General features: G+C 28.0%; 10 protein-coding genes across 10 annotated transcripts; 4 read left to right on the forward strand and 6 right to left on the reverse strand.

Annotated features, from left to right (window-relative positions):
* Positions 1-3966: 3966 nt before the first annotated feature.
* LOC134834797 (uncharacterized) lies at positions 3967-4993 on the reverse strand. The gene is made up of 3 exons (XM_063849580.1): positions 4832-4993; positions 4407-4775; positions 3967-4349 (listed from the first exon to the last, which is right to left on the reverse strand). The coding sequence occupies exons 1-3, from the start codon at positions 4962-4964 to the stop codon at positions 4099-4101; spliced, it is 753 nt and encodes a 250-aa protein (XP_063705650.1). The 5' UTR covers positions 4965-4993; the 3' UTR covers positions 3967-4098.
* A 311-nt stretch (positions 4994-5304) lies between these two features.
* Positions 5305-6622, forward strand: LOC134834723 (zinc finger protein 771-like). The gene is made up of 2 exons (XM_063849477.1): positions 5305-5510; positions 5561-6622. Exons 1-2 carry the CDS (start codon positions 5361-5363, stop codon positions 6608-6610), a joined length of 1200 nt encoding a protein of 399 aa, XP_063705547.1. The 5' UTR covers positions 5305-5360; the 3' UTR covers positions 6611-6622.
* A 1044-nt stretch (positions 6623-7666) lies between these two features.
* Positions 7667-10033, reverse strand: LOC134834389 (DNA ligase 1-like). The gene is made up of 2 exons (XM_063849034.1): positions 9955-10033; positions 7667-9894 (listed from the first exon to the last, which is right to left on the reverse strand). Exon 2 carries the CDS (start codon positions 9887-9889, stop codon positions 7781-7783), a length of 2109 nt encoding a protein of 702 aa, XP_063705104.1. The 5' UTR covers positions 9890-9894; positions 9955-10033; the 3' UTR covers positions 7667-7780.
* A 1211-nt stretch (positions 10034-11244) lies between these two features.
* Positions 11245-11803, reverse strand: LOC134835680 (uncharacterized). The gene is made up of 3 exons (XM_063850600.1): positions 11684-11803; positions 11464-11628; positions 11245-11406 (listed from the first exon to the last, which is right to left on the reverse strand). Exons 1-3 carry the CDS (start codon positions 11778-11780, stop codon positions 11339-11341), a joined length of 330 nt encoding a protein of 109 aa, XP_063706670.1. The 5' UTR covers positions 11781-11803; the 3' UTR covers positions 11245-11338.
* Positions 11804-14386: 2583 nt separating this feature from the next.
* Positions 14387-21426, forward strand: LOC134834697 (glutamate receptor ionotropic, NMDA 2B). The gene is made up of 7 exons (XM_063849445.1): positions 14387-14909; positions 16368-16723; positions 16785-18113; positions 19047-19324; positions 19385-19535; positions 19597-20216; positions 21365-21426. Exons 1-7 carry the CDS (start codon positions 14615-14617, stop codon positions 21405-21407), a joined length of 3072 nt encoding a protein of 1023 aa, XP_063705515.1. The 5' UTR covers positions 14387-14614; the 3' UTR covers positions 21408-21426.
* Positions 21427-25023: 3597 nt separating this feature from the next.
* On the reverse strand, positions 25024-26594 carry LOC134834109 (transcriptional adapter 2B-like). The gene has a single exon (XM_063848658.1). It carries the CDS (start codon positions 26491-26493, stop codon positions 25171-25173), a length of 1323 nt encoding a protein of 440 aa, XP_063704728.1. The 5' UTR covers positions 26494-26594; the 3' UTR covers positions 25024-25170.
* A 2553-nt stretch (positions 26595-29147) lies between these two features.
* Positions 29148-30612, forward strand: LOC134835826 (small ribosomal subunit protein uS2). The gene is made up of 3 exons (XM_063850806.1): positions 29148-29245; positions 29483-29739; positions 29916-30612. The coding sequence occupies exons 2-3, from the start codon at positions 29521-29523 to the stop codon at positions 30540-30542; spliced, it is 846 nt and encodes a 281-aa protein (XP_063706876.1). The 5' UTR covers positions 29148-29245; positions 29483-29520; the 3' UTR covers positions 30543-30612.
* On the reverse strand, positions 30168-31412 carry LOC134835827 (DNA excision repair protein ERCC-1). Its single transcript, XM_063850808.1, has one exon. It carries the CDS (start codon positions 31355-31357, stop codon positions 30623-30625), a length of 735 nt encoding a protein of 244 aa, XP_063706878.1. The 5' UTR covers positions 31358-31412; the 3' UTR covers positions 30168-30622.
* A 3718-nt stretch (positions 31413-35130) lies between these two features.
* On the forward strand, positions 35131-36275 carry LOC134835508 (translation initiation factor IF-2). Its single transcript, XM_063850387.1, has 3 exons — positions 35131-35182; positions 35226-35376; positions 35450-36275. Exons 1-3 carry the CDS (start codon positions 35131-35133, stop codon positions 36225-36227), a joined length of 981 nt encoding a protein of 326 aa, XP_063706457.1. The 3' UTR covers positions 36228-36275.
* LOC134834242 (uncharacterized) lies at positions 36264-37145 on the reverse strand. The gene is made up of 2 exons (XM_063848829.1): positions 36752-37145; positions 36264-36697 (listed from the first exon to the last, which is right to left on the reverse strand). The coding sequence occupies exons 1-2, from the start codon at positions 37021-37023 to the stop codon at positions 36397-36399; spliced, it is 573 nt and encodes a 190-aa protein (XP_063704899.1). The 5' UTR covers positions 37024-37145; the 3' UTR covers positions 36264-36396.
* Between the last annotated feature and the right edge of the window lie 32978 nt (positions 37146-70123).

The raw sequence follows: 70123 nt of genomic DNA on the forward strand, positions 1-70123 counted from the left end.
AAGTGATTTACAAGAAAAAAATTCACACAAGTAAAGTAGAAGACAATTTTTTGCCTCAAAACATATTTCGACCTACTACATAAAAAAAATACTGTAATGAACAAAAAAATGCTTTAGTAGAGGAAAATAGGTAGTGTGGCATTAATTAAATTTTAGCGATTTTTTAAGGAACGTGATTTCCAAAGATTCGGCGCTTTGGAGTTTAGTTGGTTTCAAATTTATAAATATTAAAAAAAAAATAATTAATTATAATTGTATTATTAATTGATATTTTATCGCGTTTTGATGAATTTTGGCTTTTATTTTTTTTATTGATGAATTTTTCTTTAAATAATTAAAATTTCATTAATTAAAATTTTTTTCTAAAAATAATTTAAATATTTTTTTAATTTATTTTTTTATTAAAAATAAAATAAAATAAATAAAAATTACGTTAATTTAATCGAAAAAAAAAATTAAAATATATTCACAAGAAAATTTATTTTTTTCGAATATTTCATATTTTTTTAAAATTAAATTAAAATTATTTTTAATTTTTTTTTTTAAATAAAAATTATATAAATTTTAAATAATTTTTTTTTAATTGTTTAAAAAAATAATTATTTTGGAATTTTATTCCATTTACAGTATTTCATTAAATTATTTATATTAATTGAATTTCTTAAATTCAAAAATAAATTTAATCAACACAAAATATTTTATAAAATATTTAAATAATATTTAAAAAAAATAACAGAAAAATTTTTTTTTAGAATTTTTCATAATTTAAACTATTTTTTTCCTAAATTAAGTTTTTTTTAAGAGAAAAAAAAATTAAATATATTTTTTTTATTTTTATTTTTTTTTTTAAGAAAAACACTTATTTTGGTATTAATCTCCTTTTACAGTAACTTAATTTTTTTCTTAAATATTTAAATTTTATTTTATTAGAATTGAAATTAATTTTAATTGATTTTAGTATTAATTTTAAAATAAATGAAATAAAAAATCAAATGAAATGATATTTTTTTAAAAAAAATATTTTTTTTTGTATTTTATTACTTTTAGAGTAATTATTTAAATTATTATTATTATTTATTTTATTTTATTTTTTTTTTTTTTTGAATTCGATAAATTCAATAAAAAAAAAATATTTTTATGAAATATTTAAAAATTAAAAAAAAATATTTCGAATATTTTATATTTTTTAACTATTTTTTCCTGAATTAAATCAATAAAAAAATTATTAATTAATTAGAAATAAATTAATTCAATTAAAAAAATAAAAGCCAAATTTCATTAAAAAAAAATAAAAATGAAAAAAGGTGATAATAATAAAAAAATCGGTCATTAGTAGATTTTAAATAAAAAAAAGAAGCACATTTTAATTTTTTTTTATAAATTTAAAAATAAATAATTATTACCTTAGACTTGAATTTAAAAAGAAAAAAGCAATTTTTATTGGCATTTCATAAAATTTATTAATTAATTAGTTAGTAATAATGGTCCAATAATATTTTAAACGGACATAGAATCGCTCAAATATAAAATATTAATTATAATTAATTATACACAAAACATAATAAAAAATAGTATTAAACAAATAAAACAACTAAAGTACTATAGAAACGTAGATTTATTTAAAATTAAAAAAAAAATATTTTTATCGCAAAGAAAGTGAGAGAGAGTTAGTTAGTTAGTTCTAGCAGGAATAGTACAAAAAAAAATCATTTAATTTTTTTTGCCATTTTTTTCCTCATTTTTTGTTTTGAAAAAATAATTTTTATTAATGAGGATAAATATTATTGTAGAATTATGAAATTTTACTCGGTGCTTCGTTAGTCAAATAGGCCTTGAAATCTATTTAAAAATAATAAACAATAAAATAAATAATTATTTAATATCAAAAAATAATAAAAACTAGACTTAAAATGTTACAACAATTGGAAAAACATGGAACAAATTAATCCGAACCCATACATCATCAAAAAATTTAATAAAAAAAAATAAAAAAAAAATAAATATCAAATTTTTTGAATAATGTGTCTTTTAAACATCAGAAAATCCCGTGAAGAGGATTGAAAATTAAAAAAAAATAAAATTGAGTTTTATGCACTCAAAGTTTTTAAAAAAATAATTATTCTAATCATCATACATTCTTACCTTCAACAAAAAATATACTTAAAACATTAAAAAAAATATTAATCAAGTTTTTATCTTTCTTATTCATACAAAAAAAATCATTAAATTCTCCTTCATACAAAATAAATACGAAACGTACCCAAATAATAATCAACAAGTTATTAAAAAAATATAATTAATAATTAAAATCATATTCTAATATCTTACCTTTAAAAAACAAAAAAAAAATCTTAAAAATATCTTCTTGTAGCTAATTCATTGCATATTAAATCAAACAGAAAAAAGCTGACGAAATTTAGACGCCATTAGATTTGCCATTCGAGCCAACAACTCACGACAACTTGGAGAATGTCCAATCTAATATCCCTTTTTTCTGTGTGACATATTGGTAGTGTGTTATTTATTGAAGGAGATGATACAAATTTATCCTGTTCTTAGGATGCGTAGTTTTAATAGACAAAGACATTCTTTAAAACATTTCACGTGATTTTTTTATTTGAAATTTAAATTTTCAAATAAAAAAAAATCACGTGAAATAAAAATTTCAATAAAAACGTTCAATTTTAGTTATACTCAAGTTTTTGAATATTATTAAAAAATAAATAAAATGGCAACAATTATATCAATATCCCACTTAGGAACAGAATAGACTTAAAATTGTTAGTTACAATTAAAAAAAAATAATAATCCTGAAAAATAATTCAAAAAACGAAACAATTACTTTACTTACTCCATTAAATTTTTAAAAATGAATCAAGATCTCCAAATGTTTAAAAATAATGCAAAAATTAATTACAGCAAGTAAAAAAAAAACGTTAAGAATGAAGAAAAAACGTGATATTTGAAAATAAGTTTAAGATTTAAAACAAGAGAAAAATAAAAAGTTATTAATTTTATCTCTTTAGAAGAAATTTTGTTCGTTTTTCTTTGACTTAAATCTCAACTTTAGCTTAAATCTTAATTTATTAAGTCGTGTTTTGGGTAAGTTTTTGTTTTTTTGACAGCTCTGTCATTTTATTTTTTGATGAAGTTTTAAATTTTAAACAGTTTTTAATTAAAATAAAAAAAATTAATTAAATAATTATTTTAAAGAAAAATAAAAATATTTTTTAATTTAATTTATCTTTAAAATTATTTTTTTTTTATTATTTAAATAAATACGTCAAATTTGACAGCTGTCAAAAAATTTTTTTTTATGAAATGTCAACAACGTATATTAAATTTTTTCAAAATTTAAGCAATTTTCGAGCATTTTTAAATGATTTCATTAAAAAATGTTATATATTTTTTTTCTTTGACAGCTGTCAAATAAATTTTTGAATTAAAAAGTTTCAAAAAAAATTTGGATGTTGATTTATGAATTAAAATTTTTTTCTTAAATATTAAATAAAAAATCAAAATTTCAGAAATTTTTAGACTTATGATACTTTAAAAAAATAAATTATTAAAATTTAAGATCCAAACTTTTATTTTTGAGGTTATGTTTTTTTTTAATTTTTACTTTTCAGGTTATGTTTTTTTTTTATTTTTCACTTTTTTTTTATTTAATTTTTATTTTATTTAATAAAAATTATTATCTATTATATTTTGAATAAAAAAATTATCAATAAAAATATGGCGACATAACCTCAAAAGTGAAAAATAAAAAAAACATAACCTCAAAAACAAGAGTTAGGATCTTAAATTTTAATAATTTATTTTTTTTTAAAGTATCGTAAATCTAAAAATTTCTGAAATTCGATTTTTTGTTAAATAATGGCATTTTTCATAGCTGTCATGATCTATTTTTATTGAAAGAAATATTATTAGAGCTTAAAAAAAAATGATATTATAAGATCTGTCATATTCATATTTGACTGAGTTTTTTTAAAATTCAAGGTCATTCACAAAATTTTGTTCAAAAATGGCGCGATATAACCTAAAAATTTAACATTTCGATAAACTTTGATCGAAAACCACTTAAAAACTTATCAAAACTTAATCTAATGGAAATTTCATCTTCAAGTATTTCGTGATAATACTTATTGCAGCATCTTCTCGTGCCTCGTCGTTACAAGAACCGACTCCTTGGAACACTTCGCCATCCAAAACGACTATACAGACAACAACTCCCGTCAACAAACCATTCTCCATCACATATTTTATGTTATTATTGAAGATTTCATTCACAAATTCACGCGCTGTTGCCGGTTTCTGCTTCGTTCCGTTTCGAATTTGGTCCAAAGTCTCTGTAAAAACATTTAAAAATCAAAATTTTTTTGAAAAAAATGAAAAATTTCACCAACTCATAGCTTTATCCATCCACTTTCCCTTCGTACCGCAATCCTTTTCCGCTTCCAACGTCACTGTTTCGACCTGCATCGGCGTCAAAATTGTCTTTCGTTTCTCCAAAATGCTTTCCAGCAACCCACAAACTTCCAATTCTTGTCCGAGCGCGTACAAATCCTTCCATCCGGGATCACTTGAGTCCTCTTGCAGCACATCCGGGCCTTTGTACATGAAATCAACCAACTTTTCAAGAGTTTTCGCTGCTGATCCACGCATCACTAAGATCATTTTCGGCTGAGAATCGGGCTTTTCGGCAAAAGCTTCGTTCAAATCGTGAAAAACGGAGTCGAAATAGGGGCTACAGGCGGCGAGAACGAATTGATGTCCTGAAAAAAGAAAAATTTTAACTAAAATTTGTCATTGAAAGGAGATAAAAATTAACCTGCAATCAATTTTTTGTCATTGCCACTCATTAACCAACAATCATGGGCATCTTTACCAATTGTACGGATATATTTGCCGAAAATTTGGCGTAAATTCTTGTAATGAAGGGTTTGGGCACGTGTTGAAGTCATTTTTTTCAAGATTTTTCTCGAAATAAAAATTTTTTGACATTAGGATGGGTCTGAAAGATCAATTAAAGGGTGTCTCTAAAAAAATAAAAATTCATTAAAAATACTAAATTTTATCAAAAACAAAAAATTATTGAATTTTTGTAACAAAAAATCAAATAAAAAATTTTTTTATTTAAATTTTTAACATTTTTACTGAAAAAAAATTAATTTTTATTAAAAATTCATTGAAATGCGGTAAGAAAAATTAACCACGTGACCAGTAACGAACAAAACCATGTTGAATTAGCGTATGGCAAATTTTAAACTTAAAATGTAAACAATAACAAACCATTTAAAAAAATATTTCTCCATAAAAATCACAAAAAGTACCTGAATCTCCTTTAAAATTAATGAAAAATGTCAAAAACCGAGGCGATAAATGAAAATTTATCAGCTTTTTGTCGAATTTGCTTGAAAATACCAAATTCCCGACAGATAACTGGCCTTTTTGATACTAAAGAAGACATCATTCCAGCATCAGTTATTTCGAATTTAGCCAATATTGAGGTAAATTTTTGTTTTTATATCGAAATTTGATTCAAAAATTTTATTTTTAGGTCTTAAAAGGAGATGAACTGCCTCAAAATCTTTGTAATGTGTGTTGGAAGCGAGTTTCAAGCACTTTGGGCTTCGTCAAAGAAATTCAGGAGAGCGATAAATGGCTGAGAATGCAATTAAAAGTCAAATCTGAGGCGGAAGAGGCAATTTTAGTGGAAAATATCAAAGAAGAAGAGCCTTTCGACATTGTTGAAGATGAAATTTTCGAAAAAAAGCCCAAACCAAAGTCAAAATCTCATCAAGAGCCGCGTTGCTGTATGTGTCGCTTCATTTGTTCGTCCCCTGAAGCTCTCGAGCATCACGTAAAAACATCACATCCGGACCCAAAACACAAAAATATCGAAAATCACAAAGCCATCACGTGCAATTTTTGCTACAAAGGCTTCCAAAATCATCGTTCCTACGCGGATCACTTCCGAAAACCCTACATCGATCGTGTTCATCAGTGTTCCCAATGCGGACAAACTTTCGCCTATGCCAGTGACTTGCAGCATCACGAATTAACTCACGTCGAAACGAAAAATATCGAATGTCCCGTGTGTCAAAAACGTTTCCGGGCGCCCAAAAACCTGCGACGTCACATGAAAACGCACGACGACTCGAGCAAAATGCGATGCGATTTGTGTGGCGCCCTTTTTGCCGAAAAGAAACAACTGGAATATCACATAAAATCGCATATTAACGCGCGGGATTGCTTGTGCACGGTTTGCGGCAAAGGATTCGTTCACAATAATTTGCTGAAACTTCATATGAGGAAACATACGGGCGAAAGACCTCACAAATGCGATATTTGTGGCAAGGCTTACAAGCATAATACGGATTTGAGACGACATAAGTACGAGCATGAAGGCGTTAAACCGTTCAAATGTGGATTTTGTGAGAGAACTTTTTATCAAAGGTCGAATATGAAGGTGCATGAACGAGTTCACACAGGAGATATGCCATTTTCGTGCAGTTTGTGCGGACAAAAGTTCAAGTTTTATGCGCATTGGAAGACGCACGAGAAGAAACATCAAGAGAGAGTGACGGAAATTATGGTTACGAGTTGAAATGAGATATTAAAGTTACAGTTTTTCACAAATTTTCGCATTTTTTTTAGTGAAAATAATTTTTTGGTCTATTTTTTGGCTAAATTATAAGAAAATTGTCAGGTTTTGACATCTTTTTAATATTTTTTTAACAAATTCAAATATTTTCACAAATTTATTTGACAATTTTTGTTAAATTTCAAAATTTTCCACAAATTTAAATTTTTCAACAAATTTCTTTACCATTTTTTGACAAACTTGAAATATTTCAACAAATTTCTTTAACATTTTTTGTCGAATTTCAAAATTTTCAACAAATTCAAGTTTTTCAACAAATTTCTTTAAAATTTTTCGACAAACTTCAAAATTTTCCACAAATTTAAGTTTTTCAACAAATTTCTTTGAAAATTTTTGACAAATTTGAAATATTTCAACAAATTTCTTTGAAAATTTTTGACAAATTTCAAAATTTTCTACAAATTTAAGTTTTTCAACAAATTTCTTTGCCATTTTTGAATATTTTAACAAATTTATTTACCATTTTTTGACAAACTTGAAAATTTTCAACAAATTTCTTTGAAACTTTGCGACAAATTTTATATTTTCCACAAATTTAAGTTTTTCAACAAACTTTTTTGACTAAATTGTAATACTTAAAAAAATTCTTCTACAAATTTGAAATTTTTTAACAAATTTAAGTTTTTCAACAAATTTCTTTGCCATTTATTGACAAATTTGAAATATTTAACAGATTCCTTTAACATTTTTTGTCAAATTTCAAAATTTTTCAAAAATTCAAGTTTTTCGCCAAATTTCTTTCCCATTTTTTGACAAATTCAAAATTTTTCAACAAATTTCTTTGAAAATGTTTGTCAAATTTCAAAATTTTCCTCAAATTCAAATTTTTCAACCAATTTCTTTTCCATTTTTTGACAAACTCGAAATTTTTCAACAAAGTTCTTTGCCATTATTTTAAAAATTCGAAATTTTTCAACAAATTTCTTTGCCATTTTTGACAAACTTCAAAATTTTCAACAAATTTAAAAGTTTTTATAATTTTTTGTAATTTTTTCGAGAGTTTTGCGTTTAAAATTACCTTTTCTTGAAATTTTTCTTACTACAAGGACACGACAAGGTAAAAATTTGTCATTTTAGAAAAAAAATTTTAAAAATTCTTGTAAAAAAAAATATTTAATCATCATCATTTTCATCCAAATTTTGATTCCTTATCTGCGCCTGATTATTATACATCTCCGCAACTTGTTTCGCTGTCGTCGCATCATGCGGTCCCTTATCATCCCGCTCCCTAATGAATCTTGGAAATCTCAGTGACAATCCTTTCGTCGCATCTAACACACCACACGCCGCCTTATAAATTGGCGAAATGGAAAAATCCGCACATCTCACTTCCCAAACTTTAATTGGCTCAAACCACACATCCGGTTGACTTCCAAACTGAATTCTGTGCTTCGAAGGATTTTGTATCGCATGTTTTTCGAGAAAATTCGAAAAATTTGCCAAATTTTCGTCACTGAATCCGGTGCCGATTTTACAAATTGTTTGGAATTGATCTCGTTTGTCGTCGTAACAGGCGAGAAGGAAAGCTCCGAAGGTTCCTGAACGTCTTCCACGCCCGTGATACCCCCCGACGACGACTAAATCCAAGGAATCTCCAACATTATTGAGGTAATCTTTCTTTAATTTCAACCAATTCTTCGATCTCTTCGCAATTTCATAAGTTGCGTCTTTTTTTAAGGTTTTTATCATCAATCCTTCGCAATTTCCCTCAATGGCTTCGTCCAAAAAGGCTTGAACTTCATCCATATCGCTCGTATCGAGCTTCGTAGCGAATTTCCAGTGTCCTTCGACCTCCGTGAAATAATCATACAACAAATTTCGTCTCACCAAAAAGGGTTCTTGGATCAGCGGGCGTCCATTCAAGTACAAAACGTCAAACATGTAAACGCAAACTTGGATTTTGATCGATTTTTCGTCGACATCTTTCCTCTTTCTCGTACTTAGGCTCTGAAATGGCAAAATTTTCCTCGTTTTTTGGTCGAAACCAACAATTTCGCAATCCAAAATGCAACTTTCGACGTCAGGTGACTTCAGAGTGCCCGAAATTCGTGAAATAACGTCGGGAAATTTCGCGGTATTGTTCTCATTATTACGAGAATAGATCGAAACTCGTCCGGAATGGTCGACATGGATTTGTGCACGCTCCCCATCGTACTTCCATTCACACGTGAAATCGATTCCGTCGAAACGATCGAAGATGGCGGCAATGCCATTAGTGGGTTTAGCCAACATGGCTTTGATTGGGATGCCGGGATACATCGAACAACGTGCCTCGAGATGGTCAATGCCGTGCGAGTAAAGATTTTCGATGATTTTTTCGAAGCTCGGGCATTTGCTGTAAGTAGATTTTATCGCTAAAATTGCTTTTTTCAATTTTTCTTTGGGATTTCCTTGTTTTGCGAGGGAATTTAGGTCCGTTTCTCGATATTTTTCGAGATTTGGAGGTGTCATGACACAAGCTTGGGCTAAAGCTTCAAGTACTGATGCTTCCGCCAACTGAATTCGTAATTTTCCGACGAGAGATCTCACTAAAAATTTCGCTTCGCCGCTGTTTTGACATCCTAACAGGAGTTTTTTGACGATTCTGACTTTCGCATCTAACGAAGATTCGTTCGCGATGTCCTTAAATCCCTTAAAAACGCTTAAAACTGTGTGAAAGTCGCCCGTTTGTCTCAAATTTTTGCTTAAACTCTCTTCCGCTACAAGTCCCAAGTCACCTTTGACGTCTTTTTTGGTGTTCAAGTCATTTTTCACTTCAATCACGTTCCTCCCGGATGCTTGGGCAACAGCTTCTGTCACTTTTATCTCGGCAATTCCTAATTCGACGCCTTCATAGGCTGGAGCGAGGATGTTAAGGCACATGTAGATGCTTGGAACGAGGTCTGGTTTCGATAATGCGATGACGGAACGATAGTAATTGCATAAAATGTCGATTTTCTTGCCTTTGGAACCGGAACCGGCTTCTGTTTCGATTGATTCGAAGGTGCGAACGAGAGCGACGTAAGGCACGCGTTGTCCAGCACTCCAAATTGCATCGTTCACGGGGTGATAATTGCCTTTTTTGGGATTGTAAGAAGTTGGGGGAGTGATTTTTGGGGATTTTTTGGGCGATGGAGTGTCAGATAATTTTCGTTTTTGCTGAGATTCGAAAATTTTGGCGATTTTGCTGCTGCTGCTCATTCTTTGAAGCACTTTTGAGAGGTGAATGGAGTGAAGTAACATCAATTCTGGAAGATTTTTTTAGAAATTAATAAAAAATATTGTTTAAAAAGTTGAAAATTACTTACAAGAAGGTTGAATTGTCGACATTTGTAAGAGAAAACTTGTTTTTTTTTGTGACGAAATAACGAAATGTTGAATCAAAACAAAAAACAGATGATTTTGTGTACATTCAACGTAATACAACAATAGGGATGAAATATTAGGGGTATTCAGTAATGTCAATATTTTTTAAAATTTAATTTTTTTTTTTATTTTAGAAATTAAAAATAATTTAATTTCAAAAAAATTTTGAACAATTTTAGATTTTTTATTAATTTATTTTGAATTTTAAAAATTAAAAAATGCTCTGTGATTACTTTAAAAAAATATTAAACGATTTAAAAAATTTTGAATAAATTAAATTAAAATTTGAGAAATTTTGAAATAAAATCATTTTTAAAATTTTCATTAAATATTAAAGAATCTTAAAAAATTAGTAAAATTTTTTTTAAAATTTTGTGAAGTTTTGAAAAAAAAAATTAAAAATCGTAAAATAATAAAAAAAAAATATAAAAAATACAATGAAACAAAAAGAATTAATAGAAAATTTAAAATAATTCAAATAATTTTGAAAAAAAAAATAAAATATATTTTACTATTGTACGATTTTTAATTTTTAATTATTTTTCATACACTTTAAAAAAATTTTTTTTTTCAAAATTTTTACGAATTATTAAAGAATTTTTAAAATTCAAAGAAAATTTCAAAAATCTTTATTATATATTTTAAATCTTAAATTTAATTTATTTTTTATAACCTTTTAAACAGTCCCAAGGTTTTTATTTTTTTTTTCACATTATTAATTTTTTAAATGAATTTTAATATTTTATTTTGAATTTCAATTACTTTTAATTTCTAAAATTTAATTAATAAAAAATTTAAAAATCTGAAATTTTTATTAAAAGCCAATTTGAATTAATTTTGGAATCACATTCTTTATTTTTTGAAATTTTGAATAAATTAAAAACTTTTGAAAATATTAAAAAAAAACTTAGAATTTCCAAATGATAAAAATCATGAAAAAATTAGATATAAAAAATCTAAAATTTAAGAGTATCTTAAAAATTTTCAGAGTTCTTGAAAAAAAATTCTAAAATAATTTATTTTTTTAATTTAAAATTTAATAAAAGAAAATTAATTTAATTTAAAATAATAAAAAAAATTAATTTAAAAATTTATTTTTATTTTATTTTTTTTTAAAGAAGTTTTATACCAACTGACATATTTTTTAAAAATTATTTTATAAAATATGAATTAAAACACAATTTTTTTTCAAGTTAGTATCTGTTTATTAAAAAACAATTTTTTCAGCATTATTCGAGCCTTGCTACTCAGTTAAAGCACTTTTGGTTATTATTTTTTATTAATTCATTAATTTTAATTTTTTTTTTCGATTTTTTTTTCGTGTTTTTATCTCACACTTTTAAACACATAAGCCATTCTAGACTTTCTGCGACTCGTTGTTCGACCTTTTTTAGCTGAAAAAAATATTTTTTTATTAATTTATTTTTTTTTCTTTTTACAGAAAATCTTACCTGTAATCAATTGATGCGGATCCTCCTCACTTAACATGTGCTTCTTCAAAATCTTCTTAATCTCCTGTCTGCTGAGCATTTTTGGATGCAATTTCGTGTTGTTTGCTTGCGAGGTCACCGTTAACTCGTGCAACGGTATCACGGTTGACGAGACAGGAATGAGATCTACTCAAAAAAATTCATTTGGTAAGTATATCAAGGTCACTTGCATCACGCTCACCTGCTTCGTAAACATCTTGATCGTTTTTCTTGTAGGACATTGCGGCAACGAGCGCTACAAAGCTCGCAATGAGCACCAACCAAAAGATGCTTCTCATTTTGATTTCGGTGTTGCTCGTGATGGATTTCGCGAGAAACTAAATTACAAGTGAAACGTAAAAAAAGTTGGAGCTACAGCGACGTACAGCAAAACGTACAAAATGGCAATGAATGATGTTTCGTGGGATGTCCAGTGTCACAAAAAAATCAAACCAAGCAAAATTTTTGATGAATTTTAAAATAATGACGTCACAAAATCTGCCATGAACAGCCGATGATGACAAATTTCTGATCAAAGCTGCCCACTCGACTGCCTTTTTCGTAAATTTCGCGGTTCATCGGTTCGTTACTCAACGAAAGCAAAACGCGACAATTTTTTTCCAGCTTGATGTAAATAAATGCAAAACGACAAGAAAGCGAAAATAAACATTGATTAGTTGAAGCAATGACCACGTTGCTTAACTTATCGTGTTGTTGATGATGTTACATTGCAATGTAAGCCGAAAACTAGTTGTGACCATGTACAGAAAGTTTTTCGCCGTAAATGGAATTTATTCGGATTTTTTTTTTGTCAGATATTTATTGGATGTGACAAAATTTTGTGCTGTTAATTTTTTTTTTTTTGCAAAATTAAGTCAAAATTATTTTTTAAAAATTATTTAAAAAAAATTATTTAATTAAAAAAATTAATAAAACATTTTTTAAAAAATAATTTAAAAAATATATATTAAAAAAATAAAAATATTATAAAAGGATAAATTATAAAAAAAAATTAAAAATGAAAAAAAAAAATAAAAACAATTATAATAAAATATGAAAAAATAAATAAAAAAATTTTAAAATTAAAAAAAATTAAAAGAAGGGTAAAATTTTATAAAAATTGAAAAAAAATATTTAAAAAAAAATTTAAATAAATTAAATTAAATTTTAATTATTATTAAATAAAAATAAATAAAAAAAAACATTGAAATAAATAAAAAAAAAATAATAAAAAAATAAATAAAAATTTAAAAAAAATAAAAGAAATGTTATAAAAATTTAAAAAATTAAAAAAAATATTTTTTAAAAAATTTAAATAAATTAAAAAATTATTAAAAGAAATATTAAAAACATTTTAAGAAAATTAAATAAAAAAAATAAATTAAATTAAATTATTTAATAAAAAAAATTTAATAATTCTTTAAATTTTAATAATTCTTTAAAAAAAAATTTTAAAAAAATATTATAAATAAAATTAAATTAAAATTAATTAATTATTTTTAAATAAATATTTTGAAAAAATAAATAAAAAAAAATTAATTATAAATTGAAAAAAAATAATAAATAAAATAAAAAATTAATAAAAAAATAAAATTAAAAAATAAAATAAAATTAAATTAAATGAAAAAAAAATATAAAAAAATAAATACATTTAAGAAATAAATTTTAAATTAAAAATTATAAAAAAATTTCAAAAAATTCAAAATTTAATTTCTGTTGAATTTTTTGTCAACATCTAAAAAAAATTTAAAATAAAATTTATTTATTTTAAAAAATTTTATTGAAAAAATAAATTAAAAAAATAAAAAAAAATTAATCTGAATTGAAAAAAAAAAAAAAAAAAAATAAATAAAAAAAATTAAATAAAAAAATAATTAAAAAAAAAATAAAATTAAAAAATAAATAAATTTAAAAATTTTTTTTAAAAATTATAAAAAAAAATTTCAGAGTAATTCAAAATTTAATTTCGGTTAATTTTTTGTCAACATCAACCTAACAAAAAAATCTGTTGGTACAAAAAAAAAACAATAAAACGCAAAACTCATTAAAACGACGGAAAAAACACATCCTGTAGTCACAAAAACAAACACAATAAAAAGAGGCATCATCACGATACACTTTTAAACAAACAATCCACGCGAACTAATTTCAATTTGAGCTCATCATTACATTTTTATGCAAATTCTCCCCTCGTTCGCAATCAATTTCCGATACTATCTAAAAAAACCTTCGTCGTCCTCCTCATCGTCGTCATCGCGTGTAATGGAGCGGCATTAAGTAGTCAGTTCGTCCTGCTGAAAAAAATCTCATTAAACGCATCGTGAAACGGCGGCATCCACTTAACGTGATTTGAAATGGAAACGCCTGATGAAGGGTAATCGTCGCTCGTTCGATCGTGAAAAAACATCAATAAAGGAAGTCATGCAAAAGGCGAACGTGAGACAAAAAACGACTTTTCCGCACATGTTGCTTCGATTTTCGAATTCCTCCACATGTGACTCATTTCTATTCATAACTCGAGCAAAAAAAAAAAAAAAGTTTCTAAGTGGAAAAGCATGTAAGACGACGACTGGCAGCGAGTTGCGACTGAATTTCCTCTCCGCGAGACATAAATCACAATCAGATGATTGCAAAGTGTAAATAAAGCGAGGAAAGTTCTCTGTTTTGAAAGGACGCGCATGTGCCGTCGCAATGTTTAGGTTGAAACGGGATGCTGTTGGTCCATGCGAACGACGAAGACAGATGATTTCGTGCGTTTCGTCGCCCCTTCGGCTCACGATTCATCTGTTTTCTCTTTTTTTCGGCGTCAAATGTCAACGGGAGAGAGCACAAGCAGAGGAAAAAATTTTTTCAATAACTTTTACATAACCATTTTCACAGTACCAGTAGTCGCATTAACATTAACATCACTCGCTTTACATCACCACACACACTTACACACACACAAAATTTCAACTTTCTTCTGTCTACAAAGGAAGAAAATTTTTTGGGTGTGACGCGCGACTCGCCAAACGCCCCAAAAAAGCCCCGAAATCCGTCAAAAATCGACTTGTGAGTCTGGCACGAGACGCGCCCAAAATGCAGCGATAGACATTAGATAAGCGAAAAAGCAAAAAAAAAAGAAGAAAAAACGATGAAGTGGTTCGCTGTTGTGCTGTTTTGTCTTCTGTCGATGTCTTCCGAGGAGGTCGCTGCTTGGGGCGATGCCACACGCACGGGACCCAAAGTGAAGGCGAAGGAGCAGCTCCACGTTGGCCTTATTGCACCTCACACGAATTTCGGGAAGCGCGAGTATCTGCGTGCCATCAACTCTGCCGTCAATGGCTTGAACAAAATTAGAGGTCAAAAACTATCATTTCTCTCCAACTATGAATTTACCGTTTCTAATGTGCATTTTGACATGATGAGCTTAACGCCAAGCCCTACAGGTGAGTTTTTCCTGAAATTTTTAATGGAATTTGTGAAAAAGTGCTTGGAAAAAAGTTTAAAATTTTGCAATTTGAACAAAGGAGTAAAAAAAATTAAAAAAAAAAAATTAGAATATTTTTTTCAAGGTTTTTGTTAAAAAAAATTTAAATTTTTTTAATGAAATTTAAAATTAATTAATTTTAGAAGAATGAGATTTTATGAAAAAGTTAAAAAAAAATTTTAAATATTTTCCTAAAAAAAGTTTTTTGTGATTTCTATGAAAAACAAAATTAATTAGGTAATGCAAAGTGATAAAAGTTGAAAATTTTCATCAGTTTTTTATGATGAAAAATTTTTTCAATTGAAAGTGTTATAATTCTGATTTTTTTTTAATAAAAATATTTATTTTATTTTAAAATTAAATTATTTAATTTTTTTTTAAATACACTTTTTATCAAAACTTACAATTTAATATTAAATATTAATATTAAAATATTAAATTACTCGATGGCGAAAAAATTTTCTCAATGAGAAAAAAATAAAAAAATATTAGAAATGAAAGTTTCAAATTATATAGAAAGAATTTCCGTTTTTTTGCGTCGTACAATTTTTATTAAGAAATGGGAAGACAAAGAAGATTTGTTTTTTTTTAAATTATTTAATAAAATTTTTCTGTACCTACGAATTTAATTATTTAAAGAAATTGATAAAAAAATTTTATGTCACAAATTTTTTTTTAAATTTTCATTTAAATTATTTCTTTAAAATTTAAAATTGAATTAAATGTTCAAGATTTATATAAAAAAAAAGAGTTAATTTAAATAAATGAATAAATTAAATTAATTATACAAATTTAAAATAAAAATTAAAATAAATAAATATTTATTTATAAAAAATTATATATTAAAATTTTGTTCAAAGAAAAATAATAAATTTTAAATAATTTGTTTTAAGATAAAAAATTAAATTAAATAATTGAATAATAATTAAATTGTTCTTGACTTCTGCCAAATTTAAAAAAAAATCTCACAAATTCAATTTTTTAATTAATTAATTAATTTTTTTAATTTACAATTTTTTGTGTTAATTGTTATTTTAATTGTTTTAAATTATTTTTGAACAAAACTTTAATCTTTTAATAATAATTATTATTTTTTATATCATTTAAAATTAAAAAAAAAAATAAAATTTAAAAAGATCAAAAAAATTAAAAAAATTATTATTTGATTTGAAAAAACAGAATGAAAAATAATTTAAATAACGATAAAATTAAAATTAAAAATATATAAAAAAAATTAAAATACAATTTTTTTTATTAAATTTACAAAAGTTTTCCAAAATTGACTTGAATAAAAAAAAAAATAATTAAAAAAAATCAATTTAATTTTTTTTTAAATTTTAAATATTAATTTAATTTAAAAAAAATAATTTTAATTAAAAAAAATAATTAAAAATTTAATTTAATTAATTTTTTTCAGCTATTTTAAACACACTCTGTAAGGAATTTTTACACGCCAATGTCTCATCAATCCTCTACATGATGAACTACGAGCAGTACGGTCGCTCCACTGCCAGCGCCCAATACTTTTTGCAACTTGCTGGTTACTTGGGCATTCCCGTCATCTCCTGGAACGCCGACAACTCTGGACTCGAACGAAGAGCCTCGCAATCTACGATGCAACTGCAGATGGCACCCAGCATAGAGCATCAATCCGCTGCTATGTTGGCCATTCTCGAACGTTACAAATGGCATCAGTTTTCTGTAGTTACGTCACAGATTGCGGGGCACGACGATTTTGTGCAGGCGGTGCGCGAACGAGTGGCTGCTGTACAGGTAAAAAAAAAATTTCTAAAAAAAAAATTAAAATTAAAAAAAAAAAATTTTTTTTTTTCAGGATCATTTCAAATTCACGATCCTCAATTCGATTATCGTCACACGTCCCAGCGACTTAATCGAATTGGTGAACAGCGAAGCGCGCGTCATGCTCCTGTATTCGACGAAGGAAGAGGCATCCCGAATTCTCGCCACAGCGGCCGAACTCAAAATCACGGGCGAAAATTATGTGTGGGTCGTGACGCAATCTGTCATCGAAAATACGCAACCGCCGCCGCAATTTCCCGTCGGCATGTTAGGCGTGCATTTCGACACCTCGAGCAGTGCTTTAATCAACGAGATCGGAAACGGCATCAAAGTTTACGCATTTGGCGTCGAAGCCTTCCTGAACGATCCCGCGAACACAAATCGCGACCTCAGCACGCATCAGTTGTCGTGCGAAGATCAGGGACGCGGTCGATGGGATAACGGCGAACAATTTTTCCGCTACTTGCGAAATGTCTCGATCGAGAACGACATCAACAAGCCGAACATCGAATTCACCGGAGATGGCGATTTAAAATCTGCCGAACTGAAAATCATGAATTTACGCCCGTCGATTAACAGCAAAACGCTCGTTTGGGAGGAAATTGGCGTTTGGAAGTCTTGGGTCCCGCAACAGCAACAACTCGACATTCGCGACATTGCCTGGCCCGGAAATTCTCATGCCCCTCCGCAAGGCGTCCCCGAGAAATTTCACTTGAAAATCACGTTTTTGGAAGAAGCGCCATACATAAATCTCTCGCCCGCAGATCCCGTTTCGGGAAAATGTCTCATGGATCGCGGGATTTTGTGTCGCATCGCTTCCGATCACGAAATTGCCGACATCGATGTGGGCCAAGCGGCGAAAAATGGCTCGTTTTTCCAGTGTTGCAGCGGTTTTTGCATCGATTTGTTGGAAAAATTCGCAGATGCGCTCGGTTTCACCTACGAACTGGTCCGCGTTGAAGACGGAAGATGGGGAACTCTCGAAAATGGGAAATGGAATGGCTTGATTAATGAACTAATGAATCGAAAAACTGACATGGTACTTACGTCGTTGATGATAAATGCCGAACGAGAAGCTGTTGTTGACTTTAGTGTGCCGTTTATGGAGACGGGAATGGCGATTGTCGTTGCGAAACGCACGGGAATTATTTCGCCGACGGCATTTTTGGAGCCTTTTGACACGGCGTCGTGGATGTTGGTTGGAATTGTGGCGATTCAGGCAGCTACTTTCATGATTTTCTTGTTTGAATGGTTGTCGCCGAGCGGGTTTAACATGAAATTTTCGATGCCGAAAGCCTCGGATACGCCGCACAAGTTTTCGCTTTTCAGGACTTATTGGTTGGTGTGGGCGGTTCTCTTTCAGGTAAGAATTTTTTTTTGCTAAATTTTGATAAAAAGTTGATCACGTGGTTAATAATTTCAAAATTTTTTCAAAATATTTCAAGTTTCAAAAATTTTTCATTAAATTTCAAGTTTCAAATTTTAAAATTTTTCATAATATTTCAAGTTTCAAAAATTTTTCAAATTTCAAAAATTTTCAAATTTTTCATAATATTTCAAGTTTCAAAAATTTTTCATTAAATTTTCAAAAATTCAAAAATTTTTTATTGAATTTTCAAAAAAAAACGTGGTTGAAAAGTTTAATTTTTATATTTCAAGTTTCAAAAAATTTTTCATAAAATTTCAAGTTTTATTTTTATTGAATTTTGAAGAAAAAATAAGTCAAGTTTCAAAAATTTTTCATTAAATTTCAAATTTCAAAAAATTTTCAAATTTTTCAAAAGTTCAATTTTTTAAAAATTTTAAAAAAATTCAAGTTTCAAAAATTTTTCAATTAATTTGAAGTTTCAAAAATTTTTCATTAAATTTCAAGGCTTAAAAATTATCAAATTTAAAAATTTTTTAAATTTTTCAATTAATTTCAAGTTTCAAAAATTTTTCATTAAATTTCAAGTTTCAAAAATTATTAAATTTCAAATATTTTTCATGATATTTCAAGTTTCAAAAATTTTTCATTAAATTTCAAGTTTCAAAAATTTTTCATTAAATTTCAATTTTCAAATATTTTTCAATTTTTCAATATTTTAATTGAATTTTTTTGAAAAAATTAGTCACGTGGTTAACAAAATTTCAATTTTTTTAAAAATTTTTAAGAAAAAAATTATTTGATTTGAATTATTTTGAATTTTTCACAAAAATTCAGTCACGTGGTTGTTGAAATTTTCAAAAAAATTGCTCCAAGTGAAAACTTTTATCAACAATTTTTTTTATTTAATTTTAATTAATTTAATTTTAGGCTGCGGTTCATGTAGATTCCCCACGTGGTTTCACATCGCGCTTCATGACCAACGTTTGGGCGATGTTCGCTGTGGTATTTTTGGCTATTTACACTGCCAACTTAGCAGCTTTCATGATAACGCGCGAGGAATTTCACGAGTTTACCGGTTTGGATGACAGTCGACTCTCACGCCCCTACAGCCAGAAACCGAGCGTAAAATTTGGCACGATTCCCTATAGTCACACCGACTCGACAATTGCCAAATATTTCAAGGAGATGCATTATTACATGAAAGAGTGAGTAGAAAAAGTGACAAATTTATGCGAAAAATTAAATTTATGTGATTTTTTTTGTAGTTTTAATCGATCTAGCGTTGCGGAAGGAGTTGCCAGCGTTCTGAATGGCAAATTGGATGCTTTTATCTACGACGGCACGGTTCTCGACTATTTGGTGCAACAAGATGAGGATTGTCGTCTTCTTACTGTCGGTCAATGGTATGCGATGACGGTGAGTTTTTGTCGTTTTTTCGTGAGATTTTTTGAGAAATTTGAGATTTTTCGGGTTTTAGGGATACGGCTTGGCATTCAGTCGCAACTCAAAGTACGTCGGGATGTTCAACAAATGGATTTTGGAGTTTCGCGCAAACGGCGATCTCGAACGCTTGCGTCGCTACTGGATGACCGGCACTTGTCGACCCGGCAAACAAGAACACAAGTCTTCCGATCCACTCGCTCTCGAACAGTTTTTATCCGCTTTCTTGCTCCTCATGGCGGGCATTTTGCTTGCGGCGCTCTTGCTGCTTCTCGAGCATCTTTACTTCAAGTATTTCCGCAAACGACTGGCAAAATCGGATCGCGGCGGTTGCTGTGCCCTCATATCGTTGTCCATGGGCAAGTCGTTGACGTTCCGCGGCGCCGTCTTTGAAGCCACCGAAATTCTCAAGCAGCACAAATGCAAGGACCCGATTTGCGATACGCATTTGTGGAAGGTGAAGCATGAACTGGATATGGCGCGACTTCGGATCCGGCAGCTGGAGAAGACGATGGATCAGCATGGCGTGAAGGCGCCACAAGTTCGCATCGTTTCGACGTCAGATCTGATCGAGTCGACGCACCGCCATAACTTGCATCATCGGCAGTTGCTGAATAACTTGAGTATCGGCGGAAGTGCACAGGATTTGCATAGATGGTGAGTAATTTTTAATTTTTTCTAAAATTTCGTTAAAAGATTTTTTTTTAAAATCCGAAGAATTCATCAAAAACTTTTTAAAAAGATTATTTTTTTTTTAAATATTTTATTTATTTATTTTTATTATTTAATAAATTTATTTATTTTATAAGTAATTTTTTTTAAACTTTCGTTTTAAAAATCTCAAGAGTTTTATTTAGTTAAAAAAAATGAAGGAAAAAAAATGAAAAATAAAATAATAAAAAATATCAATTTCTGAAATTATATTAATTAATTAAAAATTAAAATAATTAATTAATTTGTATTAAAATATTTTTTTTTTAATTTTTAATTTTTTAATGAATTTAATTATTTTTTTTAATATTTAAAACTATTAATTTATTTTATTAAATTAATGATTAAAAATCTTTAAAATTAAAAAAAATATTTAACTTTTTTTATTTTAAAAAAATAATTTTTAATTTTTATTTATTCCTTAAATAAAATTTCGATATTTTTCTACTGTAAAGATAATTTAACTATTAAATTAAATTATTTTTTTTTGTCTCCATTTAATTGAAAAATTAATTAAATTTTTTCCTTATTTCTGCAAAACTTATTAAATTGAAATATAATTCTTCATAATTATTATTATATTACTTTATTTTTTTATTTAATATAGATTTCATATTTAATAGATTTCAAAACTGAAATTGAATTTTTAAAGTGAATTATTATTAATTTTTGTTCATTAAAAATGAATTATAAAAAAATAATTCAAAAGCATTTATAATTAGTTTATTTAAAAAATAATAAAAAATAGTATTGCAAAAATTATTAAATCTCGATTTAATAAAATTCTTAAAATAAATTAAATTAGTTAAGATTTTTTTTATTTATTTATTTTTTTTTAAATAATAAGTTAATATTTAAAAAAATAAAAATTTGAAAAAAAATCTTTTTTTTTTGAAAATTTTTTCCTATTATAATTAAATAAAAATTTTGTAAATTAATTTTTAAAAAATTAAAAAATAAAATAATTATAAATGCTTTTGAATTTTTTTTTATAATTCATTTTTAATGAAAAAAAATTAAAAATTAATTAAATTAATTAAAAAATAATATTTATTTATTTATTAAAAAAAACTAATTAAATTTTAAATTTTTAGGTCTTACAAGACAGAAATTGCTGAAATGGAAACCGTTTTATAAAGAAGTTAACAAACCAAACAATACAGAATAATTATTATTATACATTATTATTAAAAAAAAAAATTAACGTTAAATTAATAAAAATGTAAGAAAAAATGTTACAAACTAAAAAAAAAGTGAAACACGAGAAATCATACGCTTTCAAATAAAAAATTTATAAAAAGGGGTAAATAGTAGAAAAGAATTATTATCTTTAGTTATATAAGAGATGGTAGATTATTATTATACAAAACGTTTTATTCCTCACGCAAGTGAATAAAACAAAAGCAAAAAGTGTCAGAAAAATCATTTATAGGAAAATTAACTCAATTTACAAGAACAACATCAAAAACATCAACTACAACAACAACAACAACATGGAAAACGAAACAAGGGAATTTTTTGTAGTAAAACACGCTTGAATGAAAAAATTAGTTGGATGATGATGGATATTTAGGCCTATATTTAAAAAAAAAATCACATAAAAAATCGAGATCTGGACTTTGTTGGTTCCTTCTATGGGCTTTTTGCATAATTTTCCTAATTTTGACATTTTTACAAAGTGGCTGAACAATTATTGTCCTCATCTTCGTTTCTCATGAGTTCACCTGAATGCGTTTTAGACACAAATTTTACAACGTTTACCCTTAGTTAAGGAATAATTATCCCATATTTAAGGAACTGACGACGATTCTTGATCCGAAAACTGAAAAAAAAAATTGTATCCAAGTGTATCCAACACGTCCTTTTTTTCCTGTATTAAAAAAAAGAATTAATTAAATGGAAACACGCGCCCTTTAAAAAAAAGTTTTAATAATAAATAAAATTATATATAAACTCACGAGAAAAAAATGTAACAGTAACTCCATTTTGTGGTAAGTGGTTAAATAATAAAAAAAAAATATATATATATAAAATTTAAAATTTACAAAAAAAAAACAAATGATTAATATTGCATCATATTCTAATTAAATATTTAAGAAAAAAAAATAAACTATTAAAAAAATCACAAAAAAATAACAGAAACCTAAAAAAAATCCTAAATGATAGTTTATAGAAAATAATTTAATGTTAGTTAGAAAGAAGAATGAAACACACACAAGAAAAGACAAAACTAAATATACATTATTATTATTATTATTAATTATATATTAAATTATATTATATAAAGAAAAGGAGCCCATCAGACATTGAAAAAATAAAAATTTTCCTTATACATAAAAAAAAAAATAATAATTACTTGCCAGTAGATTAGGATTCAATTTTTCTGAAGTAATATTATTAATTATTATTATGAAAAAAAATAATAAATAATTAATTTAAAGAACAATTCTAAAGCAAAAAAAAAATATATTTATAAAATTCGTTGTTTCATCTAATCTTCCTTCATCGTACAAAAATTTTTGAATTTTCTGAGAATTTTCCTATTTATTAATTAATTATTATTAAGAAAATGTTGAAAGATGTTGAAAAAAAAAATGTATAATCGATGTGAACGAAATTTCGTGTTTCTTGAGATTCTAAATGATTATTAATTTTTAAAAAAATATTATTAAAAAGCGAGCATTTTTTGTTTAATATTTTAAATTATTTATAATATTTAAAAAAATAATTTAATTAAAAAATTAAAAGTTTAATTATTAATTTAATTTAATTAAATGAATTAATATTAATAAATTAAATTAATTAAATTTAATATAAATTTAATTAAATTAATTAATTAAGTTAATTAAATATAATTAAATTAAATATTAAATTTATTAAATAATTTTTTAAATAATTAAATTTTATTAAATTAATAATTAAAAATAATATTTTTTTAATATTTAAAAAAAAAATCTAATAATTATTTTTTGGATGCTCGCTCCGTCATACATAAACGTGAACGAAAAAAAATGTTAATAATATTTAAAAAAAATATCCCATCAATAATAATAAAATAATTCCAACCATTTATCAAGACTTTATAATAAAAAAAAACACAAAAAATAATGATTGTAAAATGAAAAATAATAAAAAATGATTAAATAATAATTGTAGAAACCGAAAGCAAGCAAGCAACAACCCACAAAGAAAGTAATAAACACATTCTAATCACACTACAAATATTTGTTAAAAAGAAAAAAATATTATTTATTTAAGAAAAAAAAATAACAGAGAAACAACAAAAATTATATTTTTATTAGATAGCGTTAACACCATTCAACAAAAATATTCAACAAAAAAACATCAAAAAAAAATAATACATACAAAAAAATTATTAATTGTTAGTAAATTAATGATTAATTTAATTTTATTCAACAAATTAAAAAAATTAGGAAAAATGTTTCATATTTTAATTCAAGAATTTTTTATTAATTAAGAATTAAATTTAAAAAATAATTTTCTTCAATTTTTTTAGTTTTATTTCTTTTATTAATTAATTTCTAAATATCTAATATTTATTTATTAAATAATTTCAGACCAAAAAATAATTTAGAAAAAACAAAATATTTTTTTAAATCCTCGAAATAAAAAATAATTAATGAAAATAATTTTAAAAATAAAATAAATATCTTAAAAATAAATTATTTATTGATAAATTATTCAAAAGTTAAAAAAAATTAAATTTTCTTTAATTAAATTATTTTTTTTATATAAAATATATAAAAATTAATAAATTAAAAATTTAGATTAAATTTAAAATTTAAATTAAATTTAAAAAAATTTTAATATAATTAATTATTTTTTTAAAATTAATTTAATTTAATTTAAAAAAATATACAAAAATTTATTTTTATGGTAACAGTTTATTTTTTGTATTTTTTAAATTATTATTTAAATTAATTATTAATTATTTAATAATTTTTAATTAATTAATCATTAAACTAATTTTATTAGTTTTTATTCTACCTAAATAAAATTAAATAAAAAACTTTAAAAAAAATCTATTTAAATTGTTAAATTTTTAGTAAAATAAATTTTCAATTTAATTAATTAATTTTATTCAATTTTTAATTTAATCAAAATTTAAATTTAATCTATCTCTTAATAAAATAAATTAAATTTGAAACATTTTTTCCTAATTTACTTAAAAAAAACAAATAAAGTAAAAAATCATGCTCAAATCTCTCAAACTATCGAACAAACTAAACAATCACTAATTTTTCCTATTTTATTAATTTATCAAATTTATCTACTAAATCTATCAAATTCTAATAGTTAAAGCAAATATACCACCAAAGATGTATAAATTGTTATTGTTTATTAAAAAAAAAATTAATAATAATTATTAATATAAAAAAACACCGGAAAATTCGTTGATAGCTTTGATCAAACAAAAAAAACCGAAACTGCTATAAAAAAATATTTATTAAGACAACAACAACAACTTCATTAAACGTAAAACCAGCAAACTTTTGCACGGTACGATAAGAATTAATTAATTAATTATTTATAAAAAAAATGTATTTAAGAGCAAAACACGTTTTAAATAAAAAAAAAAAAATAAAATCTTCCATAAAATGCTACCGTAACAAAAGAAAAAAATTCACAAAAAAATTAAGTGTTGCAAAAAATAAGAACAAAAATTCAGAAAACGAAATAAATAAAAAAAATCAATGTCTAAAAATTTTAAAAATATTTTTTTTATCACGAATTATTTTTTTTATTTTTTTTTTCAGGTTACAATAAATTCACAAGAGCGCATATTTTTTTTTAAGGTAATAAAAATAAAAGTCTTCAATCCCAGCGTTTCAATAAAATCTAATCGATGCCCGTTAGAGGTTAACATTTTTTTTTTGAGTTATTGCAGCCATCCGCATTTGGAAAAGTAATTTTTCATCATTTTTTCTGACGCGTTCGAGGGTTGTTGGTACCGTTGCGCGCCACTGGCAAGCATGACGGCTTTGCACGTGATGTAATTCGGCGGCGGATTGTTCGTTATCGAGCAAATTTGCATTTCGTTGGCGTTCAAAAGTTGTCGCCGTGTCTGGTTGACGACATCTTGCAGCTCCTTCGACGCAAATTCATCGGAATTGTTGTTGTTGTGATGCAATTCGCCGTTATTTTCGCCATGTTTGTTTTTATTTTGTTGCGAAAGTTGATGCAGCAGCGCCAAACGTTCCGTCGTTTGTTTCGCGTCGAGATGCGAGATGTCGCTACGTGCGGGATTTGCTTTTTGCTGCAGCGCCATCTGTTGTTCGTAATAAATGCATTCGTCGATTTTCGTGAGACCACTTTTGCGGTAACGTGTGAGCTCCTGCAAGCGATTTCGGAGAGTTCGTTCGCCCTCGAGACTGTATAAAAGGCGTTCGTATTGCGAACTTGTGTAAAATTGGGCAAAAACACGGAAACGATCGCGAAAATCCTTTTGCTCCTTGGAGGATTTGTTACTGGAACGACGCGATGCTGCATTTGAGCCGCGGAAAAATTGCGCCGCCAACTGATAATCGCGCACGAGTTTCTTGCGACGCGCCCGTTCCTTCAGTCGTCGCGTGTACATGTGAATTTGCGTGAGTTTCACAAGCAAATCGACGTCTTCGTCATCCGGCGTAATGAGCAAATTCGAGACAATTTTCTCCGCCGCTGCGTCATATTCGACTTCAAAGTCTTCGCGATGCGGCAAATAGCCCAGTTGCTGCGCCTCGTCCGGCAAAATATCCAAAGGCGGCAACTTTTCCGTTTGCGAACGCGCGATTTGCGTCGTGTCACTTGCTCGTGTATGGTCTTTCAGTACGGGACGGTTCTCGAATTCGGGTCCCCATGTATGTCGCCCGATAGTGCCGTGCAAAAATTTACTGATATACTCCTCTTTGGCATCTTCGGGGGACTTTGTCTCGATGTGCTTGCTGATATCCTGCCAATTTCCGTAGCCATATTGCTCGATGGCATCCAGCAAGTGCAACTCCTCCTTTGCCGACCATCCGTTCTTGCCGCGAAAGATCGACAACGTACCCGTATCGATGAATTTGTAGGAATGCGAGTTGCGGTGCGAGCCTGTTTCCGCGCCCGACGAGAAGCAGGCGAGACAAGACGTGTATTCGTCGGTGCATTCGTGACACAAGATTCCGATGCCAGTAATCTCCTCCTGGCAATTTACGCATGTGTATTTGGTGAAGATTTCCATGGCGGCGGCGAGGCACGAGCGCTTTTCGCCCTAATTGACGCACAAAATGCCCAAAAATCGAATAAAGTTTCGGAAAATTTTGTATTTATTTTTGTTGTCATTAAAAGTGGGACGAATTAAAGTGATTAAAATCGCCATTGCTAATTCAACTAAAATTTCGAATGAATTAGCAATGGCGATTTTGTTATCTCTATCATTAGGATGAACAAAATTTTCACAATGAATTGGGACAGATTTTTTTATTTCTTCAAAAATCAAGGACATTTTGAATGAAATCATCTTTAGAATAAATATTTATTTAATTTTAGCTTTGAAATCTATCAAAAATTGGTTGAAAATTGGCTTGAGAAAAAAAGTACGATTTTTGCTCCTCATATGATAAAATCGTACTTTTTTTTATTTGATCAAAAATTGATCAGATATCAATGCAAATTAACTTTAGAATGCATATTTATTAAATTTTAGCTTTGAAACCCATCAAAAGTTGGTTGAAAATTGACTTGAGAAAAAAAGTACGATTTTTGCTCCTCATATGATAAAATCGTACTTTTTTTTATTTGATCAAAAATCGATCAGATATCAATGGAAATCAACTTTAGAATGCATATTTATTAATTTTTACCTTTGAAACCCATCAAAAATTGGTTAAAAATTGACTTGAGAAAAAACAACGATTTTTGCTCCTCATATGATAAAATCGTTGTTTTTTTTATTTGATCAAAAATTGATCAGATATCAATGGAAATCAACTTTAGAATGCATATTTATTAACTTTTAGCTTTGAAACCCATCAAAAATTGGTTGAAAATTGACTTGAGAAAAAAAGTACGATTTTTGCTCCTCATATGATAAAATCGTACTTTTTTTTATTTGATCAAAAATTGATCAGATATCAATGGAAATCAACTTTAGAATGCATATTTATTAATTTTTAGCTTTGAAACCCATCAAAAATTGGTTGAAAATTGACTTGAGAAAAAAAGTACGATTTTTGCTCCTCATATGATAAAATCGTACTTTTTTTTTTATTTGATCAAAAATTGATCAGATATCAATGGAAATCAACTTTAGAATGCATATTTATTAACTTTTAGCTTTGAAACCCATCAAAAATTGGTTGAAAATTGACTTGAGAAAAAAAGTACGATTTTTGCTCCTCATATGATAAAATCGTATTTGATCAAAAATTTCAGATATCAATGGAAATCAACTTTAGAATGAATATTTATTAATTTTTAGCTTTGAAACCCATCAAAAATTGGTTGAAAAGTGACAGATCGTACTTTTTTTTATTTGATCAAAAATTGATCAGATATCAATGGAAATCAACTTTAGAATGCATATTTATTAACTTTTAGCTTTGAAACCCATCAAAAATTGGTTGAAAATTGACTTGAGAAAAAAAGTACGATTTTTGCTCCTTATATGAAAAAATCGTACTTTTTTTTATTTCATCAAAAATTGATCAGATATCAATGGAAATCAACTTTAGAATGCATATTTATTAACTTTTAGCTTTGAAACCCATCAAAAATTGGTTGAAAATTGACTTGAGAAAAAAAGTACGATTTTTGCTCCTCATATGATAAAATCGTACTTTTTTTTATTTGATCAAAAATTGATCAGATATCAATGGAAATCAACTTTAGAATGCATATTTATTAACTTTTAGCTTTGAAACCCATCAAAAATTGGTTGAAAATTGACTTGAGAAAAAAAGTACGATTTTTGCTCCTCATATGGTAAAATCGTACTTTTTTTTATTTGATCAAAAATTGATCAGATATCAATGGAAATCAACTTTAGAATGCATATTTATTAACTTTTAGCTTTGAAACCCATCAAAAATTGGTTGAAAATTGACTTGAGAAAAAAAGTACGATTTTTGCTCCTCATATGATAAAATCGTACTTTTTTTTATTTGATCAAAAATTGATCAGATATCAATGGAAATCAACTTTAGAATGCATATTTATTAACTTTTAGCTTTGAAACCCATCAAAAATTGGTTGAAAATTGACTTGAGAAAAAAAGTACGATTTTTGCTCCTCATATGATAAAATCGTACTTTTTTTTATTTGATCAAAAATTGATCAGATATCAATGGAAATCAACTTTAGAATGCATATTTATTAACTTTTAGCTTTGAAACCCATCAAAAATTGGTTGAAAATTGACTTGAGAAAAAAAGTACGATTTTTGCTCCTCATATGGTAAAATCGTACTTTTTTTTATTTGATCAAAAATTTATCAGATATCAATGGAAATCAACTTTAGAATGCATATTTATTAACTTTTAGCTTTGAAATCCATCAAAAATTGGTTGAAAATTGACTTGAGAAAAAAAGTACGATTTTTGCTCCTCATATGATAAAATCGTACTTTTTTTTATTTGATCAAAAATTGATCAGATATCAATGGAAATCAACTTTAGAATGCATATTTATTAACTTTTAGCTTTGAAACCCATCAAAAATTGGTTGAAAATTGACTTGAGAAAAAAAGTACGATTTTTGCTCCTCATATGATAAAATCGTACTTTTTTTTATTTGATCAAAAATTGATCAGATATCAATGGAAATCAACTTTAGAATGAATATTTATTAACTTTTAGCTTTGAAATCGATCAAAAATTGGTTGAAACTTGACTTCTGAAACATCTGGTCACCCTCATTTACACTTACGTAGGTTACGAGGTTACGCGCGTTTGACGTTTCTTTCTTTTCCAATCAACTCCCAAGTGGCATTAAACGTGAGTACAAATTTTTCCCTTATTTTTCCTATTTTTAAGGCAAAAAAATGTCAAAAAATCACAGAAAATGTCTCAAAACAACACGTGACACCCGCGTAACATGAAAATTCATTCAAAAAAGCATCATTTCCATGAAAATTCGAGAAAAATTGTTGGGCCACGTGAACTCGCCATTTTCTGTGTATCGACACACGTACGAGACTTATTAATTTTTTGATTTTTCATGTTTTTTTGCAGGTTAATCCGTTACTCTTATTGAAAAAAATCGACGTACGATGTCGGGAGGACTAGATATCTTGGCCTTCAAAGAAGAAGATGCTACAAAAATGTTAGTCGCAACAACCCATTGGGGTTCTGAAAACGTCAACTTCCAAATGGAACAATACGTGTTCAAGCGTCGTCAAGATGGTGTTCACATCATCAACTTGGGACGCACCTGGGAGAAAATTCTCTTGGCTGCACGTGCCATTGTCGCCATCGAACAACCCGGAGAGGTGCGTTTCACGAAAAAAATCGTTTAAAAATTTTTTTTTATGATGACATTTTTTTATCATCTTTCGGGGCTGAAATTTTCTTGATGCCAACTTTAAAACTGAAATTTTTGTCATCAAAAAAAAAAAAAAATTTTTTTTTTTTCAAATTTTTTTGTTAATTAAAATTTTTCTTTTAGGTCTTTGCTATTTCTTCTCGTTCATATGGTCAACGTGCCGTCTTGAAATACGCTCATTACACCGGAGCCACGCCAATTGCCGGTCGTTTCACTCCCGGTGCCTTCACCAATCAAATTCAAGGCACTTTCCGTGAACCTCGTCTCTTGATCGTCACGGATCCCTTGACGGATCATCAACCCGTGACCGAAGCTTCTTACGTCAACATCCCCGTCATTGCTTTCTGCAACACAGATTCGCCCTTGAAGTACGTCGACATTGCAATTCCATGCAACACCAAGTCTCCCTACTCCATTGGCTTGATGTGGTGGTTGTTGGCACGCGAAGTCTTGCGTCTCCGTGGAAAAATTTCGCGCGAACAAAAATGGGACGTCATGCCCGACTTGTTCTTCTACCGCGAACCCGAGGAAGCTGAAAAGGACGAAGCTGCTGCCAAGGAAGCTGTTGCTCCGGTCAAGGATGCCGCGCCGTACATGGGCGACGAACCAATTGCCGAAGTTACGGAGAACTGGGCCGATGAAGCTGAAGTTCCCGCTGTCTCGACAAATGCTCCCGTCGTCGAGGACTGGAACGAGGAGACTGCAGCTGCTGCTCCCGGTGCCAGCTGGGGCGGAAGCGGCGGATTCTAAGCTGAAAATCCCGTGAAATGACCCGCGAAAAATTCAAATAAAACAATTTTTGAAGATTTAACGCAAAAAATCGGGGAAATTTATTTCAAAAAAGGCTCATTTAGCGTTTTAAACAACTTTGAAACTTTTCTCGGACCCAAACCCGAGACACTGCCCAACTTTTCCTCACTGCTGTTTATCAAATTTTCCAATGTACCGAAGTTAGCGAGCAATGTCATCGCATCTGTCTTATTCACAGGCTTGATATTCGTTAAAGCGACACATAATCTCGTATGCGGATCGTCCTCGCTCTTCTCCATTATCATATCAGGCGGCTTATTTTCATACATTTTGTACGTTTCAACAATATTTCCGGCTTCCTCGAAGCTCCAGGCGAGAATTAACGTCAAATTAGCCAATAAACAAATTCGTGTGAGGGTTTTTAACGCATTATGTGGCTCTTTGACGTCGACTTGGACAAGCAAAATCCGTAATTCGAACATTTTTCCGAGAGATTTTAAGCGTTGATGAATGTAATCCGGATTTAAATTGTGATATTTTAAGGATAAGTACAGGATACAAGTTGTAGAGCCCACAATGTAGTCGGGGACGATGTCGTCCCATTCCCAAGCGACGTTTGTGATGGATTTGAGGATGGGATTTCCGCGTTGTTTTGGATTCACGAGCACGCAATTTTGTTTGAGGACCTTTTTTGTGGCAGTTTGTGACAAAGAAACGTCTTCCGAAGGGGTTTCGACGACGGCTGAAAGTTTTGCGGGCGGCGGGAGATCCAAAGAAGCTAATGCTGTGTCGAAAGAATCGTCAAAATCGGTCATTTTTCTGTTTTTTAGCGGTTAATTTGACGAAGGAATGTTTGTTTTGATTTTTGTTGAAGAGATGACAGTGGCGTGTCAAAAAAATGGGGGTCCTAAAATTCAAAAAAAAAATTAAATTAGAAAAAAGTAGACAATATTATGAACTTATTTTTCAACAAATTCATGACAAAATCTTAAAAAAAAAAATTTAGTTCAATTTTTATTTAGAATTTAATTTTGATACTAATAAATTTTTGTAAGAATTTAGAAAAACAAAAAATTTTTTTAAGTCGAGTATTTTGTAAAAAAAAATGTTTTTAAATTCAAAAATTTCTTTAAGAAAAATTTTAATAAATTCGAAATTTTAGAAAATTTTTTCGAAAAAATTCTTTTATAATTATTTAATGTTTCATAAGGTTTTAATTCAAAAAATAAAAAAAATACGTAAAAAATACGCAATTATGACTTTGCAAGCATATTTGATGATTTTTAAGCTTAAAATTATTTTTAATTCAGCATGAGGAAGAATCGTGAAAAATTTTATTTGTTCGAAAATTGAGAAAATATGAATGGAAATCATCTTCAGAATGACTTTTTATTCAGTTTCAAGCTTAAAATTGCTCAAAAATTGACTTGCAAAATTTATCACGATTTTAATTCAACATGAGGAAGAATCGTGAAAAATTTTATTTGTTCGAAAATTGAGAAAATATGAATGGAAATCATCTTCAGAATGACTTTTTATTCAGTTTCAAGCTTAAAATTGCTCAAAAATTGACTTGCAAAATTTATCACGATTTTAAGTCAACATGAGGAAGAATCGTGAAAAATTTTATTTGTTCGAAAATTGAGAAAATATGAATGGAAATCATCTTCAGAATGACTTTTTATTCAGTTTCAAGCTTAAAATTGCTCAAAAATTGACTTGCAAAATTTATCACGATTTTAAGTCAACATGAGGAAGAATCGTGAAAAATTTTATTTGTTCGAAAATTGAGAAAATATGAATGGAAATCATCTTCAGAATGACTTTTTATTCAGTTTCAAGCTTAAAATTGCTCAAAAATTGACTTGCAAAATTTATCACGATTTTAAGTCAACATGAGGAAGAATCGTGAAAAATTTTATTTGTTCGAAAATTGAGAAAATATGAATGGAAATCATCTTCAGAATGACTTTTTATTCAGTTTCAAGCTTAAAATTGCTCAAAAATTGACTTGCAAAATTTATCACGATTTTAAGTCAACATGAGGAAGAATCGTGAAAAATTTTATTTGTTCGAAAATTGAGAAAATATGAATGGAAATCATCTTCAGAATGACTTTTTATTCAGTTTCAAGCTTAAAATTGCTCAAAAATTGACTTGCAAAATTTATCACGATTTTAAGTCAACATGAGGAAGAATCGTGAAAAATTTTATTTGTTCGAAAATTGAGAAAATATGAATGGAAATCATCTTCAGAATGACTTTTTATTCAGTTTCAAGCTTAAAATTGCTCAAAAATTGACTTGCAAAATTTATCACGATTTTAAGTCAACATGAGGAAGAATCGTGAAAAATTTTATTTGTTCGAAAATTGAGAAAATATGAATGGAAATCATCTTCAGAATGACTTTTTATTCAGTTTCAAGCTTAAAATTGCTCAAAAATTGACTTGCAAAATTTATCACGATTTTAAGTCAACATGAGGAAGAATCGTGAAAAATTTTATTTGTTCGAAAATTGAGAAAATATGAATGGAAATCATCTTCAGAATGACTTTTTATTCAGTTTCAAGCTTAAAATTGCTCAAAAATTGACTTGCAAAATTTATCACGATTTTAAGTCAACATGAGGAAGAATCGTGAAAAATTTTATTTGTTCGAAAATTGAGAAAATATGAATGGAAATCATCTTCAGAATGACTTTTTATTCAGTTTCAAGCTTAAAATTGCTCAAAAATTGACTTGCAAAATTTATCACGATTTTAAGTCAACATGAGGAAGAATCGTGAAAAATTTTATTTGTTCGAAAATTGAGAAAATATGAATGGAAATCATCTTCAGAATGACTTTTTATTCAGTTTCAAGCTTAAAATTGCTCAAAAATTGACTTGCAAAATTTATCACGATTTTAAGTCAACATGAGGAAGAATCGTGAAAAATTTTATTTGTTCGAAAATTGAGAAAATATGAATGGAAATCATCTTCAGAATGACTTTTTATTCAGTTTCAAGCTTAAAATTGCTCAAAAATTGACTTGCAAAATTTATCACGATTTTAAGTCAACATGAGGAAGAATCGTGAAAAATTTTATTTGTTCGAAAATTGAGAAAATATGAATGGAAATCATCTTCAGAATGACTTTTTATTCAGTTTCAAGCTTAAAATTGCTCAAAAATTGACTTGCAAAATTTATCACGATTTTAAGTCAACATGAGGAAGAATCGTGAAAAATTTTATTTGTTCGAAAATTGAGAAAATATGAATGGAAATCATCTTCAGAATGACTTTTTATTTAGTTTCAAGCTTAAAATTGCTCAAAAATTGACTTGCAAAATTTATCACGATTTTAAGTCAACATGAGGAAGAATCGTGAAAAATTTTATTTGTTCGAAAATTGAGAAAATATGAATGGAAATCATCTTCAGAATGACTTTTTATTCAGTTTCAAGCTTAAAATTGCTCAAAAATTGACTTGCAAAATTTATCACGATTTTAAGTCAACATGAGGAAGAATCGTGAAAAATTTTATTTGTTCGAAAATTGAGAAAATATGAATGGAAATCATCTTCAGAATGACTTTTTATTCAGTTTCAAGCTTAAAATTGCTCAAAAATTGACTTGCAAAATTTATCACGATTTTAAGTCAACATGAGGAAGAATCGTGAAAAATTTTATTTGTTCGAAAATTGAGAAAATATGAATGGAAATCATCTTCAGAATGACTTTTTATTCAGTTTCAAGCTTAAAATTGCTCAAAAATTGACTTGCAAAATTTATCACGATTTTAAGTCAACATGAGGAAGAATCGTGAAAAATTTTATTTGTTCGAAAATTGAGAAAATATGAAAAATCATCTTCAGAATGACTTTTTATTCAGTTTCAAGCTTAAAATTGCTCAAAAATTGACTTGCAAAATTTATCACGATTTTAAGTCAACATGAGGAAGAATCGTGAAAAATTTTATTTGTTCGAAAATTGAGAAAATATGAATGGAAATCATCTTCAGAATGACTTTTTATTCAGTTTCAAGCTTAAAATTGCTCAAAATTTAAAAATTTATCACGATTGAAAAATTTATCACGATTTTAAGTCAACATGAGGAAGAATCGTGAAAAATTTTATTTGTTCGAAAATTGAGAAAATATGAATGGAAATCATCTTCAGAATGACTTTTTATTCAGTTTCAAGCTTAAAATTGCTCAAAAATTGACTTGCAAAATTTATCAAGATTTTAAGTCAACATGAGGAAGAATCGTGAAAAATTTTTTTGAGAAAATTGAAATATGGAAATCATCTTCAGAATGACTTTTTATTCAGGCTTAAAATTGCTCAAAAATTGACTTGCAAAATTTATCAGATTTTAATTCAACATGAGGAAGAAGGAAAATTTTATTTGACGAAAATTGAGAAAATTGAATTGAATGAACACGCTTAAAATTGCTTAAAAATTGAAAAATTTATCACGATTTTAAGTCAAATTCTGAAAAATCAAAAATTTTATTTGTTCGAAAATTAAATCATCTTCAGAGTTTCAAGCTTAAAATTGCTCAAAAATTGACTTGCAAAATTTATCACGATTTTAATTCAACATGAGGAAGAATCGAACGCTTAGAAGACCTGAACAAAAAAAATTTATCACGGGCATTTTTTTTGTGGGAATTCCTGAATTTCTTTTGTCCCGCAGAAAAATTGTCCATTGTTGAGGGCAAGAACAAAGAACTGAAGGCGAAACAGGCAAAAAAGAGCAAAAAGACAAAAAACAAGGAAAATGTCGACGACAAAAAGGCAGCGGGAGAAGAAAAACTACAAAAGCAAGTTGAAGCAACAATCAAAAGGTTCGTTTTTTTTTGCGTGACGTCATTTTTAACGAATTTCTATCTTACTTTATTTTTATTTTTTCTTTCGTAGCATGCAAAAAGCGGCACAAGGCATGACTTTGCGTTCGCACAAACAAACTATCCTAACTTCCGTTGCCGGAAGTCGCTTAATGAATTACGCCAATGTCTACGATCAACACAAAAAGGACTTGGCAGAGAAGAAAAAGCAAGAGGAGGAACAAAAAACCATCGTAAAACCCTTCAAAGCTCGTCCTGTCCCAAAATTCGTTCATGCCAAGACAACAACTGCCCCAAAAAAGGAAGAAACTGCCAAAAATGTCGTCAAAGTAGCTCCCAAGCCAAAACCTCCGGTAGCTCATGTCGCTCCGACTCGTCGTACGGCTCCCGCTGTAGAAAAAGAGAAAAAACCCGAGCCCAAAAAACGCACTTTTGTTCCGACTTTTACTCGAAAATCCGTTGCTGAAGTCGTTAAAAAGCCTCAAGCGCCTCAACCGAAGCCGGAGGTGAAGAAATTTGTCGCTACTGTCCCAAAATACCTTCGAAAGGAGCCTTTTAAGGTTAATTTGCCCGAAAAGAAACGCACGACCGAGGTAAAGCCCTTTAAGTTATCCATCGCTACTCGGATCGATGATCGCCACAAATCCGATGCTGAACGAAGGAAAATCGTCGAGGAACGTAATCGCAAGTTGATGGAAGAGAAGAAAAAGAAGGAGGAGGAAGAGATTAAGACTTTGCGAAAACTTCGGGAATTCCGGGCGAGCGTAAATCCCTTCAACAAGGCAAAAAACGCGAAGAAAACTGCACCAACTCAGCCAGTTAATGAGTTGCCGGCAGCTGAAAAAGCTTAATTTTCGTTAATTGACTTTTTACTTACCGAACCAATATTATTTTTTGTGTCATTTTTCTCTTTGACGAGCATTCCAAGGAGAAAATTTAATTTTTTACGTTTATTCAATACTAACAAAAAATCAAAAATTTATCAAAAAGTACGTTTTTCGTCTGTAGTCAGCAATTTTTTCATGATTTTTCAACATTTTCTTTGTTTCCGTCGATCGTTGAGCGTTTTCGGCGTTCCTTGATGTATTTTGGTACGGATCGAGCGCGAAATTTTTTTGGTTTATTTTTTTCTTCTTGCTCTTTGCGGTGTCGCTCGAGCATCGCACGTCGTTTTTCGGCATAAGCTTGGGCATGTTGGATCAATCGCGATGTTCGAGTGACAGGAATTTGCTTTTCGGCTCCGGATTGTCGAGTTGAGAGTCTTGTAGAAACTTCTGGAAGGGATTTCTTTTTGATGAGCGGTGCGGCGGTCTTTAATTTGCTGAAAAAATGAAAATTTTTAAAAAAATGAAAATTTGTAAACAAAAAAATTTACCTTTTCATGACGGGTTTCGATTTTTCCGAAAGTCTTTGAGATCTTTTGACTTCAAGTTTTTTCTTTGGAGCAGGACTTTCGAATTCGTTCGATTTGAAGAGACGTTTGCCTTTGAAGACAGCGATGGGTTTGGAATGCGGAATCATTTGTTCGATTAATTCTTCGCATTGTTCGCCTAACCTCTCGTGCTCAATGTGACGTACATCGAAATAGTTTTGCGAATGCTCCAATTCGACGTTGCCGATGTCAAGGCAGTCCCAGTTGAAAGCCATTTTTGAAGGAATTTTGGGTTTTTTTTATAAAATTTTTGAGTTTTAAATTATTTTAGTGGTAATAAAATAGAAAAAATAATGAAATAGACACAGGTTTTCTTTTCAGGTGAGTAATTTGACAGAAGATGACAAGCCTTATCAGGATCGGCAACGATGGATTTAATAACTGTACAATTTGGGGGGGATTTTGTGGATAAGTGAATCTGGCGGTTTTGTATCGGTTTAGGTTTTTTTAAGAAATATTATGAACGGAATGAATATCACAAAGTGACAAGAAAATGAAATTTCATTAATTTCTTCAAAAAAATTTTTTCATTAAGAAGTTTTTTTTAGGTTTTTAGTTTTTTTTTTTTATTTTTTTATCAAAAATTAACAAAATTCTAAAAAATCAATGCAAGCAACATATCTTTTGTTTTGGACTTTTTCTAAATTTTGCGTTTTCGATGTACAGGAGCCATTTAAAGATGTTAGCAAAAAAAATTGATGAAAAAAAATTTAAGTTTGGAAAATTTGAGTTTGGAGGTTCAAACTCTGATTTTTTTTGCAAGTCATTTTTTGACCAGTTTTAAGCCTAAAATTGAATAAATATTCATTCTAAAGTTGATTTCTGTTCATATTGGGTCGATATTTGACGAAACAAAAAAATCAGCGTTTGGAAGTAAAAACGCTGATTTTTTTACATGTCATTTTTTGACCAGTTTTAAGCCTAAAATTGAATAAATATTCATTCTAAAGTTGATTTCTGTTCATATTGGGTCGATATTTGACGAAACAAAAAAATCAGAGTTTGGAGGTTCAATGAAAAAAAATTTAAGTCAAAATCCTCTTATTATGAGGGCTCACATAACGATTTTTCAAAATTTTTTCAACTTTTGTAGATCACGGTTCTCCAGCTCAAATTGAAGGTTTTGGCATTAGAAACAACTTTTGTTTTGGACTTTTTCCAAATTTTGCGTTTTCGATGTACAGGAGCCATTTAAAGATGTAAAAAAAAATTGAAGATCAAAAATTGAAGGTTTTGGCATTAGAAACAACTTTTGTTTTGGACTTTTTCTAAATTTTGCGTTTCCGATGTACAGGAGCCATTTAAAGATGTTAGCAAAAAAAATTGATGAAAAAAAATTTAAGTCAAAATCCTCTTATTATGAGGATTTTTCAAAATTTTTTCAACTTTTGTAGATCACGGTTCTCCAGCTCAAATTGAAGGTTTTGGCATTAGAAACAACTTTTGTTTTGGACTTTTTCCAAATTTTGCGTTTCCGATGTACAGGAGCCATTTAAAGATGTTAGCAAAAAAATTGATGAAAAAAAATTTAAGTCAAAATCCTCTTATTATGAGGATTTTTCAAAATTTTTTCAACTTTTGTAGATCACGGTTCTCCAGCTCAAATTGAAGGTTTTGGCATTAGAAACAACTTTTGTTTTGGACTTTTTCTAAATTTTGCGTTTCCGATGTACAGGAGCCATTTAAAGATGTAAGCAAAAAAAATTGATGAAAAAAAATTTAAGTCAAAATCCTCTTATTATGAGGATTTTTCAAAATTTTTTCAACTTTTGTAGATCACGGTTCTCCAGCTCAAATTGAAGGTTTTGGCATTAGAAACAACTTTTGTTTTGGACTTTTTCCAAATTTTGCGTTTCCGATGTACAGGAGCCATTTAAAGATGTAAGCAAAAAAAATTGATGAAAAAAAATTTAAGTTTGGAAAATTTGAGTTTGGAGGTTCAAACTCTGATTTTTTTTGCAAGTCATTTTTTGACCATTTTTAAGCCTAAAATTGAATAAATATTCATTCTAAAGTTGATTTCTGTTCATATTGGGTCGATATTTGACGAAACAAAAAAATCAGCGTTTGGAAGTAAAAACGCTGATTTTTTTTGCAAGTCATTTTTTGACCAGTTTTAAGCCTAAAATTGAATAAATATTCATTCTAAAGTTGATTTCTGTTCATATTGGGTCGATATTTGACGAAACAAAAAAATCAGCGTTTGGAAGTTCAAAACGCTGATTTTTTTACAAGTCATTTTTTGACCAGTTTTAAGCCTAAAATTGAATAAATATTCATTCTAAAGTTGATTTCTGTTCATATTGGGTCGATATTTGACGAAACAAAAAAATCAGCGTTTGGAAGTAAAAACGCTGATTTTTTTACATGTCATTTTTTGACCAGTTTTAAGCCTAAAATTGAATAAATATTCATTCTAAAGTTGATTTCTGTTCATATTGGGTCGATATTTGACGAAACAAAAAAATCAGCGTTTGGAAGTAAAAACGCTGATTTTTTTACATGTCATTTTTTGACCAGTTTTAAGCCTAAAATTGAATAAATATTCATTCTAAAGTTGATTTCTGTTCATATTGGGTCGATATTTGACGAAACAAAAAAATCAGCGTTTGGAAGTAAAAACGCTTTTTTTTACATGTCAAAGTTTTAAGCCTCACGGTTTTCCAGCTCATATTGAAGGTTTTGGCATTAGAAACAACATTTGATATGGACTTTTTAGAAATATTGCGTTTCAGTTGTACAGGAGCCATTTAAAGATTTTAAGCAAAAAAAAATATTCAAAAAATTTCTGTCAAAATCCTCTTATTTGACGAAACAAAAAAATCAGCGATTTTTCAAAAACGCTGATTTTTTCAACTTTTTTGATCACGGTTCTCCAAGCTAAAATTGAAGGTTTTGGCATTCTAAAGGACTTTTGTTTTTGGACTTTTTCGAAATTTTGGAAGTTTCCGATGTACAGTTTTAAGCCTAAAATTTAATAAATATTCATTAGCAAAAAAAATTTTGTAGAAAAAAAAGGTTTTGGCATTAAAAAATCCTCTTATTATGAGGGCCATTTAAAGATGTTAGCAAAAAAAATTGATGAAAAAAAATTTAAGTCAAAATCCTCTTATTATGATTTTTCAAAATTTTTTCAACTTTTGTAGATCACGGTTCTCCAGCTCAAATTGAAGGTTTTGGCATTAGAAACAACTTTTGTTTTGGACTTTTTCCAAATTTTGCGTTTCCGATGTACAGGAGCCATTTAAAGATGTTAGCAAAAAAAAATTGATGAAAAAAAAATTAAGTCAAAATCCTCTTATTATGAGGATTTTTCAAAATTTTTGAAAATTGAGTTAGATCACCGTTCTCCGTTTCAAATTGAAGGTTTTGGCATTAGAAACAACTTTTGTTTTGGACTTTTTCTAAATTTTGCGTTTCCGATGTACAGGAGCCATTTAAAGATGTTAGCAAAAAAAATTGATGAAAAAAAAATTAAGTCAAAATCCTCTTATTATGAGGATTTTTCAAAATTTTTTCAACTTTTGTAGATCACGGTTCTCCAGCTCAAATTGAAGGTTTTGGCATTAGAAACAACTTTTGTTTTGGACTTTTTCTAAATTTTGCGTTTCCGATGTACAGGAGCCATTTAAAGATGTTAGCAAAAAAAAATTATCAAAAAAAATTTAAGTCAAAATCCTCTTATTATGAGGGCTCACAAACCGATTTTTCAAAATTTTTTCAACTTTTGTAGATCACGGTTCTCCAGCTCAAATTGAAGGTTTTGGCATTAGAAACAACTTTTGTTTTGGACTTTTTCTAAATTTTGCGTTTCCGATGTACAGGAGCCATTTAAAGATGTTAGCAAAAAAAATTGATGAAAAAAAATTTAAGTCAAAATCCTCTTATTATGAGGGCTCACAAACCGATTTTTCAAAATTTTTTCAACTTTTGTAGATCACGGTTCTCCAGCTCAAATTGAAGGTTTTGGCATTAGAAACAACTTTTGTTTTGGACTTTTTCCAAATTTTGCGTTTCCGATGTACAGGAGCCATTTAAAGATGTTAGCAAAAAAAATTGATGAAAAAAAATTTAAGTCAAAATCCTCTTATTATGAGGATTTTTCAAAATTTTTTCAACTTTTGTAGATCACGGTTCTCCAGCTCAAATTGAAGGTTTTGGCATTAGAAACAACTTTTGTTTTGGACTTTTTCCAAATTTTGCGTTTCCGATGTACAGGAGCCATTTAAAGATGTTAGCAAAAAAAATTGATGAAAAAAAAATTAAGTCAAAATCCTCTTATTATGAGGATTTTTCAAAATTTTTTCAACTTTTGTAGATCACGGTTCTCCAGCTCAAATTGAAGGTTTTGGCATTAGAAACAACTTTTGTTTTGGACTTTTTCTAAATTTTGCGTTTCCGATGTACAGGAGCCATTTAAAGATGTTAGCAAAAAAAATTGATGAAAAAAAATTTAAGTCAAAATCCTCTTATTATGAGGATTTTTCAAAATTTTTTCAACTTTTGTAGATCACGGTTCTCCAGCTCAAATTGAAGGTTTTGGCATTAGAAACAACTTTTGTTTTGGACTTTTTCCAAATTTTGCGTTTCCGATGTACAGGAGCCATTTAAAGATGTTAGCAAAAAAAATTGATGAAAAAAAATTTAAGTCAAAATCCTCTTATTATGAGGTTCAAAATTTTTTCAATTTTTAGATCACGGTTCTCAAGTCATTTTTTGAAGTTTTAAGCCTAAAATTGAATAAATATTCATTCTAAAGATGATTTCTGTTCATATTGGGTCGATATTTGACGAAACAAAAAAATCAGCGTTTGGAAGTAAAAACGCTGATTTTTTGACCAGTTTTAAACCTAAAATTGAATAAATATTCATTCTAAAGTTGATTTCTGTTCATATTGGGTCGATATTTGACGAAACAAAAAAATCAGCGTTTGGAAGTAAAAACGCTGATTTTTTTACATGTCATTTTTTGACCAGTTTTAAGCCTAAATTTTGCATTTCCGATGTAAGTTGATTTCTGTTCATTTAAAGATATTTGACAAAAAAAAAATTAGTTTGGAGGTTCAATGAAAAAAAATCTAAGTCAAAATCCTCTTATTATGAGGGCTCACATAACGATTTTTCAAAATTTTTTCAACTTTTGTAGGTCACGGTTCTCCAGCTCAAATTGAAGGTTTTGGCATTAGAAACAACTTTTGTTTTGGACTTTTTTTAAATTTTGCGTTTCCGATGTACAGGAGTGTTTAGGATTATCTTATGATATTTTCTAAAAATATTTCATTTCCTTATCTTGATGAAATGCTATTAATTTTTAGAATTTTTTGCCTTCGAAGAAAAAAAAATTAAAATTGTTTAAAATATGATAAATAAGAAAGAAAAAATCTAAAAATGTTTAAAATTGAAAAAAATTCAAAGAAATTAGATTTTTTTTTTGAATAATTTTTGATCAAAGTTCTAAAATTTAGCTTAATGATCAAAAACATTTAAAAAAAAACATTATTTATTTACAATTTTTTTTTAAATTTATGGATTTAGGGATGTTGATGTATCCTATTAAAGAATAAATATTGGTAGTTATTTGAATTTTGGGTAGATAGAATTTTCGCTGTAATATGCGATTCAAGTTATTAATTCAAATAAAACAAAATGTCTGTATTTTTATTATATTTTTTTAATTATTTTTAAATGTATTTTAAATACTTATTTTTTTTTAATTTTAGAAAAAAAAACTTATTTAACGAAAATTATGAACTTTTTGAATTCAAATCTTTTCAAATTTAAACTTTTAAGCCAAAAAGCTCCCAACTCTACTCTAAACCGAAAATGAACAAGTCTCCAAACCACAAGAAATCTTGTAAGAAAAATGGCCGAAGCAAGTTTTACAGCAAATAAGTCGATACAGCTTACCTTACATGTTCAGAGACATAAATGGAACAGAGAGAAACTTGCGAATGAACCCCATTCGATGATCCGGCATTCACGACGATCGCTTATACCTTTCCGAAGTTTTGTTTTTAACGCTTTGCGGTATGCCTCTGTAGCATTACGTGCATGGGAATGTAGGAGTAGAGCACAAAAGAAAAGAGTCAAGGAACCTTGAATTGTGTACGAAGCAGACACCGGCATCTATGGGCCTCTTTCTGTGGTTACCACTTCTTAAAGTCTACAGGTAAACAAAAATACGTCTACAGCGGCAAAATGAATCCACGTTGATAAAATATCGTACGAATGAACGCATGAATCAACAAGTTGGATTCATATGTGAAATTTTTTATTTTTCAAACAGCGCTCCGGTCTTCAGTACCAAACTGTATGTGTAATCGTACGTACTAGATTTTTGTTTACGCATTCGATTTTTCTTGTATTTATTTTGTTACGTTTCCAAAATTCAAATTTTGGTTACCTTGAAGATTTTTGTTATTTTTTTCGGGAAGTGAACGTGCACAAGTGACTTTTAACAGAATTTGACATGAAATTCGTTAAGAAAAATAAATATTGAATAATTAACAACAAAAGAGCTGAAGAGAGCTCCAAAAGTGAAAAGTGAGATAAAAACCTCGAAATCAATTAAGAAGAAAAAAAAATAAGAAAAATAATCAATTATCTGTGAATTGTTTTAAAAGTTACTCATACCATAAACACCAGACACTTAATAAATAATTTTTTTGTGAAAGTGGCATGAAAAAAGTTTCGTCGTCGTTAATGAAAAATACACTTGTAAAGTAATAATATAATAACAAAGTAACAAAAATAGCTTTACAGCGAAAAAAAGTCGAGCTACTGTGAATGAACTACCCGCACTTGCCAATTTTATTATAGAGTACATGGCAAATAGTTAACAGTTAACTAAATTGAAGTGATATGAGCATGACAATTACCTACGAATGATGTCAGCTACTTCTTCTTCGTTGTAACATGAAATTATGATATAAATGATAAAAATGCGTGTATCAAGCTTATAAAAATAGATGAGAAAATACCATCTACTGTTAATTGGAGAATTTTAGAGCAGAAATATTTTTTTGGATTACGCGTTTAATTTTTCACACACATCATAATCGGTAAGTAAGACTTTGGCAATGACATTGTCCTGTCTCCTGTTCGAATTAAACTGCCATTAAAACGTTTATGATCTCGCACCTGATAATGTCACATTGTTTGAGATCGGTTGCGATATGAGAAATTAGGCATGAATAATGAAGTGACCTTTAAAATGTTGGAATAAATCATTTTTGGCAATTATTTTGAGCTATTTTGCTTTAAAAAAAATCTTGAAAAGGTCAGTTAAGTCATAAGAAATTAACTTTTTCTTCTGAAAAAGCTCTTTTGAGTATTTTAGCCAAGGACGGATTCAAAGGGCTATCAGCGGACCACGAAAGGGGATGCAAATCTATATAAAATCAACTTTTTTGTTAAATTTTGTGTCATTTTTGTGATTTTTAAGCTTCAAAGGGGGGGGGGGGGATTTGAGTCAATTGATATATTTTCTAGCTTTGTCGCTTTTCATTTTGTTTTTCATGCATCAATATCACTTTTTACATATTTTTCTAGTTCTTTCTTAAATTCACTCATTTCAGTATCTGTTTTTACTTTTGTTGCCATTTCATTAAAGAGCAATGTTTCTTTGTATATTAGAGAATTTTGCGTTACTGCATTTCGTAAAGATGGAGATCGTTTTTATTTCGAAGGGAATAAGGTTGCGCTTCGTTTACAGTCGTGAAAAAATCGGAGGTTGTGGTTTTTAGAACTTTAAAATATCCCAAAGTCCTTTTTGGTCAATAGTTGATTCATATAATAAAGATTTTTGCTTGGTTTGGAATTAATTAACAAAACTGTTAAAAAAAACTGAAACTTCTGAAATGAAAAATTTTTAAACAATTTTTTTTAATGACAAAAAGTGTTACTTACCATTTGAAATCTGGACCGCCAATTGTCTCAAAGCAAAAATTACTGTCAATCATCTTTTGATGTCCCACATTCGCCTGCAGTTCGTCATATGCAACTTTTGTCATAAATACGACTGAATAATTACCTGCCAATTAACTTTCTATCCATCCAAACACCTTTCGAATATTCCAACTTTTCGTAATTAAACACGTATGTTAATTATTGAGCTAAAATAAAAAAAGTAAAAAATTGACAACAAATTGCATCTTCACCCATGAGATGAGGGAAAATTGCAAACTATGATTATCTTGAGCATTTTTTTTTTGCATTTCTATTGAAAACCGATGATAAAAATGACTATAATTTTTCCGCACATACCATTCAGCTACGGGCTGCTGATGCTGCTGGTTTGGAATGCAGTTGAACACTTGTTCTGTTCACGCATCAACTTCTGTGTTACTGTGAAGCAATTAACGTATGCATTCCTTTTTATCAAAAGTAGCAATAATTTTTATTACATAACACCCTGCAGCTATTCTAAGCAGTCGAACATCATCATCGCCATGAGTCGACGACAACTACTTAGAATATGAATCTGGTTCAATAGCAATAATTTAACGAGAAGCATGTCCCGTCAGTTATGTGTGCTCTCGAGACAAGTCGATTAAATGCGATGATGTAATAATAATTGAAGATTTTTACTTGGAGATTGCAATTGTTTTTATTTTATTCGAAAATGTTGCATTTGAAGGCCAGCTGGATCGTTGAGAAATCCATGAATGTCACATGCAGCACGAAGCTTTAATTGGTATGGAAGAAGCTCCTCATAGGCAAAAAGGGTCTCAATTTCATACCGCTACCATTTAAGCTACTAATTGAACATTAAATTCAATCCAGTTATGCCATTTAAACCAACACCATCACACGCGAAAACAAATTGAAAATTTCTCCATCAGCTACAAAAATCAACAAGATACCGGTTATCTATCAGTCAGCATCTCACATATCTATTACAAAACAACAACAACGAACATAATCTAATCTGTTTCATGCTACTTTTTCTTTTTATTTTTTGTCGTTTGGAGCAACACGCCAATTCGAGTCTTCATTACAACTCTGTTTCCATTCATTGATTCATTAAAATATTATTATAACAAACATTATAATGAGAAGAGACATAAATTAAAATGTGAAAAAATTTACATACAAATCGATTTCTAAACATTTTTGTCTCTTTCTGTCTCTCTTGCTCGATTGTAATTGTAACTTATCAACATTCAGCATTCAAATTTGGTGAAAATTAAGTTGATTGTAAATGCCTTCATGAATATGAATTTAAGGTACGAGTTTTTTTTTTGAGCTACAGAAGAAGATTCATCAGAGCATGGTAACAGCTTAACATCTAAGTTGGTGATTGAGCGATTAAGTTAACGTACGATATGAGAAATTGCTTTTCGTAGCTTGGAATTTCTGCGAGATATATTTTTTTCTTTTCAGCTCTTGGATAAGAAGATATAACTTGACATCAAACTTTGAGAAATTTTACTATTAAAAAAAGAAAGAAAATACTTCATACGAAATATATTTACTATTGGAGAGTTTTATGGATATCTTGAATAATTTCAGAAACAATTCTTGAACTTCTGCAAATCTTCATGAAAGCTCAAAAGCAATTCATCACAAGTTTTGACCTCTTAAGAGACAAATTGATCCCTTGAGTGAAATTTCTGATCTCTTTATGGATCAATTTGTTCCGTTAATTGTTCAACCTGATCCCTGAAGGGATCATTTTGATTCCCTTTCGAGTTTACAGGCCAAAGAAATCGATCCTTTCAAGAGCTCAATTTGGTTTCTTTTTAAGGAATCAATCTGATGTCTTAAGATATCAACTTAACATTTAAAGGAACCAAATTGACCTCTTGCAAAATCGATTTTTATGACCTGTATATGAAAACTCGAAAAAAAATCAAGATGATTCCTTGAGGGATCAGATTCATTAATTATCGGAACAAATTGATCTATTTTTAAGGGATCAGAAAATTCACTCAAGGGATCAATATCATCCGTTTTTCGCCTATATTTAAATCATTAAATAAAGAAATTAAATTTTTATGTAAAAAGGTTTTTAAACTTTAGAAAAAATTAACGTTAGATGGCGCTTTCTTTTTTTTTCGATCATTTTATAGGAAACCTTACAATTTTTTATAATTAAATTTAAAGAAATAATAGAGAACAATTATCAACAAAATAAGTTTTACTCAAAAATCTTCAAACACTAAATTTTGAAGCTCATTAGATGGCGCTACACAAAATTATTTTATCGATAAATCCCGATCAAATCTAAAATTTATAATTTTTTTCAACTCATAAATAATTTTACAAATGAATAAAATACATTTTTACTTTTTGCAAGAAATAAAAGTAAGATAAGAAATAATTCTAAAGCGCCATCTAACGTCAAAATCTTTAACAAAAAAAATAATAATTTCGGTTTGAAAACCTTTATATTAAAAATTCCTACTTTGAAAGAAATTTTAGAGTTTTGAAGATTCCTTTACAAAAAAAAATACACAATAGGATCTTGGGACCCATGAGGAAGTCATCCAAGAAGTTTCTTGCCTGTCTATAGCAAACTTTTTAAATCATCGCAGTATTCGAAGATCCATACAATGATCGAAAGCTGATACTTTTAACTCATATATTGTCAATTTCAAAGCTGCGAGACGCCAGTTTCTCACATTACAAGTGAAATTGATGCTCTGATGAATTTTTTCGGGTGGCTCGTTTCGTTCGTTAGGTACAATCATTTTACTTGTTAAACAAAACTTACGCAATTATCACACGTAATTAATTTTTTTTCTACGTTTAACATTCCATTACGTCACGAAATTCCTAAAGGGTCAAAATAAATCAATTAAAACCAAAAAAAAAAAAATCGTTCATCGCCTCATCTCCATCTCCATCCAAGATTGTCAATAAGTTCCGTCCTTCAAAACATTTGATCAACAAATCGTATTTATGTTTATTTTTTTTTTGTTACCAACATAAATTGCCTATTGAAAGGTTTTTTATTCGCGGCTATTGTTCATTTATAAGCGATCATCTATTTACGATAGTTTTTGTCGATGTTATTATTGATATACGTTATTAGTTTAATTTAGGCAAAAAAAAATCGCTTGTTAGTGTTGTAACAACTTGTTTTGATGATGGATGATTTAAATGCCGTGATAGTAAGTAGCATGATGGGAATTTTTGAAGAAGCACAAAAAACAGAGCGGAAGAATGACTTCAGGTATTTTCAATTCATCCATTTTTTTTTGTTGGTGATCAGGGATCGTCAGACAAGCCCTTGTGAATCCATAATGATATTCTGCTGGGAGATTCATAAAAGGTTCTTTTTATCGAATAAAAAACACTAAACATAAATTTCGAAAAGTTGTTTAGATAAGGTTTGAACATGCACTTGACACTTGTTACGTTTTGAGTGTCTTCTTTCCAAATATTTGGATTTATTTTTGTCTTTTCTTTGACACACATGCGCCACTTTCTCTCTGTTTTGTGCATAAAAATGTGTTTACGGTATCTTTATATGTTTCGTGTCCTGTCAACATGGCAATAATTTATTTTGGGAATGTTTCCTTTCTCGTCTGTCACTTTCGTGTGGGAGATTTTTGTAACGAATTGTGTCAAATTTCAGTTATTTTGGAGCCCAAAAATTTATTATTTTAATTTTTTTCGATTTTTTAGAAATTTTTTGAATTTTTTAATGAATTTTCTGATAATTTGTGTCAATTTTTTTGAAAAATTAATTTTTTTCAAATTTTTTTTTAATTTTTTAAAAATTAATTATATTAATTTTTGAGAATTTTTTAATGAATTTTCTGATAAATTTTCAATTTCTTTGAAAAATAATTTTTTCTCATTTTTTTCAAATTTTTTAAAATTTATTTTAATTTATTGAATTTTTTAAATATTTTTTAATTTCTTCAAAAAATTAATTTTTCTCATAATTTTTTTCTGAAAAAAAAATTATAAATTTTTCTTTTAAATACTTTCATAATGAAATGTCAACAAAAAAGTCACAGACGTTACCCAATACTGTGAAATTTCAATCGTCAATGCCTCAGTTTGTTATTCACTTGTCTCGTTGATCGTCACTAAAACACACATTTTACTACAAAAACAATTATTATCGACACAAAGCAATCGATTGTATTCCGAGTAAATTTATGACTTGTCGCATGTTTATGTTCATTTCACACGTATTTTAGTCGTTATTGCTTTCTTCGAAGAGTTAAATTAAACGATGAACGTCTCTCTAATGCCATTTATGGCTTCTATCCGTTTAAAATCCGTTCATTACAGAAATCGCCTTAAAACTTTATCAAAATCTAATTTGTAAGCAGGAAGTTTCACCATTTAAGTTTTTTTTTCTACCACGCACTTTTTTTTTCTTGAATAAAAATTAACTTTATTCAATTACTTTTTTCATTTTTTTTTTTAAATATTGGCAATAAAGACACCCACTCAGTTGATGATAATAATGAAAAAATATTGAATTTGATCGTGTGCCGATTTTTTCTAAGTGAGGTTAGATTAATTTACGCGCCAAAATTGTTTTGGCGCAAAATTTAGCGTCCAGACTTGCAGACGATAAAAATAATTGCAAATTGTTTTGAAAGAGAAACGAAGAAAACACAAAAAAAAATCTGATGAAAAGAAGTGAATAAGAAATTCGCGAGAATAATAATTGCAAAGCAATTTTCAATAAACTGGACACATAAAATGAGTTGCGTAGGACGATTTATGGATTACTGCGGTAACAAACTTGACTTAAAACGTTGTTTGTTTGTAAATAATAATAATAAACATATTCAATAAAGAAAAAAAAAACCTTTTGCTAAGTTGACAGCTAAATGAAGTAGTCTATAGCGTTCGGGTAATTTGGAGCTTCCGATATATTATATTGCAGCAATTATCGTATAGTTCGCAAATGTATTTTATTGAAATGTTCGTCGAGGTGCGTCCTTCATGAGGTGACAAATGATGATAACTGGTCAAGCCAGTAACGGAATTTTTATTTTGGGTTGTTGACAGTTTGATAAAGTGCTTTTTTAAAGATTTTTTTTATAGTTTTGAGCAAAATTAATGAGAAATTTAAACAAATTGGTTATAAATGATAAATTTACGGATATTTGTCATTTTTGTAAACGATTAATGAGTTAATTAGCGTTTTATAGATAAAAATATTTTTGAGGTTAGGTTTATGTTTTTAATTTGTTTGAAAAAAGTACCGTCTTTCGTCGAAATAATGAACTTATCTGATCTTATTGATCTTTAAAGGGTTTTGTTTTCGACGAAATACTATAGTTTTGTTCAAAAAGCGTTAATAAAATCCAAAATATTGAATCTTTTGAATTAATTGTGAGAAATTAGTTCAGAAAAGAATCAAAATTTGACATTTTTTAAGCTTTTAAAATAAATTCAAAAAAATTTTTTTTTTTTTTTTGAAATGAGTTCAGAAAAGATTTGAAGTTTAAATTTTTCTCAATTTTTTTTTAGAACCAAAGTACTGTCTTTCGCCGAAAATATAGAATTATTTTGATCGTATTTATCTTTTTAGTAGTTTACTTTTGACGAAAGACGGTAGATTTATTCAAAAAATCTAAATAAAATGTCAGAATATTGATTTTTTGGAATTTTCTTTGAAAAATGAATTCTAATAATATTCAAAATTTGAAATTTTTAAACTTTTACAGTAAGTTAAAATTTTTTTCTTCTGAAACGAGTTCAGAAAAGGTTCAAAATTTGACATTTTTTTTTAATATTTTGAATAAGATATTGTATAAAAATTTTAAAATGTGATCCTAAATTTCTAAATAATTTTAAAAAATTATCAAAATTTCCATAATTTAAGCTCTTATGAATCAATTTAGCCAAAATTAATTAGCTAATTTAAAAAAAAAAGTTAAAATTAATCCAAAAATTTCGTAATCGTCTCTCGTACTTGTACTAAAATAAAAAAAAAGCTAATGAAATTCATAACAATTACCATTAACTCCATGCTTCAACACTGTAATCCACATGTTCTATCACTGTTTTTATACTTTGATTGAATTTCATTTATTTTTACGCCTTCACCCAACAATTTATATGTTCATTTCACGTCTAGAATACAAAATCACAGTAATTTTCCATCGCAACATAAACAATGTAGCATGCATTTTAATAACCATGTTTATGTTTTATGCTGCTTGTCCTCGTATCAAAAATAAAAATTAAAAAAAAAATCGTGCAAAGAAATTGTTATGCGTGGAATGTCGAACCATCAACGAGGGCAAACACAAAAAAAAAACGCCTCAAAAATGATCAAATTTTTTAATTTTTGTTTTTTGATGAAATTCCAAACACTTTGAGTTAACATCTCAACTACATGACAGTTATTAACTTTTTGGTGATTCAACTAACTGATAATTCTGAATATTTATAAAATAATAATGAAAAGTAAATAAATAAACAAGTTGATAAAATTCTTGACTGTGACTTGTAAGTTTTTGTTTGTTTTAATGGCAGTAAACAAACAATCCAATCCCTTCTAAAGTCGTTTGTTTTTTAAAAGTCATCGTTGACTTCTGGCACGATTTCTTAGAAAAAAAAATCTTGTAAGCAGATTAATTGATTGATTCTTTTTTTTTTAATTTTCTTCCACAGAGAAAGAAACATCTTCATGGAGATTTAAATTAAAAAAACAAAAAAAAATGTCTTCTTACCAATCAACGGGAGTTATTCAGTCGCCAGGCTCCTACAAAATCCCGTATCCCCAACAGCAAAACAGAACGGCGCTTGGGCAACATTTAAGTTATTTATCGAATCGAGTATCGACGCAGCAGCAACAACCTCAGCAACAAGCTCCAACAGCCCGTCAACAAATTCTTCGTCCGTTAATGCGGAATAATGTGATCTCACCGCCTCCAATGGGACCTTCCAAAGGATTGCTAAATGGCCCTGGACAGAATAATTGCTTCCTCAATTGTGCCGTGCAGGTAGGTTAAATGCTTTAAAAAGTTTTATTTGAGAAAAAAATTGTAACAATTGAATATCGGTCAGGTTTTGTGAAAAACATATTTTATGCTTTATTGTGCTGAGCTCATGGAGACTTGTTTAGAGGGGGATTGCATAATGGCAATTACAATTGTTTTGTGTTTTGTTATTTTGTGTCAGTTTCTTGTGTTTTACGTGTTTAGTTTTGTCTGGCTTTGGTACATTGTGAAAAATTAATTTAACTGAAATTAGTCTTTGAGGTTTTTGGTATGAAAAAAATTTAAGTTTTAAAATTTTTTAAGAGGTTTAGAAGTTCTTTAAACCTCAAAAGCTTCAAAAAATGAATTTTGTATGAAATTTGATGATTTTTGAACATTTTTTTTCAAATATATACATTTTGATGAGTTCAAGGTCAATCGAAGGTCAAATTTTTGATTTAAATTAATTTTAATTTAAAAAAAAAAATATGTATTAAATTAATTTCAGAATCTATTCATTGAAGGCAAGCATTTTCCCATTACTACATATTTACATTGAAAACGTCGAGCTATCACGAATTTTCCTGTAATCAACATATTTCGAATGCTTAAAGACAGCAAACCACACACATGATGCACTTAAATACCTCGAAGAGCAAAGGACTTTATTAGCGAGGAATTTTGTCCTAAATTTTGGCTCCAGATTTCCTAAAAAAAAACGAATTATTTGAATTAAAGATATCAATTTCTTACCTTGTTGGTCCAACATTTATTAATTTCATGTCTTGTTAACTTCCATCCGACTAATTAACGTCTAATAATGAAAAAATTGTTCCTTCGTGACGGTCATATTATACATACACCTATAAAAAAAGTGAACAACAAGAACAAAATTATAATTATTTTCACATCGTGTCTTTTTTTTCTACTATGCCTCAAAGAAGCTACATGAGATTATTAGAAAGAGATCGCGGTGTAATAACATTAATACTTATTAGTCCATCGCCACTTATGGAGATGTTTAATGAATTTATTTTCCTGGCTTCGTGTCTTTCTTGTCTTCGGTATCATTCAAAAAGAGAGCCGAATCCAAAAAAACGACTTCTTGAGACTCCATGCTAAGAACCGAGCGATACCAACAAGTACAAAAGAGAAAAAAACTACAACATAAAAATTCATGCTTCAATACCCCGTTTACGCGCTGCATTGTGCTGCTGCTGCTCGTTGGAGTCGTCTCGTCATATTTATGACTCAATCGTGGGAATTTCTTGTAAGACTTTTGTTCTTCTTATTGCTTCTGCGATACACAGAGTGTTGAATAGACTCTTTTTTTTTGTCGTAACAAGGAACTCATGGATTCATTTAAGCAACGAAGCGAAGCGATTGTATATGACAACAAACCTGTATAGAAAAAAAAAGAACACTTGATGAGTCTACACATGTGGTTTTCCTTCGAAATAAACTGTTTCAGTGTTAAAATTGACCAGCAGCTACCGGATAATGATGCAAGAGAAACAATAATTGTGGCGAATGATAGTAATAATAAATGGAATAATGTGTGATGATTACTTTGTTAGAGTCGAGGCAAGTGAATTATTAAGAGTTTGTGGGAATCAAAAGTCTTCAAAGTTTTGAAAAATTATTGTAGATCACAGAAACAGCGCCAAATTTCGATAAATTAAAGCTTTTAAAAGGTTTTTTGGTTTGAAAATTCGTTAACAAAAAGTGATCGAAAGATAAAATTATCACAGCGCCATCTGTAGGAAGCGTTCCTGAATCAATTTCGATCTAAATTTGTCCATATTCTCTTTTGTGATCAAATTAAACTTTTTTGAATCACAAAAGACAATTTTGGACAAATTTTAAGATCCAAATTGATTCAGTAACGCTTCCAGTAGAGGGCGCTGTGTTCATTTTATCTTTCGATCACTTTCTGTCAACGAATTTTCAAACCAAAAAAACCTTTTAAAAACTTTCAATAATTTCTTTATGACTTTTGTTGATTGAATAATTTGATAACTCCCTTAATTTTGAGTTAACTAACTGTTGTCATGTCACTTTGTCACCATAATTATACCTAAAAACAATCTGATTGAAAAAACTTGCTATTAACGAGTTTCTTCTCTCGCATACTTTCTACCAGAAACAGCAAGAAAAGTAAAACTCGTTAATCACAATGTCGTCGTCTTCGTCGTTAAGAAAGAATTTTTCAATCATGACATTTCAACATTTGTTAATTAAATGTTTTTGAAAAAAAATGATGCGAACTAATTATGCTTTTTTTTCATCTGTGGCGCGTAGATTGATAATTTGATGACTTTGCAAGCACCTCGCGAGTTATTTGATGAAATGTTGGGCTGATGATTTGAATTAGAATATAAATAAAGCAATAAGTGAAAAAAATAATATGAGATTGTTAACAAGAGATTATCGCCATTAATGTTTCAAGACACAAGTTTCGTATGGGTTGAAGATTAACACGGGAGATTAAAATGCGTGAGTTTTTTTTGTTTTAAGTTTTTTTTTAAAAGCGAGTTTTAAAATTAATAAAACCGATAAATACTTTAATTACTTTTTTGGCTGCTTGATCGATCATCATCGTTAGTGATTTCTTTTTGAAGAGAAGCCATTTAAGGGCAGTCTCTTGTTAGTTGTTGTCAAGAAATAAAAGTTATAATGGGATGATCGTCGTCGATTAAATATTCTTCTTTTCATTCAAAAGAGATTGATTTTAAAAGTTTAGTTGTTAAATTAGATCTATAATGGGTTGAGTTAACTTTCGAAGGGAAATTTTTACTCAAAGATTTAATTTTAAGTTCTTTAACAGTAAAATTGACTAAAATTTTACTCTTTAACTTTTAATTTTATCTCTTAGAATTTTAATAATTTCTCCTGAAAGGTCAATTCAAGGTCAATTGGTATAATTTAACTTTTGAATGATAAAATTCATCTCTTTTCCAATCTCAAGACATTTTATGACTCAATTCAAAACTTTTGTCAAGAGAAACTTTGCATATTTTATCTATTCCCATCAAAATTTTGCCAAATATTACAAAAAAAAATTGTTAATTGCTAAAACAAGTGGGCGAACAGTTAGGCGCCCAGAAACTCGATACCAAAAATATTTTGATTTATCTACTCATCTACACGTTCAAGGTTACTTTTCTCCTTCAAAATCATGAATAAATAATCATCACTTTCGTGCTTATAAGATTCGAACAAAAAAAAAGAAGGTGAAAATAATTGGTTTTTGCACGATTTTCTGCAAAGAAACTTAATAAGCAGGTGTCCAAATCCACTAAAACCGTTCAAGCCAAAATTTTAACGATCTCTAACGATGGCGAAACATATATTTATCACTGATTCGCTGATCAATGTGGGCTTATGTAACCAAAGCATAACATGTGTTAGCGCGCATAATTTATGAGATGATTCCTGCCAACTTTTTAAATGGTTTCTCGGTAATCGGATTTTTAATCCTTTTATAGCGAAATTGACCTTGAAATTATCTTTGTAGAACTGGATAATCGATCAAAGCGCTTTTTTACAGATTTTTTGACCTTCAGACGATATTAATTGGATATTTAGCGCGAACATAAATCATCTAGATTCGCAGACTATTAAAACCCAACACTAGCCAAATTATTTTCGAATCAATCATTCGTTGGTTCGTCTTCACTGAAACAGGTTCTAAACCTTTTTTACAGCCATTCTCGGAAAAGAAATTAATTACACGCAAATTATTATATGGGCATGCACCTGTTTTGGATTATTTTGGCACAGACCATTTTTTGTTGTGTGTAAATTAATTTCATCACCGTATGGTTTTGGATGCGCGTAGGTTTTAAAGTTGGATTTTATGCTTGACTGACTTTTTCAACCTGCTCGAATCAGATCAAAATCCTACACAAAATGCATCTGTTGCTTTTCTGACAAATTATTGACAATTAATGCTTCTCTAAGAGCTCAAAACATTGAAAATGATGGAAGATTAACGGTAAAACAGTTCACAACTTCCTTAAATTATTACTTCCGAACATGCGGATGTGTCTTGCAGCAACCTATTCAATTATCACAGCACCTGCGTTTTGTTCTTCATCGTCGTCATTATTACATAAGACCAGTGTATGAATAAATTGCATCATCTGCTTGTTTTTTTTTTGCCATTACATTTTATGACTTACGCGATCGATTGTACGGATGATTATTTCCGGTTTTCGATCATTCTAATCTTCTTAACAAAGAAATAGACAAGACATGGTTTGAGACACGCTTTGCGGATGTAGAATGGAGCGTTAGTTTCCACGAACTTGGAGGAAGTCCTGATGTGCGTTCATTGACTTTCATTTTTAAACATTGCAAAAGATTAAAAAAATGAATTTAAATCTACGCACATTATTGCGATATAAACGAACTATTATTATGCAAATGTAGGAAAGACTTAATGCTCGCTAAGTGCTCGAGCGCAAATAATTTGTTTAATCGTTTCATCTTAAAGTATGTTGGAACTCTAATGATATACTTTAGTTTAGGTTCATTGTGAAAAGTTGATGTTTCGCAGGTCAAAATTTTTTGCTCAACGAAGAAAGCTCACAATAAGACGCAGATTGACTTTCAATCGGGCTTTAGGTTATTGGGCCTTTTTCAACAATTTTGGGACCTTTTTTAAAGAATTTTTTCAAAGGTCAAAGGCTTTGGTTCGAAATTTGTAAAATTAAATAGGCAGTTGTGATTTTTGTTGATTTAATCAACACTTAGACATGAAACGAAACATAATAAAACGATAAACAGCCAAAGCGCCCTCTGTAAGTCCTTATGAACCAAAAGAAACTGGAAATCACTGAACATGAGCTTCTTAAAGCCTTTTTCAGTTCATGTAATGCTTTCAGTAGTTACATGAACTGAAAGTAAGGCTTTAAGAACTCATGTTCAGTAGCTCACAGGTTCTTTTAGAAGATCGCCAATGAAAATTCCTGAAAAAGAAATACTTTCGATTCGAGACTGTCCTCATGTTGAGCAAAGGCGGTCCACGAATTGTCGCCATCTGGTTCGTCGATTCGCAAGGTCTTTCAGATCCCAGAGGTTAGTTAGTTAGAAAAAGAAATGTTAAAAATTAAAAAAAAAAATTAAAAATTTTCCTCGTACTTACCATTTATGTACTCTTACTTACGTTGCGAAACTCCAATTCTTCACATCTGAAAAGTGACGGGAACGTTTTGCTGGAAAAAAATTAAATATCCAAAGGCGAGGTTCATCACAATTATTCGTCATAATAAAAGTAAATTAATTCAAAGAAAGGTTCTAAGCGACCTTAAATAAACCATTATCGAATGTAATTGCATGAATAATGCAAGCACACGAAAGTTCTTCTTTCATTCTTTATAATCTTTAGAATAATAAAAAAATAATAACTCAAAGTTTTGCTAATATGGCAAACAAACAACAAGATAATAATTAAAATCACTTAATTTTAAATTCATTAAAAACTTTTCTGTATCCATGTCGTCGTCTCGTCATGGGAAATGATTTAATAAGAATAAAAAGTGTACAAACGAGAGGACGATACGTGCAATAACCTGAACTCATTAGGTTTTTGACGTCTTTATCAACGACGATGGATCAGAAAAAATCGCGAGATTTTTTGCCCAAGTGATTTATTATTTTTTTCTGAATTTTGAATAGACAGTCGTAAAAATGTCAATACAACAAAGTTACGACTTGGCATTAACATAAAATTTAATTTAATAAGTCAAAGTCGTAAAATGTGAGAAAAAAAGAAACAATACTACTTACTTCTTCTAATTATTGTGATGGGTGCTGAAGGATCCACGTAGTGTTCGTGATTCATCGTAATTTTGTTTGATACGTTCTTCCTGCTATTGTTTCCTTTTTTTGTGTGTTCTTGTTGGGACTTGGAACTTGTAAAGAGGGGGAAACAACATCATCATTATCGGATCTAATGTAAATATTGCGTGACTTTGACAGACATTTGAATAGAGTCATTTGCAGCCTTTGGCTACTTTTATTCCTGTGCCTTGTTCAGTTGATGATGAGTTTAATGAGACAGACAAAAAGTCGTGGTTAACGCAGAAAAATGATTTTTTTTTTGTTATTTTGACGAAGATGTTACTTTGTTAGTAAATATCTTTTTTGTTAAAAAATCGTGGTTTCATCATCAATGTTTTTGTTTGCATTTAAATGTGAACAAATGAGCAAAATATTTGAGTATTTGTTTGGAATAATTGACGAGAAACTGAAGCTGTGAACATGCCCAAAAGAAATTTTTAAAAAATTGTGAGATCCTTTAAGTTAAACCTTAACAAGAAGCTGAAGGACTTTTGAAGGTCAAATTTGTTTTTTTTACAAATTTAAATAATTTTAAGAGTTAATTTATAACTTAATAACAATTTTCAATTATTTTAAGCTAAAATTTGGGATGAAGAGTTATTTTTAACTTAACTAAGCCTCCTATAAGTCAAAAACTTTGAAAAAAATTTCCGTTAAGAAAATTTAACTTCCGATAACAAAAAAGTATCACAACAAAAAAAAACTCATATGCATAAGTAATAATGCTAACAAACAAGAAATGAGCACAGAAATGCGATTATAACAATAAAGCAAAAAAAAGAGAGTCTGGAAAAAAACGCAAAACAATGAAAAAGTAGCCTGTCATCCGAGGAACATTCAACGATCACATAATTTGATTGGCACGCTCTTTTCTGGTTTTTGCTGTTAAAAATTTTGTCTTGTCTTGGCGTTGTTCTTACCTCACTCTATCTTCGGGTTGGTTGAAACGTTCCTTCGTCTTCGTTCATTCTCTCACTGCATCTTTCTTCAGATAACTTTCCAACTAGTCTCGTACATATCAATCACCTGAGTCTGCAAAAAAAAGTTGCATAAATAAATAAAAATGCAAAAAGTCATCGTGAAACGAAGAAATTTTTGCAAACCGCAGAGTTGATAAAAGAATGAACAAAGAATAAAAGTGTATAAAATATGACACAAGACACTGCAAATCATCCATACAGCTCAGTTTCATCTCATCATCGCATCTCATCACGAATAAATTATGTTTGGATTTTTTTTATTTACACAAACACGTGGGTTTTTTTTCAATATAAAATATCAATTTAAATTGTAACAAAGCATGAATCGCGAATAGTTGATGTCACTCTCAATTGTCTACGCTTCATTTGAGTTGTTCATTTATTTATCGCGACATCATATCACAAAAGAATACAAAAAAAAATAACAAAAAAAAGTTATTTGGTTGGAAAAGAAGACATCGTCTAACTAAATTACGCTCCCAAAGTCTTTACCACAAGCAGTTGTTGCTATTGGGAGTCAGATGCGATATTTATCGAAAAAGAGATAAAAAAATAGCCAGAACATTGTTTCGGTTTTTGATGGCTTGTTTTTTATGTTCTTTTATGAAAGGTGTATGATTAAAATAAAAGAGAAATAAAAAAAATGTTATAAAAAATGCAGAACACGTTCTTGAAAGAAGTTTGAAGGAATTTTAACATAACATCTGCTTCTGTTTTGGAAGTTGAATAAGGTAAAGAGTTATGCAACTTTTTGGGCTTTAAAAGAGCACGAATTTAAAATTTTGTGAAATTTAATTTAAAATTTTTGAATTTATGTTTAATAAAATTAAAGGTTTCTTTAAAAAAAATTTAGGATCAAAATGGAGTCATTCATATCTGTCTTGCTTTAAGGTCTCATCCATTAATGACGTTGGAGAGTCAAGGGGTTGGTACGTTAAATTTACACTAAATTCATTTTCAGGAGATAAATAGCAAATTATTCAGTTAAATTATTCACAATACCTATATTGGATGAGGATCATGAAATAGGAAAGACCAAATCTAACAACAAATACAAAGTACAACTAGTTTCTTAAGACTTTAAAAAGGAGCTAAAATGAAGAAACTGAATTCGCAAATTTACTAAAAATGTTCATTTATTTCAAACGAGAAGACCTAAAAACCTAAACTTTTATTCAAACAAAAAATACCAAGGCTCAACAAGGAAAAGCAATTTCAGCAGTCTGATAGAATATGAAGATGCATCATAGATTTACTGTATACTCATTTAGCATGAAACATTGGATTTCAACAAAAAAAATTTCCTTCTTACAAAGTTTTCGAAGAATATCAGAATTTTTTTTTTTACCTCAATAGAAGTCAATTGAATACCCATTTTTCATTATTTTTTGAGGAGACTTTAATATTGGAAAAAAAAATTATTCTCTTCAAACAAACTTTCTTAAACTTGATCAAATAATTGTTCTTAGAATCATTAGAACCAAAGCCTTGAGCATCCTTTATGAAATTTATCGCCTAAAAAGGTTCTCACCAATAACTCATATTGCACATTGCGTGTCATAAATTCATCTTTTTTATATCATTTTATCAATTTTCAACTTTTTACAAAGTTGCAAAACTTTTTGTTTAGAAACAGAAACCCTTGAAGCTCTCATGCTTCATGTCCGTCACTGACTTAAAACATATGCACTTTTTTTATCTCTCATTATCATCATTAAAGTTTATTTTTATTTATTATTATTTTTTTTTTGGCTAACGTCTTTTTTTTTACTCGCAAAACGAGTTGTAAAAGTAACAACATAAACAAAAACGAGAGAAAAATAAAACAAAATCAATAAGAAATATCAGACAGGTGTATTGAACATTGATTATTTCTTCTCCTTTTTTTCTTCGAAGGTACGAAGAAGCGAAATTTATTATAATTGGCAGTTTTTGAGTTCATTATCATTAGCACGCAATGTTTTACGTGATCATTGTGAGGCTGCAAGCGTTAGAGAACGGGAATCCTTCTAACAAGAAAAAATACTAAAAATAAATATGAAATCACGCCGAGAGTGACAAACGCAAAAAAAAGCATGTAAAGTTTGTAGTATCAATCAATCATAAAAGTTGTTTATATTTACATTTTTTTTTCTTACTACAAACAATTTTTACAATCACCACATTTTTTTTTCTTATAGGTAAACAAAGTAACTAACTAATAATGGGTGCGGTAAATGTGTTGCAATTTTTTTTAACCTTTTTTTTGCTGTTATTTCTCGGTAATAGCCACCCAGAAAAGCTCTTTCTGGGGTAATTGATAGCAAAGTACCGACACGTAGTATTAGAAAATCGGCGAAATTGAATGCGCGTGCTCTCATGTGTGTGATTGCGTCTTGTCAAAGAGATTGTAGCAAGTCAAGTCGTGCGTTGCAATTGTTTTGATAGGTGAAAAATTTTTAATTTTCGCTTGAACAAACTTTCAAGGTGGCAATCCGTGTCTTTGAAATAATAATAAATTTTAGCTTCTTGTTGGATTTAATAATTTTTTAACTTTTGGACAAGATTCGTCTCGTAAAGAATTCTAAATTTTTAATTAATGGGCGTATCGAAATTGATGTTAGCGTGTTAGAATATAAATGAGGTTCTAAATTTCGTTAATGAAGCAACTCAAAAAGGCGAGAAAAGTAATTATTTATTTTTTTTTACATATTTGGAGTAGAAGGCGAGGTTTTTGTAACAAAAATTTGGTAGGTTTATAAAATATTTGACAGTTACAAATATTTTTTTTGATAAAAATGTTTTTTTCTAAATTTAATGCAAATTTGGATCATTTTTATTTAAAAAAAAAATATTTCATAACAAAAAACTTTTAAATTTGCAAAATATTTGAATGATATATTTTTCAAATCTGTCATAATTTCTACTAAAATTTTAATTTTTGAGAAATTTTTCTTTGAAAAAAAAAATTTGTAATAATTTTTTTATTAAAATAAATTTATGGTAAAAATTGCTAAAAAAAATCAAAAATATTTACAAATTTATGTAAATTACATCCATAAAATAACATGACTGATGGACCATTTCACTCCAAAAGCTCCATAAAAATATTTAAAATGTATTTTTATGTCAGAAATGTACTAATTATTAAAGATATATCATTAAAAATATTAAACTTTTTATGAATATTCAAGTCTAAAAGTCAAAAGATGTCGATAAAAATCAAAAACACTTATTATTTGTTATTTATGTTGATGTTGAAATCGTATCGGAAGAGAAACCAAAAAAAAAAAATTTTTTTGCAAAAGTATAATACATTATTGTTCTGCATGTTATATTTATTTTAAGTTATTGATGGACTTTGATGTGAACCATATTATTATTATAATAAAAAAAAATAAAATAAAAAATTGAAATGAAATTGATGACTTCATTTTCTTTGTGTTGTAAATATTTCGGAAGAAATGAAAAAAAAATTTTTGCTTAATTTTTTGTTTTGGGAGGTAGCAACTTTCTCCGTATTTTATCTCGGAGACTTAAATGACTTAATAAATTTTATCGGGAGTCATAAAGTAAAGTTAATAAAATAATTTTACTTTAATTTATTTATTTGCTTAAGATTTTTTTTTATTTTTTTTTTATTATTTATTAACTTTTGCACCATTTTTCATGAATTCCAGAACAAATTGGGTGCGAAAGTTATTTAAAAAAAAATAATAATTTAGTATTTTTTTTCCCCTTTAAAAAAAACGTTTATATAAAAAATGAAGGCGTTCGAGAAGAAAATTAATGTTCTTGAAAAATATTTTTTTTTATCAGACATTCCGTTTTAATATTTTTTGAAGATGCATTTATCGTGCATAAGAATTTTTTGAACATTTTTTAGCTGTCATCATATTTTTTTTGTGAATTCATTCATTTTTCACTCAATTATTTCAATCATCATTTATTAAAATAATGTTGATGAGATTTTTTTTTGCTTGTATGAGTTTCTCTTTTTTTATTATTTAAAACTACATTTTTGCACATAAACATGAAAATGTAAATATGAGCGAAATTTAAATATTTTGTCGCAAAAATTATTATCGAACTTTCATCGCAGTTTCATGTGTGTTAAATATAAACAATGAATTTTATGTAAATTTTTAACACATTTTTTTTTAATTTAAAGACCTTTAGTTGATTATTTCGTCATATTTAAAAAAAAATTCACTGACTCATGGCTCAATTTGTTTTTCGTTTTTTTTTTGCTTTTATCGAAAAAAAAAATTAAACAAAAAATTTGATATACTTTTCACAAGTCGAACAAGACGACAACGAACGAAAAAAAAATAAGTTAATGATTGATCATGACCTTCGATTTTTTCAGTTCTTTGTAATTTTTTTTTAACATTAATTGTTCCACAAACCGTTATTCAGTCAACGATCTGAACAATGACGTAGCTTAATAATAATAACAATTTTTTCTGAATACTGAAGTTTTTTTTTATGCTGACCTTTGTTGAAATTGCAGTATTTTAAGGTAATTTTGTTTAAATGCAGGAATTCAGGGAGAGGTTAAGTGAATGTTGTAATTGTTAGTTACTCAGGAGTCATCAATGCTGCACTTACAAACATTAATTGGCAGTAAACTGATGACATTTATGAATTGAGGTGTGTTTACAAGTCTTCTTTTACATCTTATTCCCTTTTTTGTTGCGATGCAATTTAATCGTCATGATTTTGCAAGTAGTTAAGTGTGAGAGAAAGGTTGTTAGAAATGCAGTTAAAATAGGCGTGTTTGATGAGGTTTAGTATATTTCGAAAAAGTTTCTTGAGGTCTTAATAAAATTTCTTCGAGGTCTTGAAAAATTTTCCTAAGGTCTTAATAAAATCTTTTCAAGGCCTTGAAAAAATTTCTTGAGATCTTTTTAAAATTTTTTTCGAGGTCTTGAAAAAAATTCTTGAGGTCTTGATAAAATCTCTTTAAGGTCTTGAAAAATTTTCTTGAGGTCTTAATAAAATTTCTTCAGGTCTTAATAGAATTTCTTTGAGGTCTTGAAAAAATTTCTTGAGGTCTTAATAAAATCTTTTTAAGGTCTTGAAAAATTTTCTTGAGGTCTTAATAAAATTTCTTCGAGGTCTTGAAAAATTTTCTTGAGGTCTTAATAAAATTTCTTGAGGTCTTAATAAAATTTTCAAGGTCTTGAAAAATTTTCTTGAGGTCTTGAAAAAATTTCTTGTGGTCTTAATAAAATCTCTTCAGGGTCTTAAAAAATTTTCTTGAGGTCTTTATAAAATTTCTTGAGGTCTTATTAAAATCTCTTCGGGGTCTCGAAAAATTTTCTTGAGGTCTTAATAAAATCTTTTTAAGGGCTTGAAAAATTTTTTTGAGGTCTTATTAAAATCTCTTCAGCGTCTTGAAAAATTTCTTTGAGGTCTTAAAAAATTTTCTTGAGGTTTTAATAAAATCTCTCTGAGGTCTTGAAAAATTTTCTTGAGGTCTTAATAAAATTTCTTAAGATCTTGAAAAAATTACTTGAGGTCTTAATAAAATTTCTTTAAGATCTTAAAAAAATTTCTTGGGGGCATCTCTTTTAACTCTAAGACCCCTAAAAAGCAACATAAATGATGATGTTAATTACCTTTACTCCTCATTGGTTGTCAATCATCTTCCTTTCAAACAGCACAAAAGATCGGGCCCTTTTGTTTCGTTACTCATTAAAGCTTCCTTCATTAATATTCCTACCATAGCCATTAATCGCGTGTTGCTCATAAATCTCCCTCGAGAAGTCAAGCTGATCTCACACGCACAATCCAAGTCAAAAACTTTCATGTAACCATTAATCGTTGCGTTAAATTCCAATTTTTTTTTTCGTTTGTGACATTCTTGACGATGCCTCGTTATTTTAACACAAAAAACCATTAAAAATAACAGCGTTGCTTATTAAAACGTTTAGCTAGGAATTTTTATGGGTTTTTATCAACAATTTGTTGTATCGATAGAAATACATTTGCGATGTCAATAAATTATCAACTAATTATGCACAATATGGCCATTAAGTTTTTGTTTTTTGTGTTTTGTAAACTTATCAACGGTCTCTTTAAAAACATGGAAAAAAATGTAGAAAAAAATTTATTAGATCGATTTTTCGTAATGTAAACACATTAAAAAATGTAAAAAAAAAATTCCTCAGAATTGAGCTTTGAAGGCAGTAAAAAAGGGAGCTCACGTCATAAAAATATTTCAAAGCAGCGCGTGATCTAAATTAAATTAAATAATCAGTAGGAACCTGATTCAATGTTTTTTTTTTTTCTTGAGACGTGATTTGAGAAATTGACGAGTAGGTAAACAAAAGTCGCGCTAAGGTATTAAAATATTCAATAAAAAGGCGTTTTTGTTGGTTTATGTTATTCGATACCGAAAATAGTTTACCAATCATATCAAATGATGTGTAATTAGAATTCCTTCGGTATCGTCTTCGGATTTGGATTTAATGCGTATTAGACGATGAGAGACGTATCTAATGGCAGAGAACATGGTTTATAGATGAAACGTGAACTGGTTGCGTATTAAAGAAGCTTGAGAACTTTTTTTTTGTCTCGTGATTGACATTTTGTTGGATTTGATTGGAGATTTTAAGTGAATTAGCGTTAGTTGATAATTTTTTTTTAATTAATTTATTTAATTTTGATAAAAAAAATAAATAAAAAAAATTAAAAAAAAAATTATTATTATTTTTTTAAATTAATTAAATAATTTAAAATAATTTAATGTAATAAATTAAATAATTAATTAAAAATAAAAATAAATTTAAATTTTTTTATTTAAAATAATTTTAAATTTTTTATTTAATTTTTTAAAAGGATAATTCATAAAAAAAAATTTTGAAATTAAATAAAAATTAATTTAAAAAAATTTGATTAAAATATTTATTTCTTTTATAAATTTATTTTAAATAATTTCAAATTTTTTATTTATTTTTTTAAAATAAATTCATTAAAAAAATTTGAAATTAAATTAAAAATTTATTAAAATATTTATTTTTTTAAAATAATTTCAGATTTTATTCTTAAATAAATAAAATTATTTAAAATTAAATTAAATTAAATTATTAAATTAAATAAAATTATTTCTATAAAATTAATAATAAATTTAAATATTTTTTTTTCAAATTAAATTAAATTAATTTTCAAAAAATTAATTTTTAAAAAAAAAATTAAATTAATAAAAAATTTCAAACCTAATGAACAAAAATCGGTTCTTTTATTACTTTTCTATCAGTAATAATATTCAAATTTAAATAAACAGACGCCATCCAGCTATCCACGTTCTAACATTCGGCACTTACGTGTCTCAAACGCTCATAAAGTAAACAAATCTCCCATTTAATCTTAATTACTGCTACAACAACAACAAATTGTTGCATAGCATGAGGTGTCATGAAATCTGGCCCTTTAACAAAAAAATTAATAAATATCACGAAATATTTTTAAAATTACTTTTAGGAATGCGATCGACTTAGTTTTTGTACTTTCTTGATAAGAAAAGTTCATTACGTGAGACCACTCAAAATATGTGGAATTTTTCATTGTAAAATCCATTAAAATAGAAGCTAAGTAAGCTCCTTTCACTCCTTTTACAAACAAAACCAAACCAAACAGAAGAACAAAGATCTCGTTGTTCTCGAACAATAGTTTCAGTGCATCGCGTATCTATTTAGAAAGAAAGATAATAATCAAGATAAAAGAGAAGAAAAGATTTTTTAGACAATGCAAGAATAGTTTCTCATATGAGAAGCTGTGAATACGTGCCTTTAGCTGCAGGTGTCATAAAATTAATGATGAAATGCCTCCGAGGTCTTGCACTATTAGCACGTCTTTTCTAAATAAATTAATTTGATTTTTTTTTATTTTAATTTTTTTCTGTAAATTCTTTAAGATTTGATGTATTAAATTTTTTACGTGATAATTTTTTGATAAATTTTATTTCGAAATTTTTAAATGTTCGATCTAAATTATTTCATAATTTTACGTGATAAAATTTTATGAAAATTTAAAAAAAAAAATTTTTATAAATTAGTAAATAATTTTAACTAAAATAAATTGAAATAATTTAAAATTATTTTTGCTCTATTAAAAAAAAAATTAAAAAATAAATAAAATTAAAATTAAGAAAAAAAATTAAAATTATAAAAAAAATAAATAAAATTAAAATTAAATAAATAAATTAAATAAAAATAAAAAAAAAATATTTTAAAAATTTTTTTTTATAATTAATTAATTTTTCAAGTAATAAATTAGTTAAAAAAAATAAAATAAATTACTTAAAAAATAAAATTAAAAAAAATTAAAAATAAATTAAAATAATTAATTATTAATTAAATTATTTAAAAAAAAATAATTTTTTAATTTTTTTATAAAAAAAAAAATAAATAAAAATAAAACTTCAATTAAACTTAATTATTTTTTCAAAATTTTTAAAATAAAAAAAAATTAAGATAATTGTTTAAACTTTCTACTCACCAAAAAAATCAATATGAATTTTATTCGATTTTATGTTAAAAAAATTCTTGCATCTCAGACACTAATAATAATGATCTTTGATCATTTCTTTTGTTATAACATCAAAGTACATCAACGGTACTTTTTACTCGAGCCATGCCTTAATCATGCTCTTTAAAATCAGATATGCACATTTTATTTTTTTTTTTTTTTGGTTTTCGAACAAAAAAAAGAGAGTAATTATCTCCCCAACATAAGAAAAAAAAATCTTACAAGAAAAGGCAACAACATGTAACAACCGAGAATTAAAGAGAAAAAGTTAAAGGTCAAGCTTAAATACAAGCTGAAAAAAAATCTTGAGTAATTTTCCTAATTTTTTAATGATGTGTGAAGAGAAGATAGCGATCTCAGCGCCGCTCGATAAAATTTAAAAAAAATTTTCGTTAAATTCCTACCGCAAATTGACACCATTTTAAATTAAATTAAAAGAAAACATTTAAATGCTCGAGTGTGTGCTCTGATTATGTCCCCGCAATAAAAGCAAACCACAACAACAAATAAAATAAATGATTCGTGAAGTGGTTTATTGGGTTTCTTGTTGTTGTTTTGTTGTAAAGACATGAAAAAATATAAATAACTAATAATCATATTCATCATTGTCTTTACAATTTTTTTTTATTTCCTAACACGCGTGCGTGGTCTATTGTTTGTGAAAAAATTGATATATTTACTTGTTGTTTTGTGTTAAAGTGTGTTACTATCGCATTCTTTCCGTTTCAATTGTTATACAACGCATTTTTCGCTGTAACGAATGGCTAATTGAATTGTAAAAAAAATGTTTTTTGATGTAAGAAAATCGAAAAGAAGCGAAGGTGTCACAGTTGATTGTTTGGGGAAGTGTCAAAAAATGTGTGTGGGAAAATCAATTTAGGCGCCTTTTTGTGCGAAATTTGTCACCAGATGTCACTTTTTTAATTATTTAATTTTTTTTAAATTAATTTAATTTTTATAAAATTAATTTAATTTTTTAAAAAATGATTTTAATTAATTAAAAATAAAATTTAAATTATTTATTTTATTTAAAAAAATTAAATTAATTCAAAAAATAAATTAAAATTAAAAATTAAATAAAAAAATATTTTTTTTTAATTTCAAAGACTTGTTCTTAATTTAATTCGAGGCAAATTTGAAATCTAATTTGTAAAAATTTTATCAATTTATTTAAAATTTTTACATTACAACAAATTATTTTTTTTTCTTAAAACTGACACAAGATGGCGCTGTTTAAAATGAAAATTATTTTTTTTATCAAATTTTTCTTTCAAAAAGTTACAATTTTCTTCATATTGAGCAAATTATGGTATTCTTTATCGATTTATTACTGAAATTTTTAATGTTTCTCAAAATTTAATAATTTTTTTCTCCGCTAGATGTCGCTTTAAAATGTTAAATTTCAGAAATTTGTCATAAAATCATTTTTAGAAATAAAAAAAACATTTTTTTATGAATTTCTTACAATTTTGAGATAAGAAATCTACTTAAAGAGACACAAATATCTCAAAAATGTCAACTTTTACACAAAAAATGCGTTTCAAACACCTTCATCGCCTCCAATTACAAGACACTTCTAATTATTTCGTTATTTACAAATAAATGTCTTGTAATTCCAAATAAACATCCGATCTAGCAACATAATTTGTGGTTTGCTATTGTCTTCGTCGCGGTTCATTTGCGTCATTTCACTTTTCTTCATACATGAATGGAATTGTGTCGGCACTATTTTTTCCAAAGAATAGAAGAAAGTATGGAGAAATTGCAAATAATTGCGACGAAGACAACGCTTTGACATGACAATTCGCCAATTTCGAGGTATTTCAAATGGTCCCGCTGAGAAATCGCTCATCAACATTTGCTACTATCCATCGCGGTTCTTCTTCTTGGTAGTAATTTATTTGAAAAAACTTAATAATCATAAATTACGATACGTACTTGGCAATAAATTGAATGGGAATAAAAGAGAGGCGCAGCGACAATATATTTTTCGTTTATTTGTTCTTTTTTATAGTTTATGAACGTCGCACAAAAGAACGTAATTTACAGTTCGATCTGATTCGTGTTTTGATTTTTTAAGGTGTCTTCTTTAATGAAAAAAAAATTATAAATAAAAGTTCTACTTTGAAGCAAAAAAAAAATTTTTTTAACAAAAGAATAAAATTCTGAAGCTATTTTTTACAAAAAAAAATGTTTAAAAAATTTTAAAAGTTATCCAAAAATTTAAGATTTTGTTAAAATTTTAATTTTTTTTTTAATAAAAAATTAATAAATGTTAATTTAAAAAATTGCTTAATAAATTTTTAAGTAAATTTTTTTTATATTACAATATTTGCAAAAATATTAAGAAATTATTAAAAAAAAAATTTTAATTTTTTCATGAAAATTATTTAATTTTTAAAGTTAAAAGATTAAAATGTAGGCAATCTGTATTACAAAAAAAAAATCTTAAACACCAAAAACAAATTTTCAATTAATTTTTTTTATAACTTCCAGAAATAAATTATTTTTTCAATTCAAAAAAGCCAAAAATTTTCTTAAAAAAATAAATTTCTCTTGAAAAAATTTGTAAAAAAAATTCAATGAAAAATTCGTAAATGTCAATTCAAAATTTACCGTTAAAAATTTAATTAAATATTTATTTAAATTAAATTAAATTAAAATTATTAAATTAATTAATTTTAAATGAAATTTTCTTAAATGTTTTAAGTTTAAAAATTAAGTTAAATTAAAAAGTTAAAAAAAAATAAATTATGAAAATTATTTTATTTTTGAATTTAAAAAATTAAAATGTAGGCAATTTGTATTACAAAAAAAATCATAAACGTCAAAATAATTTTTGAATAATTTTTTTCAAGAAATAATTTTAATATTTTTTATTTTCTCAATTCAAAAGAGGCAAAAAATATTTAAAAAAAATAAATTCCTGTCAAACAAATTAAAAATTTGGAAAAAAATTTGTAACTGTCAATTCAAAAAACGACCGTTAAAAATCCTTCATCATTGAAAATCTTCTAAACTTCTAAAAAAAATTCAAGAAAAAATTGAATCAGAACTTTTTTCTCCAT

Source organism: Culicoides brevitarsis, chromosome 3 (assembly GCF_036172545.1).
Source record: "Culicoides brevitarsis isolate CSIRO-B50_1 chromosome 3, AGI_CSIRO_Cbre_v1, whole genome shotgun sequence".
NCBI lineage: Eukaryota > Metazoa > Arthropoda > Insecta > Diptera > Ceratopogonidae > Culicoides > Culicoides brevitarsis.

Excerpts from the sequence above, each read along its gene's own strand:
- LOC134834697 (XM_063849445.1), top strand. The coding sequence starts at position 14,615 with ATGAAGTGGTTCGCTGTTGTGCTGTTTTGTCTTCTGTCGATGTCTTCC. Across the intron at positions 19,325-19,384 it reads ATGCATTATTACATGAAAGA|TTTTAATCGATCTAGCGTTG; the intron begins GTGAGTAGAAAA and ends TTTTTTTTGTAG. Across the intron at positions 20,217-21,364 it reads GCACAGGATTTGCATAGATG|GTCTTACAAGACAGAAATTG; the intron begins GTGAGTAATTTT and ends TTAAATTTTTAG.
- LOC134835826 (XM_063850806.1), top strand. The coding sequence starts at position 29,521 with ATGTCGGGAGGACTAGATATCTTGGCCTTCAAAGAAGAAGATGCTACA. Across the intron at positions 29,740-29,915 it reads CCATCGAACAACCCGGAGAG|GTCTTTGCTATTTCTTCTCG; the intron begins GTGCGTTTCACG and ends TTTTTCTTTTAG.
- LOC134835827 (XM_063850808.1), bottom strand. The coding sequence starts at position 31,357 with ATGACCGATTTTGACGATTCTTTCGACACAGCATTAGCTTCTTTGGAT.
- LOC134834109 (XM_063848658.1), bottom strand. The coding sequence starts at position 26,493 with ATGGAAATCTTCACCAAATACACATGCGTAAATTGCCAGGAGGAGATT.
- LOC134835508 (XM_063850387.1), top strand. The coding sequence starts at position 35,131 with ATGAGGAAGAATCGAACGCTTAGAAGACCTGAACAAAAAAAATTTATC. Across the intron at positions 35,183-35,225 it reads ACAAAAAAAATTTATCACGG|AAAAATTGTCCATTGTTGAG; the intron begins GCATTTTTTTTG and ends TTTGTCCCGCAG. Across the intron at positions 35,377-35,449 it reads GTTGAAGCAACAATCAAAAG|CATGCAAAAAGCGGCACAAG; the intron begins GTTCGTTTTTTT and ends TTTCTTTCGTAG.
- LOC134834242 (XM_063848829.1), bottom strand. The coding sequence starts at position 37,023 with ATGGCTTTCAACTGGGACTGCCTTGACATCGGCAACGTCGAATTGGAG. Across the intron at positions 36,698-36,751 it reads TCGAAACCCGTCATGAAAAG|CAAATTAAAGACCGCCGCAC; the intron begins GTAAATTTTTTT and ends TCATTTTTTCAG.
- LOC134835680 (XM_063850600.1), bottom strand. The coding sequence starts at position 11,780 with ATGAGAAGCATCTTTTGGTTGGTGCTCATTGCGAGCTTTGTAGCGCTC. Across the intron at positions 11,629-11,683 it reads TCAAGATGTTTACGAAGCAG|ATCTCATTCCTGTCTCGTCA; the intron begins GTGAGCGTGATG and ends TTTTTTGAGTAG. Across the intron at positions 11,407-11,463 it reads TCCGCATCAATTGATTACAG|CTAAAAAAGGTCGAACAACG; the intron begins GTAAGATTTTCT and ends TATTTTTTTCAG.
- LOC134834389 (XM_063849034.1), bottom strand. The coding sequence starts at position 9,889 with ATGTTACTTCACTCCATTCACCTCTCAAAAGTGCTTCAAAGAATGAGC.
- LOC134834797 (XM_063849580.1), bottom strand. The coding sequence starts at position 4,964 with ATGACTTCAACACGTGCCCAAACCCTTCATTACAAGAATTTACGCCAA. Across the intron at positions 4,776-4,831 it reads TGACAAAAAATTGATTGCAG|GACATCAATTCGTTCTCGCC; the intron begins GTTAATTTTTAT and ends TTCTTTTTTCAG. Across the intron at positions 4,350-4,406 it reads GTGGATGGATAAAGCTATGA|AGACTTTGGACCAAATTCGA; the intron begins GTTGGTGAAATT and ends ATGTTTTTACAG.
- LOC134834723 (XM_063849477.1), top strand. The coding sequence starts at position 5,361 with ATGTCAAAAACCGAGGCGATAAATGAAAATTTATCAGCTTTTTGTCGA. Across the intron at positions 5,511-5,560 it reads CGAATTTAGCCAATATTGAG|GTCTTAAAAGGAGATGAACT; the intron begins GTAAATTTTTGT and ends TTTTATTTTTAG.